We start from the raw sequence: 64,017 nt of genomic DNA, 5'->3' as shown, positions 1-64,017 counted from the left end.
CAACAACCCGATAACCAGACCCCACCTGCACTGATACCATTTTTTTTTTTTTAAAGATTGGCACCTGAGCTAACAACTGTTGCCAATCTTTTTTTTTTCTGCTTTTTCGCCCCAAATACCCCCAGTACCTAGTTGTATGTTTTAATTGTGGGTCCCTCTCGTCGTGGCATGTGGGATGCTGCCTCAACATGGCCTGACGAGTGTGCCATGTCTACGCCCAGGATCCGAACCAGCGAAACCCTGGGCCGCAGAGCCAAGCGCGCAAACTTAACCGCTCGGCCACAGGGCCGGCCCCGGCCTATACCATTTTAACAACTTTTTTACATATTTCCTTTGTCTTGTAAAGAAATAACTCACATACCTAGGCCTTATAAATTTAACCCTACCCTCAACTCATTGCAGCTCTTCACTGTCCATGGGTCCTGTCCCCATGCTAGTCTCCGAATAAAGGAGCACTACCACGACCTTGAGCATCCAAGAAATCTTTCTTTCACCTCCTCAGCTCGTGAGCCGCATCATTAGGCATTAAGATTCCTGGATGATAAATCTTCTATTGTATCTTTGTGTTTCTTCTGCCTTTTCAGTGAGATTTTGAGATGCGAAGAGATAGATGTATGTTCCATTTGTCATTTTGAAATTTAAAAGTTTGTTTTTTTAACTTTATTTCATTGAAGGTTTTAAAAATTACAAAATAATATGTTTGTGCTACTAAAAAATTCAGACAATAAAAATTATAGGCTGTAAAAAGAGGAAGTAACTTCTATTCCAACTTCCAAAGAGAATGACGCTTAATAGTATTGTGGATTTTTTTTAGATTTTTTTAATGCTTCTTAAGTTATAGTTAATGCATATACACACAAAATTTTTTTTTAAAGATTTTATTTTTCCTTTTTCTCCCCAAAGCCCCCGGGTACATAGTTGTGTATTTTCAGTTGTGGGTCCTTCTGGTTGTGGCATGTGGGACGCCACCTCAGCATGGCTTGATGAGCAGTGCCATGTTCACCCCCAGGATCCGAACTGGCAAAACCCTGGGCCGCCAAAGTGGAGCATGCGAACTTAACCACTTGGCCACGGGGCTGGCCTCCACACAAATTTTTTTTAAAAAGATCACACTATACAAATGACACTGAACCCCTTTATCTCAAGTTCATGTGCCCGATGCACCGGAAGCCTAACGCTGCGACATCAGTGCTTGGAGACGAAGATTTCTAAGAATTGGCCAAACAGAGTAGGTGGGAGCCTGGGTTCCCTCAAATCTGCTCCCCCAGAACAGAAAGCAGGGGGTGTTTTATGGAGCTAAGGGGCTTGGCAGGAGGGGCTTCAGGGAAACAAAGAGGTCACTCCCGACAAGCCCCTGGGCAGCGGGACTGCCAGGCTTCAGTAGCTGCTGAGGGCCGCCAACCGGTGACGGGTGATGGCAATCTCCCGAAGGCCTTCTCTTCCTTCTGCAAAACAAGCTCGAGAATCCTCCGGAAAACAAGCTCACAAATCCTCCAGACCCCTGAGTCAACCCACAAGTGAAACAGGAAAAACAGCAAATTGGTTTAATATTTATGGTACCCTTCAGGTACCTGGCTCCACAAACAGTTGCGTAACTTGCAGTTTTCATTTAATGTATCATGTACACATTTCCAGGTCAGCACACACAGATGCACCTTATCCCTTTGAATAGGTAAATACTCTTTCATTAAATTGGTGAACTTGAATTTAGCCAACCAGAGCTCTCCTAATAAACATTCATATTATTCCCAATTTTTCATTATTAGAAATACTGCTTTCAGTGCTGTTGGACATATATCTTTGTTTATCTGAGAGAATTTCTATAGAATTCCTAAAATTGGAATTTCTAGGTCAAAGAGTATACAACTAAACATATATTAAAATTCTGATGAATACTGCCAAATCGCCAGTCTTCCAAAAGCTGGACTAATATTCACTTCCATCAACAGTGGATACAAATGCCTTTTTTCCCATATCCTTTCTAACATTGGTTGTAACTGTATTTTAAATGTTTGCCAATTTAATCAGTAAAAAATACGTCATTAAAAATCTCAATATCATTAATTTTTAGTGATTTGGGAATCTTTCCACATATTTGTTTACCATTTTGTTTATCTTTCTGTTCTAGAATTTGCGGTTCCATCTCTTCTGCAATTTTTGTATTTTTTTCTTATCGATTCATGCAAACTTTTTGTATATTGTGGATACTAACTAATGCTTTGTCATTGATAATGTATATGTTTCAAGCATCACTTAACTTAGTTGATTGTATTTTTGGCGTCTTACGTTTTTACAACTTGTGAGGTGGGTCTTTCTATGCCCAACAGGAAAGTGAGATGCTATAGAGGAAAAAGGTTAACAGATTTTTAACTGCACTAAAACTAAAAACACATTAAGGAGTCTGGATGTTATCTTGATGGCAATGGAAAGCCCCTGAAGACTTTTAATTCAACTCAGATTAGCCTCATTTTCTTGTCTTTTTCTCCTGGGACTACCTAGCTCCCAGCTAATTCTTCACATTGGCTGGGGCTTCTCCTACTGTTTGCTCTTGTGATGTTGGTCTCCTCCCACCATCAGTACCCCGGGCTTCTGGCATTTTGGTTGCTGGCGATGCTCTTTGGAATGGCATGCACATGGCACAGGGGCAGAAGGACATGGTAGAACAGGTTAAACACCTTCCTCGGTGCCGTCCACCGGGAATTTAAACTCTCTTCCATCCCTGAGAGACAAAGATCATTATTCCTATTTCTCCGTGAAGAAACTGTAATTAAGAGGCTGGGATCCGCCTATGCCCAAACAGCTCGAACGTATCAGAGCAGGATGTGAACTGTGTTTCTCCTCTTTCATGCTGCCCCTGCTGCACTCACGGCTGACAGGCGTCTGGGACAATGCTCTTTTAGTATGCATTAATTCAAGAAGTCTTTGAGGAACTACTATGTGCCACGCCAGTGCCTTTTTTTTTTCTTTTAAAATAATCTTCCCAACAATGCTTCAATGCAGGTGCTGTTATCCCCGATTTATAAGGAATACAAGGAAACTGAGGCTCAGAGAAGTGACCTGCCCGAAGTCACAGAGCCAGTGATTTCGCAGCTAGGTTTCCATCCACGTCCGGCTTCAGCTTTAAGTTTCTTACCAGGCCCCGCTGCCGCTTCCTACCAGGAATTGATGACATAGTTTGAGGAACTAGTCCTGCCCCACGCTGGGGGAACACTTCACAAATGAGGTGACCCTGGAGTAGGCTATTTATTGACTACTAGATGCTGAGCGCAACATGTCACGTTGCCCTCACAACAACTCTACGACGGAGGTGCAAACAACAGTCGCAATTTTACAGCGCCGGAATCCGAGCAGCAGAGCGCACAGAGAGGGGACTGCACCCCCGGGGCCCCCATCATCACACCGCTCTGCCTCCCACCGTCAGGCTCGATCCCGCGCCCCGTGCCCTCTCTCAACCTCATTTCTGGGCCCGGACGTTCGCGAGGCTCGGGGGTGGACGGCCTGGCTCTTCCTAGGATCTCAGCCCGGGGAACAGCAGTTCCCCAGGCGCGGGGCGTAGACACTGGCCGGGAAGGCCCGACCCCGGAAGCGGTCGCGCGCCGGCGCCGCGTCTTTGGTTGCCATGGCGCCGCCCCGGAAGTCGAACGCGGCGCGCGGCAGGCCGGGCCGCGGCCTGCGGGCGTTGTCCCTCTGAGGGCGCCGCAGAGGGGTGGAGGCGGGGCCGGGGCGCGGCGCGGGGCCGCCCTGCTCGGCGCTCCTGGGCGCTCTGCGCCCTCAGGTGAGGCCCCGCCGCCGAGGCCGTCGCCTTCCTGCGTGGAGGGTGCTGCCGTGCGTGGGGGGCGAGTGCGCATGCGCGAGCGGTTGTGGGCGCCCATGTCTACGCGGCCGCGACCGTTTGGTTTAGATGCTGCTCGCCGGATCCGCGTCCTCCGGGAAGGCTGGTGCTGACCACTGTGCCTCTCTTCTTCCTCCGAGTTCCTATGATTTACCGCGTGCCTCCCGATAGTTGTAATTGCATTCTTCTTCTTGTTGTTGGATATCCCAGAATTTCATTGTTCCTAGGCTTTTTCATTCATTTGCAGTCTGCTTTTTTGTGTTGGCGTCTTGCAGGGCGCAGTGTACCTGTGGCTAGAGCTCTGGGCGGGAGACTGGAGATATGTTTTTCCCGCCTTACTCGCCTCTCTCTGGGGCGCCGGACCCAGGCATTCCCCCCCTTTTCCCCATCAGGTAGAGGGGACGGGGCGGAGACGGTCCTCCACTCTATAGTGTACTGGGGCGTTAGAGGGGATAGTTCTAAAAGTGAGAGTATCCTACCGTTGTAAGCCGTTTGGGGTTTTCAAAGCGTTCTTTGCTCAGGAAACATTTAATGAGCACATTTCAGCCCTGGGCTTTGGCAGTACAAAAAGATTGGCCCAGCTCTGCACTCAGGGACTTAGAAGCACCGGTAAACGGTCGCGGGGGGCATGGCGCTGTCACCTGGTGGGAATGGGAGGTGGACAGTGGCAAGACAGCTGCCAACGAATGCATCTGCCCAAGTGAAGTCATCGTTTATATTATTTTATTTAAAGGTGGCTCTTTTTTCCTTTTCAAAGAATGTTAACTGGAAAGCAGTTCAGATGCCCTAGAATCTTGGCCTAGCTGGGACTTTGTTGAGACTGTAGTGATGGAAGTGTCTGGGGTAGTGGGGATGGAGTAGAAAGGGCTCCTGTTTTCTGATGGCTGGACCCAGAGGTGTGAAATGACTAGTCTGCTTGCTGTTTCTCCCGAAAGGTTGTCCTGGCTTTCGTCTGAGAGTGGTTGTGACTCCACGAAGTGCAAGGCCTCTGGGCCGTGCCTGATTCACTGCTGGGCACAAACAGCACTTGTTTGATTGTGTTTGGAAGGAATTCACTTCTTTATTTTTTAAATTTATTTATTTTAATTTTTATTGAGTTAATGTTAGGTTACAATCTTGTGAAATTTCACTTGTACATTATTGTCTGTCAGTCGTGTTGTAGGTGCACCCCTTCACGCTTTCTGTCCACCCCCCACCCCACCTTTCCCCTGGTAGCCACTAATCTGTTCTCTTTGTCTACAAGTTTAAATTCCTCATATGAATGGAGTCATACAGATATTGTCCTTCTCAATCTGGCTTATTTCACTTAACATAATACCCTCAAGGTCCAACCATGTTGTTGCAAATTGGACAATTTTGTTCTTTTTTACGGCTGAGTAGTATTCCATTGTGTATATATACCACATCTTTATCCAATCATCTGTTGATGGGCGCTTAGGTTGCTTCCATGTCTTGGCTATTGTAAAAAATGCTGCAATGAACATTGGGGTGTACAGGACTTTTGGAATTGCTGACTTCAAGCTCTTTGGATAGGTGCCCAGTAGCGGGATAGCTGGGTCATATGGTAGTTCTATTTTTAATCTTTTGAGGAATCTCCATACTGTTTTCTATAGTGGCTGCACTAGTTTGCAAGGAATTCACTTCTTTATTTTTGTTAATTCATCAAATATTGATTGAGCGCCTGCCATCACTGGACACTGACCTGGGTGCTGAGGATTCAGCGGGAGATAAAGTGGAACAGTGTTTCTGCTCTCATGATGGGACGTGATTTGCTTTGTGTGTGTAAAGAGTTCAGCCTTCTGGGTGGAGAATGGGTTGCAGGGGGGTAAGGATGGCACTAAGGAAACCAGTCTGGTCCTCCTGCGGTTGTCCAGGATTGCAGGCGTGGATCTGGAGTCTTCTGGTGTAGAGCTGACACAATTTGGTGCTGCACTGAATTGATAGTCACTTGCTCCTCAGGGCCACAGTTGAACTTTGTAGGGTTGTGAAAGCACTTTGCCGCTGGCCTTACAGCTTGTTGAGTGTATCTCTTGCCTCGCCTGGATCAGGACTGTCCCGGAGCACCTCGTCCCGGGCAGCTCTGTGTCTCCTGTCGTGGGCCTGGCACAGAGTGGCTGTCAATGCTGAGTAGACAGATAGAAGCTAGACCACAGATGGCCCAGACGCCCAGGGCTGCCCCTGTGGGAGCTTGTGCTCGAGCTTGTGAAGATCCTGCCCACTTGCCCCAGGAATGGGACCCACATTGTGTTCTGCAACTGTCTGGTTTCAGGATGGCTTTCTGCGGCTGACATACCTCGGGTGGTGACAGCCCACTGCGATTTCGAGCTGTGAGCAGCATAAAGATCAGCACGTCAGTCTGTTTTCCCGATGCTTAGCTTTGAGAGTAGCTGACCGAGTGGCTTAAAATTCAGATGCATCAGTTCATGCGAACCAGTAGGGATGTGACATTTCAAGTTCATTACATACTACTGTTAACCTTCCTTTTTTTTTTTTTTTTTTTTTCTGTTTTAGGAGGAGGTGACGGGAAAACAATCTGGCATCAGGTATCTGTTTATTTACTTCTCTAAGGAAGAGGACTTAGTATTTCTCAGGGCTGGGAAGGAGTCAGCTCGGGCTTCTGTACTGTGGGGATGGCCCAGCTGGTTCATGTGTCTGTTCTGCAGACGATTTCTGAGCCCCCTTCCTGCGCTGGCCCCAGCTAGGTGCTGGGGGACAGACGAGTCAGCCCACCCCCTGCCCTGCGGGAGGTTGGCGTCTGAGGCGGGAGACACGTATACACTGACGGTTGACACGTTGTGTGGGAGGGAGGCGGTGTAGGTTGTCAACAGGTCATAGCCTCTTAGTGTCCAAGCCCCACTTTCCCCATCGACAGATGGGGCGACTGCCTGCCCCACGGCATCACGTGAGCCACAGAAACATACATCTTAGAGGAGGATGTACGCGAACTGCCTGACCCCGTGCCTGACACGTCCCAGTGCTTACTAAGTGGTGGCTGTTGTTTTGATGAAAATATAAATGTGTGATAACTTCCTCTGTGAGGGCAGGTTGCTCTCCAGCCCCGGCCAGCAGCCTGGCGGGCTGCCTGTAAGAGGGGCTGGAGTGGAGGAGGGTGCGCTGCTGAGTCGGGAAAAGCTTCAGCTCTTTCTGCCCGATGTACTTGTTTCATGTCCGTCACCTGTTTGGGGGACCTGCTGTGCGTCCCCCAGACAACCTCGCCGCAGTCCCAGCGAGCCTGCAGAGGAGTGCTGCCCTCACCCCCATTTGTGTGACAGGAGGTGGGGGCCCCGAGAGAACTCGCCAGTATTCGAGGCTCAGGCATGTCGGCACTGGAAATGAAGCGGGTCCTCCGAGGGCCAGCTGTGGAGCAAGCCGCTGGCCCTCCGCTGGCTCTTCCCGGGGCTGCCTCATCATTGGTGCTTGGGGGTGGTTTTGGCACATTTCTGAAAAGAGGTCCCATGTCTCTTGAAAGGAGAGGTGGCCTTAGTTCATGTCTTCCTTTCTTTTTTTTTTTAAACCACAGATGACTATCTTGTCCTCTTGCTCATCACTTTACTGTGCTCTGTCTCCCACATATATATTTAAAACTCTTTGTAGGCATACATTTCTCAGTCTTCTTTTTCCGTGGAGTTTAGGATGGTTACATCTCGTGGTTTCCTAGGGCTGCAGTAACAAGTGCCACAGCTGGTGGCGCAGTGAGGCCAGAGTCTGAAGTCGAGGTGCTCGTGGGCCGCGCTCCCTCTGGAGAATCCAGGGGAGGAGCGCTTGCCTCCCGGCCCCAGGCATTTCTTGGTTTGTGGCAGCATCACTTCTGTCTCTGCCTCCATCTTCACATGGCCACCTTCCCTCTGTGACTGTGTGTCCCTGTGTCTTCACATGGTGTTTTCTGCATGTGTGTGTCTCTCTCTCTGTTTCCTTCTTATCAGGACACCTGTCATTGGATTAGGGTCCACCTGAATGACCTCATCTTAACCATGAAGAGCCCACTTCCGAATAAGGTCACATTTACAGGGACCAGGGTTGGGACTTCAATGTATCTTTTTGGGGGACACAGTTCAACCCATAACATTTCCAAGCAAGGGACAGTTGCAAGTGAAGAGTCAGGTTCAGAGGACTGCCCTCGAGGATTTCTGCTCTTGCCCACGCATGCACTCGCGCAATACGTGGTCATGGCTTGCCTCTCGTGTACCCGTGGGCTCGGTGCTGGAGCTCGTAGGGTGGGTACATGGACTAGGGGGTTTGCTGCAAATGCTCGCACTTAAATCTAGAATCAGTGGGAGGAGAGGGAAACGGGCGACTGGGAGAGCCCCACCCTCCTGCGTCTGTAGGAGGGATGCACCCAAAGGACTAACATGCCAGGTGGGGAGTTCTGAGCGCCCTATGACTGGGGGAGGCAGCCAGAGGGTTCCTGGGGGGAAACGTGAATTCCAGCCAGTGGATGAGAATGGCTCCCTGGGGAAGTGGCCTGTGAACTGTGCCTTGCTCATGTGGTTGGTGGAGTTGGATAAGAAGCGTCGAGAAAGGCCTTTCATGGGAGGGAACGGCATGGGTACAGGCTGGCAGGTGGGAGAGGGTTGTGTGTGTCCAGAACAGCAAGGAAGTCATCGAGTCCCACCAAAGCAGCGGGTGACTGAGGCCAAGGGGTGGCATGGCAGCTCGAAAAGGTTGGCAGGAGTTAATAAGTAAAAGAATTCAGAAGTGTTTCTTGCAGCCAGAGGAGAACCCACGGGCATCTTCTGGGTAAACTGAGGGCCCCTCCCCCCGAATCCTCTGGCTGGTCCTGATTTGCCGTGTTCCTGAAGCTGAGTGTCTCTTGGTCTTGTGCTGCGCACATTTCATCTTGTATTAATTTTCTTTTAGGGAAGGACCCACGGCAGGAGTGAGGGAAACTGAAGAGAAGTTGGACGTCGCGCGGGCTCCATAAGTGCCTATGGTAGGTCCAGCTGGGGGCCTCCTCCGTGACCATCTGGACACACGCTGAGAGGGCGTGGGGGGCCAGGGAGAGGAGCTCACCCCTCGGAGGCCCCGTTTCCTGCTCCTAAAGGGGGCTGAGATATTGGCCCCGTCTGCCCCATTGGGTTGGGGCGCAGCCCTGGAAGTGTTTGTGATCGTTACAGCGCGGTACAGGCGGAGGCCCCGCCCTTGCTGGTTTACGTTGTTGCCCTTGGCTCTGCCGTCGTCCCCAGGCTGGTCAGCGGCTGCGTGAGGCCGCCCGGTGAGATGTGTTTGAAGCGCAGCGTGTGGGTGGTGCGGGCGAGGCCAGGCTGGGGCGCGGTTCTCACCCGAACGCCGAGTCTGCGGTGGCCTCTAAGGGCAGAACACGAGCAGGGTTCAGCAGGTACGCGGGCCCTGCAGGCTGAAGTCGGAGAGGAAGGGGACCCCTCGGTGGTCAGCCGTGACGTGTGCACACCAGTGAGGCCCGTGGATTCGCTGCCCTGCGGGGGCACGTGGTCCCCACACGTTGGAGTCCAGCTCCTGCGGGGCTTCTGCCCTCATTCCCATGGGGGTGCTGGCTCCACGCCGATCCTGACCGATCAGTTCACCTTATCTGGTTGTCACATGGCACCTCATAGTTCGCAGAGAGCAGTCCCTTTGTCCCTCACCTCGCCCCTGTGGGTGTTGTCCTCGTCCTGATGAAGGCCGGGCTCACGGAGGGAAGCCGTGGGCTGTGTGGGGAGAGGTGGACTCTAGGGTGGGGTCACCCTAGGCTTGAATCAAGGCACCATGACTCCCTTCGGTCTGGTTCTTACACAGGCCCCTGGCCTTTGAGCCTCAGCTTCCTCATCCGTAAAATGGGGAAGATGATGATGATATCAGGTGTTGCTTGAGTGCTTTCTGTGCCAGGCGCAGCTCCCAGTGCTGTCTGTGTGTTCACTCACTTAATCCTCACCATAACCCCACGAGGTGGGTAGATACTGTTGTTATCCCCATTTTGCAAATGAGGAAACGAAAGTTCAGAGAGGTTAAGTACCTTGCCCAGAGTCACACAGCTGTGAGTGGTGGAGCTGGGCCTCAAACCCCAGCCGTGGACCTGTACTACCACAGTCCCACCTCTTTGACACTGCCAGCCTTGCTGGGGGTTTTGGGGTGAGGAAGGGGCGGGCTGACATTGTGTGGAAGCACCCTGGGCTCCACCTGGTGGATGTTGTCCCTGGAGTGCCTCTCTTTCCCTCTCCTGAGGAGGGTGTGCATGGGTCATCCCCACATCCCACGCCTTTTCTGACCTATCAAGCTGCCCCAAAAGGGAAGCTATGCCCATCCACAGAGGAGGCGCCTCCATCTGCAAATGGCCCTCAGGTCCCCTGGCTTCCAAGCTGGTTGGCGCGGGAGCCTTCAGATGAAATTGCATACTGATGCTACCATATGTAAGCTGCTCTGGCTGGAGCTGGGCTGGGGGCCTGGGATCCCACGCTACCCGCCCGAGCCGTTTGGAAACCAGACTTTTCATAGCAGGAAACTAAGGTCCAGAGAGGTCAGGTAACTTGCTCGACATCACACGTGGTTCTGACAGGCCTGGGACTGCAGCCAGTCTGCCTGCATTGAGCATGTTGCAGGCCAGACACCGTGCTAGGCGAGGGGCACGAGGCAGTGAGGAAGGAAGCCAGCTCCACCCTGAAGCAGGGGCAGGGCTGCAGGGGTGCCGAGGAGCTGCACGCCCGGTCTGGGGAGTCGGGGTTTTGTGGAGGAAGGGACATTCCTTCGCTGGCAGATAGATGAATGGGCAGTAACTTAGCCAGGCAGCGAGGGAGGGGGAGAGCGGCAGGCCGAGACCCAGCATATGCCAAGGCCCTGAGGTGGAAGAGAGCAGAAAAGGCCAGTGTGGCAAGAACAGAGCAGGTGAAGGAGAAGGCGGCATTAAGATGTACCTGGAGAAGCAGGTGAGGGCCAGGGGTCTGCGTATTTCAGGTGCACTGGGGAGCCACGGAGGTCATTAAACAGGGGAGTGAGGTGGTCAGATAAACGCTTAAAAATCACCCACGCTGACAGAGAGTGCAGCGACGCGGGGAGAAGGCAGGGAGGTAGGCGTTCCTGGGGGAGGGGCCCACGTGGGGACAGGTATGCCTGCCCACCCAGCGGAAGTCAGCTCCAGAGTCCCCCCTCAGAGCCAGCTGCCCCCGGCCCTTGGAGCTCCAGGTGCCTCCCTGCTGTGGCTCCTGTCACAGTTGCGATTAAACAGAACCTGGGGCTTATTTCATTGCTGCCTTTCTGTCCCACTCCACCAGGATTTCTCAGTCTTGGCACAACTGACATTTTGCACTGGATGTTTGGTCCCGGGGGACCCTCCTGTACGTTGTAGGGTGTTGAGCAGCGTCCCTGGCCTCTGCACACTGGGTGCCAGAAGCATCCCCCATCCCGGGTGGTGACAAACGAAATGCGTCCGGATGTTGCCAGTGTCCCCTGGGGGCGGTCTGCCCCGGCTGAGACCACTGCGGGGAGTGTGTGGAGCTGGGGTGAGGGTGGAAGCTCGCACGTCTGGAGGATTCCTTTGGGATGGGGGGAGTTGGTTGTGGAAGTTTCAGAGCTCTGCTAAGCTGATCTCTTCCAGGATTATGGCAGGAAAAGTGAAATGGGTCACTGACATCGAGAAGTCGGTGCTGATAAATAACTTTGAGAAGAGAGGATGGGTCCAAGTGACAGAAAACGAGGACTGGAATTTTTACTGGTGAGTACAAAGAGCCACATTCAATTGTTTCCCTGAAGCCTGTTCGTGGGTGGTGTTATTTCTAGCACCAGAGTGCAGACTGCACCTGTGCAGGCCTGCGTGCCCCGAGGTAGGTCGGGGTCTCCAGGCCGTCGTGTGCCTCCCGTGACACATTTTTCATCCCAGGGCACTTTGTGAGCACAAGCCGAGCCAGCCCTCGGTTCGCATCCTTGTGGAGTGTTCCGGCGCTGCTGTTTGTCAGCCTTGGGGAGAAGTCCGGGCATGTTTCCGCACAGCCGAGGGGGCATAGCACTGTGGGAATTTGGGGGGAACCAGAGCCCACCCCTCCCCCCAGTCACGTTCGTCACAGTCAGTTCCGTGCTGGGAAGCGCACTGTGCAGAGGGCTCTGTGCCTCCTTTCGCTTCCCTCTGGTATGCCGAGGGTGCTCGTTAGACTAAATAGAAAACAACTGGAAAGTGAGTTAGACGAGGAAAAGAGAAGCGGTGTTCTGGCATTGGCTCCACCCGGCCAAGAACCTGGGAGTCTTAGACTCCTCTCCCCGCCCCGCCTCCCCCACTTCATCCGGATGAGGTCCTGGGTCCAGGCCTGGTCTGCTCCCTCCCTCGGGGTGACAGTCATAGCATCTGAAGGGGTCCCTGCCTCAGGGCAGCCTCCGCCTTCCGGCAGGGTTACCTGTCAAGACGTAAATCTGCTCGCTGCCTCTGCCATCCCAGACCCTCTGCAGCTCCTGGGCCCAGAGCGTTGCAGTGAATCTTTGGGGTGGGGCGTCTGGTGTGGGAGCACATCAGGGTCTCTGGGGGCTTTTTCACCCTGCACATCTCCCCCGCTGCCTAAGACTCACTCTCCCTGCTGCTGCCCTGAGAGATGTCCCGGCCTCTGTCCAGCCCACTCCCCCCAAGCAGCAGGCTGCACACTCTCCCCCGTTGACCTGCTGAGACCTTATTGCTTCTGCACCTCCGTACGTGCTGTGCTTTCTGCCCCCTCCCAGCCCATCCTGGGGAGACGCAGGGCATCCAGGGGCTGGGTGTCCAGGCCCTGGAGCAAGAGTCATGCTGGGTGGCACCCCCGAGCTCCTCCACCGCCGTCTGGGTGGCCGTTAGCAGAGGACTTGAGCTCTGTTTGCAAATACGCTTGTCAGAGGTCTGAGTGAGTCAGTGTAGCATGGGGCTTGGAGCAGTGCCCGGCATGGGGTGGGCACTCAGTGATGAGCGTGTGCCGTTGCCGCCCGTTGTGCACCAGCACGCGTGCTGCCTGACCCGGAAGCCGCCTGTGGCTCTCGCAGGCTCCCGGACTGCTTTATTGGGGTGCCACGCAGCACGTGCTGGGTGCCACGATTAGTGACTTCCCCGCCTGTCCCTCCTTACGTGCTCCTGTGAGCCCTTGTGAGTGAGGACCGTGCCTGGCTTGTCTCAGCAGCCCCAGTGCCCAACGCAGCCCAGCATAGCGTGGACAGCACCTAGCTTCCGTCTCCAGCAGGAGAGGAGGGAGCCCCTTGCTTTGCTCCCAGCGGCAGTTAGAGTTCCCTACGCTTGAACCACAACTGATTTCTCGCCAGGAGCAGGAATGCCGCTGGGGAGAGCGTTTATGGAGAAATCCAGCACCGGTATATGGTTTGGCGTTGAGTTTATGTTCTTACACCTCAGAGGTCAAATGAAATAATTTATCCAGATCCCTGTTTCATAAGAGCTCTGCAAGAAAAGGCTGGATAAGCAGTGTTTTGGGAGCTGGCGCGGTGGCGCAGCAGTTAAGTGTGCACGTTCCACTTTGGCGGCCTGGGGTTCGTGGGTTCGGATCCCGGGTGCGGACATGGCACCGCTTGGCAGGCCATGCTGTGGCAGGCATCCCACATATAAAATGGAGGAAGATGGGCATAGATGTTAGCTCAGGGCCAGTCCTCCTCAGCAAAAAAGAGGAGGATTGGCGGCAGATGTTAGCTCAGGGCTAATCTTCCTCAAAAGAAAAAAGACAATGTTTTGTACTTATCACTTTGCATCCCCAGCTCTGTGCCACGGGCTCAGCAGATGCTCAGTTCTGTTGGCTTCTCTGAGTAGGTGATCAGTGGTCAGCGAAGGAGTGGAGTGCTCTCTTCTTCATGCCAAATAAGAAGCATTTTGGAGCTGTTCTTTCTGCCGCTCTCTTTTTTTTTTTGGTGAGGAAGATTGGCCCTAAGCTAACATCTGTAGCAGTCTGTCTCTATTTTGTATGTGGGGTGCCTGCCACAGCATGGCTTGATGAGTGGTATGTAGGTCCTCACCCAGGATCCGAACTGGCGAACCCCGGGCCACCGAGTGGAGCATGAACTTAACCACTACACCACTGGGCTGGCCCCTGGAGCTATTCTTAACAAAAGAGAGACAATGAGAGAGGGAAGAAAAGAGCTAAGCAGTATAATAACTTTGGATAGTTGATATCTTAAGAGCTCCTGTTTTTTTTTTTTTAAAGATTTTATTTTTTTTTCCTTTTTCTCCCCAAAGCCCCCCGGTACATAGTTGTATATTCTTCGTTGTGGGTCCTTTCTAGTTGTGGCATGTGGGACCTTGCCTCAGCGTGGTTTGATGAGCAGTGCCATGTCCGTGCCCAGGATTCGAACCAACGAAACACTGGGCCGCCTGCAGCCGAGCGCGCGAACTTGGCCACGGGGCCAGCCCCAAGAGCTCCTGTTTTAAGCACTAAACGTTACTGTCAGTTCTTAAGAAATAGGTTAGGGTAAGATATTAGAAACAACTAAATGTTCACCATTTTGGGAGAGTAAATACGTAACTGATGGAGCCATTAAAATAATTGCAATGAATATACAGCAGTTCAGAAAATTGTATGACAGTAAATATGAGAAAAAGCATGTTATGAAATTGAATTTGCGTTCTGTGCAAAAATTCTGTGCGAAAACAGCCTGCATCTGGGCAGGAAGGAGAAGCAACGAGAAACGCGAGAACAATGGCTGTGCTAGAGCGGGTGGCTTCGTTGTCTGTTGCCAAATTGATGGTGAGTTTTGAACACTACAAAACTTAGGGGCGTCAAACGGCGTTTTTTATGAGTGGTTTCGTGGGTTTGGCTGGGTGGTTCTTTTGGCCTAACAAGACTTAGCTGACACTACCTGGGCTCGTGCAGGCATCTGCTGTCAGCTGGCGGGTCAGCTGGGCCCCGCTGGTCTAGGAGGCCCTCGGCTAGGACGGCAGGGGCTTCTGCCCACAGATCCCTCCCGTCCCTCCCGCCGAGGAGCCTGGGCTTGTTCTCTGGGGGTGGCAGGGTCCAAGGGGGAGGGTGGCAGCTCCCAAGGCCTTTCGGGGCCAGTCTCAGAAGTGGCCCACATCACGTCTGCCGCATTCTTTTTGGCCCAAGCAAGGCATCAGGTGCGCCCCAATTCAAGGAGAAATAGATTTCACCTCCTGGTGGGAGTGGCTACAAAATGACGTGGGATGGAAACAAGAAGGGTGGGGAATTGGGACCATCTTAGAGTCAGTCTGCCCAGTAGGTGGATGTTTATTCATTGGAAGGGTCCCTTGTTTCTTGGAGAAATGACGGTGCCAGGCCTCAGGAAGAAATACACGCACAAGGTGAGCTTGGAACACCTTGTCACACTTGAGAGCAGGGACGTTGTCGAGGACTGCTGGAGTCACCTTAATACGACTCAGGAGACGACTTGGAGGGCTCCTTCTGCCCCAGACGGGGACAGTTTGAGCTTCCGTGGGAATACTTGTAACAGATTGAAACTCATCAAATATGTCTGAATCTGTGAGTTCATAAAAATGCAACAAAACAAAACAAAACCCACTCACAATTTGTGGCACGTTAAAATGGCCACAAAGTTTTAAACACTACTCCCCTGTAGAAATGGAGTCTTTGTCCCCTCCCCTTGAATTTGGGTGCCTCTGTGACTGCTTTGACCTGTGGAATATGGTGAAACTGATACGTGTGTGGCCCAGGCCTTAAGAAACTAGCAGCTTCCATCTCCTCTGTGGGAACCGTCTCCAGGAGCCCTGAGCCGCTGTGTGAGCAGCCGGACTCTCCCGGGACTGTTTGCTGTGTGTAGGCCTGTGCAGGGAGGGGCAGCTGCCCCCAGCCTTCCGGCCATGCCCACCAGGGTGCCAGAGGGGAATGAAGCCTTTTTGGACCCTCCAGACCAGCCCATCTGCCAGCTGAATGCCACCCAGTGACCTCAGTCACGCCACTTGGAGCAGAAGAACGCTCAGCCGAGCCCTTCCCAAATTCTTGACCCACAAAACCATGAGATAGAATAAAATGGTTGTCTTAAGTGGGGTAATTATTTTGTGGTAATAGGTCCCAGAACACAACGTGTCACACATCTGAGAATGGTAGGGATCAGCTCCTTATTTCAATGATAAACTGGTAAGTAAATGAAAGAATCTAGCATTTTATTCAGTCTTTCCTGTATAAACTATTTTTCGGGTTATCTAAATTGTTGATGAAGGGAAATTTCTCCTTGTAGAAATATTCCCGCTCATAAATGAAGGAGGAATGAAAAAGAATATCACCATTTTGCAACCCCTAACGAAATAAGGGTCTAGGTCTGTCAGGTGTGGGAGCCGCTGGCCACGGGCTCCTGCGTGCTTCGCTGTGCCGCTCCTGCGGGGCTGTGCCGTCCAGTGAAATGCACGCCACGTTTTGAGGACTTAGCATGAAGAAGCAAGTGTAAAGTTACACATTACTAACTTCCATATTGATTATATGTTGAAATGATAATATTTTGGACATATTGGATTAAATAAGCGCTATTAAAATTATTTTCACCTATTTTAACTTTTTTTGTTTTGATTTAATGTGGCTGCTGGGAAATTCAGAGTTACCTATGTGGCTCTCGGTTGTGGGTCGCATCATATTTCTCATCTATGACTGACCAGCTGCAGGTGCCTGCTGGTGTCAGTACACGCCGCCCAGGACGCAGCCCTGCCCAGAAATTGACCTGCAGCTCCTGCCGCCTCTGGGCCTGCCTCACAGGTTACAGGAAGTCGGGGGAGCCCAGAGCCCGGGAGAACCTACAGGACAGATGACCCAAGGTCTTCAGCAAAAAAAAGCTTAAAAAAAAAAAAGAAGAGCGGGAGAATGTGTAGATTAGAAGAGATGTGAGGGAGAACAATTAATCGGGAGTTCCGGCCTTTATTTGCACCAGCTGTAAAAAATATTTATTAGGGAAATCTGAACTCTGACTAGCATTTGATGATTTCAGGAGTTACTGCTACTTTTTTTCAGTTGTGGTAACAGTATGAAAGAGGATATCGTACAATATAAAAAGGAAGCCCAGGGGCCGGCCCCGCGGCCGAGTGGTTGAGTTCTCACGCTCTGCTGCGGTGGCCTGGGGTTTCACTGGTTCGGATCCTGAGTGTGGACATGGCACCACTCGTCAGGCCGCGCTGAGGCGGCGTCCCACATGCCACAACTAGAAGGACCTACAACTAGAATATACAACTATGTACTGGGGGGATTTGGGGAGAAAAAGCAGGGAAAAATAATAATAACAATTAAAAAAAGGAAGCCTTAACTGTTAGAGATCCTTACAGGGATTTTTTGGAAGAGATGACGCGCTGTCTGGGAATTGCTTGAGGACAAGCCAGTGCTGTGGGGAGCAGGTGGGGTACAGACACGACAGCCTGGCTGCGTGGTGACAGCTGTTGGAGTGGGGTAATGGGGTTCTGGTACACTTTTCTCTCTACTTTTGCATGTGGTTGAGCTTTTCCAAAATAGTAAAAAAAAATTAATAATAATCCCTGTCTTCTCATGACCATGGAGTGAAAAGAAGCCCTGTGGTCGGTGGGGTGGGATGGGGGTGGGGCGGGGTGGGGACTGGGGAGTGAGAGGCCACATGACGACCCGCCTTGTTTTGTGACTCTGGCTCCTTTGCTGATGCCAGCCTTCCGTCCTTCCTGCTCCTTCCCCGCCTCTGGAACTGGCGAGGAGGGATAGGTGTGGCAGGGAGACTGGCCTCCTTAGAGGATTGGAGCATTTCTCTTACAACTCCCCCTTTCCATGGGGTGCAGCCAGTTCAGCTGGCCTGTCACAGGTCTCTCTAGGAATGTGAGCTGTGGACTCAGGGCCCGGGAATGACCTTGTGATTTTGGTTTTAAGGGGTCTTTGTCCTTCCTGACTTTGGGTGCAAATACTGTGTAAATGAGTTTCCTGACTTCAGAGTCTGAAGGAGGCTGTCTTTCATTAGTTTGTTATCAACAATCAGTGGTGTCACTGATGAATAAACATTGAGCATTTACTGTGCCAGAGAGTGAAACTGTTCAGGGTACAGAATCAAAACCGCCTGTGTCTCAGAGGGTTCAGGTCACAGCCGGTCACGGGACACCATCCTGCACCAGGAGCTGGGGGAACAGGTCAGCTCTGAGGGAGCGCGCTTCCGGGTCGAGAGTCCCCTGGGCTTTGACGAGCGCTGCCACCACGTGGACATACTCTGAGCTGTCCTCTTGCTCATCCTTTTCTTTCAGGATGAGTGTGCAAACCATCCGAAATGTTTTTAGTGTCGAAACGGGCTATCGGCTCTCCGACGATCAAATAGTCAACCATTTTCCGAACCACTACGAACTGACACGGAAGGATCTGATGGTGAAGAATATTAAAAGATACAGGAAGGAGCTGGAGAAAGAAGGCAGTCCCCTGGCAGAAAAAGATGAAAATGGGAAATACCTCTATCTGGGTTTGTGCCTCTTTCACTGGCCTCAAGTTTTAAGTAAATAGTTGAGTTTTTTACGTCAGTGGCACGAGGCACCAAGATGGCGACTGTTGGCTCTGGTGGGTGGGAGTCTGTGCAAGTTGTGGCGGGCACCTCGTTCATTCCGAGTGTCTCCAGAATGGGGGGGCCTCAAGCTTGGAATCTGTTTCCATGAGTGCCTTGGGAATGTGCTGCCTGCATGTGAGGGACAGACTGTCCTCGGGGCTCAGCATGGGGGGAACACAGCCTGAGCTACGAACTGCCACAAAGGATCATTACTGTGTCTGGTGATATGCAGGGAGAAGGCTGTGTCCCTGTTCCATCGTGTCCATGTCACCAGTTCCACGGGACCGGTGACAGTCCCATCTGGACTGTCAGATAGTTTCAGAATCCCTTTACATACCTGAGAAAAATCATATAACCCACCTCTCTAGGCCTCAGTTTCCTTGTCTGATAAATGGGAATGATGATAGTGCCTAGCCGGCAGGTCGGTGTGGGGATTAGGTGGTGCCGACCTGTCAAGTGCTGAGCACAAGGGTAGGAAAGCTCCCTTGTTGTGCAGGAATTGAACGACAGAGGTCCTTTTCTGGTAGATGCTGGGTTGGGGGTCGGGGGCAGTGAAGCCGGCCCCTGAAAAGGTGGTGGCCGTGTTTTTCTGTTCATGGCCGCTGGTGGGCTGGCTCACCGTTGTCCCCTCTGCTGTCCCTTTCAGACTTTGTTCCGGTCACCTATATGCTGCCTGCCGACTACAACCTGTTCGTGGAGGAGTTCAGGAAGAGCCCCTCCAGCACCTGGATCATGAAACCTTGCGGCAAAGCCCAGGGAAAGGGCATCTTTCTGATCAACAAGCTCTCGCAGATCAAAAAGTGGTCCCGGGACAGCAAGACATCTTCGTAAGTGTGGGGAGCCACCCACCCCGTGTGCCTCCTAGCTGATAGCTTCACGCCGTCCGTCAGTCTTTGGGCCGAGGACTGGGTGGCCCTCGCTTGCTCTTAGGTGTACGTCGCTGTCGCGTGGCAGCAGGGCAAGGCCGTGTGGCTACAGTAGTGGCCCAGCTGTAGACTCTCCCCGAGGGGAGCGGCAGAGGGAAGTGGTGGTCGAGCAGCGTAAGGTCCAGGAGCCGGGAGCCTCGGGCGCCCTTTGTTCCGAAAGCTGGTGTGAGGCCCAGCCAGTCCTGGTGTTTCTGAGGCCCAGAAGCACCTGCTTAAGACCTGGGCCCAGGGTGCCTGCGTTTGAATCCCTGTCTGACACTTACTGTCTGAGTAGGTTTTGTTGTGTAGACTCTTAGATGCCTCATCTGGGTAGACTTGGGACACTAATAGCACCACCCGCATGGCGCGGGGCGCAGGTGAGGTGGGCACGGACCGAGTTAATCTGCGCGGATCACCAGTCAGCATGCACGGCCAGCAGTCGGAGCAGCGCTGGGCGCCGGTCAGGCCAAGTCTCCCCCGGGGTTTGGAGGCTGTGATCCTTGCCCTGTGAGGAGTGGCAGGTGGAGTGTGTTTACGTCAGATGGCAGGTGCTAGGCCCCGGGGGTTCAGGCCCGGGGAGCACTTCCTTGCTGGGTTCCCAGGAGCTGCTGGCTCTGTCACCAGGGTGGGGGCTCCTCCCCCCGGATGCTCCTCACCCTCGTTTTCTCCCTGATGAGCCCGCCGCTCACTTAACCCGAGGCGAGGAGCTCATCCCCAGCCGACTCAGCACCTTTGGTCTTGCATCTGATCTTGACCGTGTCTGCCGCGTCAGGTTCGTGTCCCAGTCCACCAAGGAAGCCTACGTGATCTCTCTCTACATTAACAACCCCCTACTCATCGGCGGGAGGAAGTTCGACCTGCGCCTGTACGTGCTGGTGTCCACGTACCGCCCGCTGCGCTGCTATATGTAAGAGCCCCGGAGTGCTGTTTCCTTTCCTCAGACTGTGCTGTGCCATGACCCTCGGTGCTCCCCAGCACCACGAGGGTCAGCGAAGCACTCCGCACATGGGGTGCCTGGCGCATGGTGGTGTTGAGCGGTTAACCTTGGTGCTAGCGTCACTCTTGTAAATAAAAGCAGCTCTTCTAACCTTGCCAACGTGTTCGGTGGAAGAAGCCAGACAGAGAAGGCCACACACGGTATCATTCTGTTTATGTGAAATGCCCGGAATAGGCAAATCTCTGGAGACAGGAAGTAGATTGGTGTTTGCCCGGCACTGGGGTTGGGGAGCGACTGCTGGTTGTCACCGGGTTTCTTTTGGGGGTGACCCAAATGTTGTAGAATTGATTGTGGTAATGGTGGCCCGACTCTGTGAATATACCAAAAACCGCTGAGTCGTATACTTTAGGGGGGTGAGTTATGTGGCATCTGAATGTTATCTTAATAAAGCTATTATTAAAAAATGCATTAAAAAAGTTAAAAAGCAGCTCTTTTAAAAGTTTAAAACAAAAAAAGCAGCTCTTTTTCGAGAACCAGGTGCTGGACGTTTGTGCTTCTCCCCCGGGTGTGACGGCGTCTGAATCCCCACCCAGGTACAAGCTCGGCTTCTGCCGCTTCTGCACCGTCAAGTACACGCCAAGCACCAGCGAGCTGGACAACATGTTCGTCCACCTCACCAACGTCGCCATCCAGAAACACGGGGTGAGCGTCTCCTCTCGCTGGAGCCCGAGGTCGGGGGCTGATCTTCCGGCTTTCTTTCTTCTGTGTTTGCAGAGGGCAGGGTGGGCACGGGAGTGACGGTAAAGATACTCTGGCCCTGATGAGGAGTGGGGGCTCTAGTACCGGGTGTGGTGTCCTGGGGTGGAGGTAGGGGTGTGGGTGGGGCATGTGGACAAAGAGAGCCCCACGTTCAAGTCCTGCCTTTCTAGTTCTGTGGCCTTGGGCAAGTTAATTTGACTCTCAGAGCCTCAGTTTCTCCATTTGTAGAAGGAGATAATATTGTGACCATATAGGGTTGTTGGGAGGACTACACGAGAGGACTCATGCTTCGTCATTCATTCGCTCAGCAGACCCTCACTGAGTCCCTGCTTTGGTTGCTCCCGTGCTAAGTGCTGGGGCTGCGTGATGGGCAAAGACTACCTTGGTCCCTGCGCTCGTGGGGCCTGGAGACTATGGGGGGAAGATGCTCATCAAATAATCACACTGATGATTTGTATGAGTGTGTGTAATTGCAAACTGAGATGCGTGCTGTGCAGGTAGGAATGCACATCTGGAAGAGCGTGGGATGATGGAGGGGGTCCCCTGGTCCAGGTGGTGGCAGAAGGCTTCTGTGCAGAAGTGGTACTTGAGCAGAGACCTGAAGTATGAACGGGGTTACCCAGGTGGAGGTGGGAAGGAGCGTTCTAGCGGAGAGTATGGCGGGTGCCACGGCCCTGTGGCAGGAAGGAGCATTGCAGGAGGTGGAAGAAGGTCAGGGTGGCTGGAGCCCCTAGAGCGAGGGTGGTGGAGTGAGAGGTGCCTGGAGACGCTAGCGAGGGCCAGTCCACGGGACATTTGTCGGTTCTGTGCAGGCTTTGGGGCTTTGATCTAATCCTAACTAGACAAGTTCCAAAGGTCTCATTTCTTTATGAAAGACTCTTCTATTTGGGTCTTGGTTGAATGGAGGCCTTGAGTACCATGGTCTTTGTAATAATTTGAGTAGAGAGTAAATATTGATAGAAAACAAGCTTTTCTGAGTAACCTACTGAAGGGTTTGGTCAGACCAGCCTGGACTCAGCCTCTCATCCATCACGTACCCTCTCTGTGACTTCAGCAAGTCACCCGGCCTCCCTGGCCCTCCTCGTCTGCAAACGGGAGCACTGGTGTTTACCTTGCTGGTCATGAGATGACAGTGGCTGCCATTTACTGAGGGCCACAGCTGTCTTCTGTGTGAGGCCAACCCCGGTTCACCTGCCCGTCAGGTTTTCCTGAGAGGAAACTGAGAGAGCATCATTGTCACATTTAAGGTTAGAGGAGAAAGGATGACCCAGCCCAGACTTTATTCATAAGAATCGGGAAAGTGATCCTTTAGGTTACGCAGCACGAAACTTGCCAGCTGTTTAGAGAAAGCTGAGTGGTGACGTCAGACCCTTTGTAGCCAAGTGGCATGTTGAGTGAAGTCTCGGCATGGGTGGGAAGTGGCAGTGACAGACCTTGAGTCCACCTGGTGTCCCTGAGGACAGTGCAGAGTACGTTAGCCTGCCAAGACCCTTTGACCTGGGCCGCCAGACTGACCTTGGGAGGGTTCCGTCTGATGGGGCTTCTCAGGCCACCAGTCAGCTGGGTCTGTTTCCGTCAGTAAGGAACAGAAGCCGTTTTCTAGAAATCCACCGAAGGAGCGAGCAAAAGGCGGCAGTTAAGCTTGCTGTCTCCATGTTGCGGTAGAAGAGGCAGGACTGTCCTCATTGGTCCTACTTGTAACTGCTTCTCCGTTTGCTGTGAGAAGGGGCTTACTCCGAGAAACCGAAGTTTGAACCGTGAGTGAAAGAAAGCTTCACGTGCCTCTAATTGAGAACTGCGGAAAGAGCAGGAGTCGTGTTGAAGCCTGAAATGCTGTGGAGCAGCCGACGGCTGTGGGTGCAGTCTGGGCCTGGTGGAGCGCCGCCCCACGCCCGGGGGCAGAGCCCAGGGGATGCAGCGCTGCCCTGCCCTCGGGAAGCTCAGAGGCAGCAGGGGAGGCAACAGCAGAGGACTCGGTCCTGCAGTGGGGGTGCAGCAGGGGTCGGGCGCGGCCCAGGAGGCAGGGCGGGTCCTGACTGCCGAGGGTTTCCCGGCAGCAGAGGACACGGCTTCAGCGGGCAGAGAAAGGGGTGGAAGGAGCAGGCTGCATCCCAGAATGGGCGATGTTTGCAGACTGATTTGCTAGAACGTTTTGAAATAAATCTGATAAAATAATGTTCCACAGGCCGCACAGCAGGAGATGTTTACTTGCTTTTTATACCTAAGACGGTGCGTAAGATGGTGTTTGGCCTTGGTGTATACTTTTTGTAAGTAAACATGAGCTTCTCTTGATAGTAAAGCGCACCTGTGACTGGAAAAAGGAAGGTTTCTGGGGGCAGTTAACCTGGTTTTTCCTGTAACTTCTGATGGTCCTTTGATCAGGGTTATAACCACTGAGTTATTTGAGAGTACATTTGAGGTGAACAAGCTCGAGCACCTCATCTTTTAAGGTATTTAAGTAAAAATTGATATGTAAAAGGAATTTGTCTCTGACCTTGAAAAGGTATTTTTGAAAAATATGGTTCATTTCTCTGTTTTTGTATGAAATCAGTCAGCTTTGAGTCAGTGGCGTGTGTTTGCTATTAGGCTGGTTCGTTTTAGTTCACAGTTCTCAACTTTCTACTTAGAAAATGGAATCCCAGTCCCGTAACATTCTCATACACCTCAGCATCTTCCGGCTTCTTGCCTCCGGAAGAGGCAGTGAGTGGAGGATTAATGTTCAAGGACAGAGAGGTAGAAAGAGCAGTGCACTGGTGTCACAAAACCTGGGCTCGGGTCCCAGCTCCAGCACAGCTGGGATGGAAGATGGGCAAGTGACGTGACGCCCCCCCCCCCCCCACCGCCACCGAGCCTACATCTTCTTACCTGAGGCTGGGACGTGGACCCGAGGCTGGGACGGTATGAGGGGGGTCACGTGCCTGGCACAGGGTCTCAGCTCGGCTTCTCTAGGAAGCAGACTCGGAGGCAGAGATGAGTGTGCAGGTTTATGGGGGCTCCATGCTAGGAGCACACGGGGAGGGGGACACAGCTATGGCAGAGGCCCCAGGCGACACCAGGGCCCTCTGGAGCTGGGTGGCCCTGCAGAGCCATCAGATGGAGGCAGGGGCTGATAGCCTGACATCAACCTGTCACAGGCTGTGGGCTGCCTGGGGAGGGTGCAGCCTTGGAACAGGTGGCTCCCTTTAGTCAAGGGCAGCTCCCTGAGGAGTCTTAGTTGGAAGAATGAGTGCCTGGGTCTTGAAGGAGCTCTGGGTGGCGCTCCGCAGCAGGCGCTGCAGAGTATGAATTATTAATTGTGAGAATCCGACAGAGCTGAGTATTTGAAAAACATGTACGTGTAGGAGGCCCAACCTCCCTGGGGCAGGGGCCTGTCTGCGTTGTTGCTGGGGGCCAGCCCCACAGGAGAGGCACGCGGGAAATGTTCAAGCATGAAGGGCAAGGGCTGGATTCCTCAGGGTGCATTGCCTGGGCCCCCGCCCCCTTTCCATTCCCAGGAGGACTACAACCACATCCATGGGGGCAAGTGGACAGTGAACAACCTGCGGCTCTACCTGGAGAGCACCCGTGGCAAGGAGGTGACCAGCAAGCTGTTTGACGAGATCCACTGGATCATCGTGCAGTCGCTGAAGGCCGTGGCGGTGAGTTCCAGCAGCACGAGGGGAGAGGGCCAGGAGCCCGGAGCTGAGAGCGAAGCAGAAAGCACAAAGCCGATGAGTGTTTGGGAGTTGGGGGTGCTTGTTGCTCTTTTGCTAAAAATACCTGTTTTCACGGTCTCACCTCCTCCTTGTCTGCCAGAGGCCGAGGCAGTTTCAGGAGAGAGGGCCCGGCTTCTAGCCAGGTGCTGCCCAGGGTCGCCGGGAGCTGGGCCCGCTGCGGAGAGGCAGAGCCCTCTTGACGTCCTCGTCTGCTCTTCTGTGCCCTTGACTCGATGATGCACGTTTTGGCGTGAGCTGCCGTTTTGCAGATGGACGCTCAGCTGCCCCCTTGTCTGTGGACAGTAGGGGCTGCACAGGTCCTCCCCTCCTTTTAGCCCTAGTCTCAGCTCTGTCGCCGGGCTGTAGTTTTGTCTGGTGTGTCTTACTGTTCCGAGGCAGGTGTGCATCTGTTCTCGAGGTAAAGGAAAGGCATCAGCCCTTGGGCACCAGAGTGCAGGCGCCTTCTCAGTGCTTCCTTGAGTGTTCGCCACCCAATGACTCAAGCGAAACGGAGGCTCAGGCCCTGGGGAGAGGACGTGGAGGGGCAGGCGTCGGGCCCAGGCCTGCTGAGGGGGCTCCTAACAGACAGCCCCCGGGCAGGACCTGAGGACACATGGCCTGGGCCCAGACAGTCAGTGACACGTCCCCGTGGAGTGTGTGTGTGTGTGTGTGTGGGGGGGGGGTGCTTCCCATTCTTTTAACAAAGGTGCTTTCTCAAACTTCAAAAACTTAAAGAATCACCACCAAGGCGAAACAAAAAACCAAGGCCGGACTGCCATGGGTGTCCCCCACACTCGGAGCTGAGGGCCGTGACAAAAGCTTCACTCCACAGAGTCAGAAATGTGTGATATTGTTGCTCAGGAGTAAGTGTGATGTGGGTTTGGCGGCGTGGAGATGCAAGTGAAAATATTTACATGAAACCCTCTCAGTGGCAGCTAAAGGCCCTCCTCCCAGTTCCACCTTTGGAAACGCCCACTTAAACTGATTCCCCCGTATGTGTGTGGAAAGCTTTGTGGAATCAGCTGTGTAAAGAAAATTACAGACAGAGGGAGGTGCCACTTCTGGCGGCGTCTTGACTTTCCTGTGTCTCGAGTTGAGGCTCTTCCCCTTTCACAGAGTGCCCCGTCAGCTCTGCATGCTTTCGTTCCCAGGGAGGATTTGAAGGGAAAAACCCCAGGATCTAGTTAATCCAGTTAACTGGACATACGGCTTAGGGGCTGCATTTCATGTGTCTGACCCCACAGAGGCCACCTGTGCCTCGATGGCTTGTGGGGGTCTCGGTGGGGAGTGAGCAAGGCGTTCTGGGCTCAGGTGAGATTTCAAGCTGGGCCTCGCCATGTGCCGACTGGCGACTTTGCACCAGAGCCTCTACTCTCGGCTTCTCAGCGGCCTCCTCTGTGGCTTGGGGATCTTGATGCCCGTGTCACAGGGTGGTTGTGTGAACACGCTGTGCAGAGGTTAGCTGAAGGTGGGAGAGGTAAATGCCGGCGTCTGTCGACACGTGATCCTGGGCATCTTCGTGCCTGGTCGACCCAGCTCTTCCCCCCTTCCTGGCCCGCTTTAGTTTGCCCTGTGTTGGCAGAGCTTTGAGAAATCTTCGGCTATTTAATCAAGAAAAGCTGTGTTCTGGCCCCAGCTCTCGCCTGTCGCACGGCTGGGTCCTCTGGCAGGTGCCTCTGAACATCTGTCTCCTCCTGGACCTCAGCCTCCGGGGCTGAGAAGCTGCTGGATTTCTAGGGCTCCGAGGGTATTGGGAGCAGAAATTTATTTATTTAGTTTTTATTCACTTAGCAAATATTCAGGCACCCTGTTTCTACCAGGCCTTCCGAGAATCTAGGGGAGAGGCGGGCAGGGGAGCAGGTGCCTGCAGCCACGCGTGGGGTGGGCTGGAGCGGGACGGGAGGGTGCTCCACGTGGGAGGGCCCGGGCCCAGAACACGGGGCAGGATGGGGGAGCAGGGAGCCAGAGGGCTGGGGCCGGTGGAGTTTGGGGTGACAGAATGGTTAGCGACCTCCTGAGCAGCAGAGGCTTCCTGGGAGAGTGTCATGTGTGCGCTGGCTGGGGTTGGGACACCAGGCTTTTAGTGAGAGTGCGATTCCATAAACCACGTGATGAAACAGCGCCCCAACCCCGGTCTGGTTTCCCCCCTCAGGGAGTGAGAGGGCTGGACTGGGCCAGCTCCCCTTAGGAGTTTCCAGCTCTACATCCAGTGTTTTAAGTAGAGTCCGCATGCCGCTGGCACATAAGAACGCCTCACTGTCGTGTCTGTGTCGTCCCTCACTGTGGGGTGCACAAGAATCCTGGGAGCATTGGAACTGCTGCTTGCTGGGCCTCTCCCGCAGGTTTTAATCAGGCAGCCTGGGTAGGCCCGGGAATCTGCATTGTAAGCAAGTGGCTGGTGGGTTTATGCACTTAGAGAACAGTTTATGAAATGGAATTGAAAATTTAAAAGAAAATACAAACATTTTATGTAAAGGGATTGACTCTGTCACAGAGAACAGAGGTTCATAATCTGGCAGCCCACGTGCCAAGGGCCTGAGAAGGGACCAGCAGCCTGGCGGACGGGTGTGCATTTATGATGAGGCTGCACAGCCCCTCACCTCCAGGTCCCAGGCTGGGGGCTGGACTCTGTCCACCCGAGGACAGTCCCGTGCTGATGAAGACATTCACGGCTGGTCATCCAGCCCCTGATGCATGAGGGCTGGAGACCCAGTGGCGCTTCGTCAGTGCCCTTTCCAGGACCGAGGAGCTTCCCCTGAGCCCTGGAAGAGGCACAGAGGAAGGAAGGGAGGAAGTGTTGGGCTGGAGGTTGGCAGCCACTGGTCCTAAAAGCGAGATGCAGCCTGTCCCAACCGTGAGGGGGTCCCGCTGCTATAACATCCTGTGTGTCAGAGACATTGGTCTCGGCTGGGCTGCATGACCGCGGGTCCCTCTCTCCGCAGCCGGTGATGAACAACGACAAGCACTGCTTCGAGTGCTACGGCTACGACATCATCATAGACGACAAGCTGAAGCCCTGGCTGATTGAGGTAACGTCCCCACCGCCCTCCTGCTGCCCCGCCCTGCTGCCGCTCCGCAGGCCCCCTGTCCTCTGGCCGGGCGGCAGGGCTGGGGCAGAGGAGTTTCTGAAATGTGACCCAGACAGACGTTCAGGTTTAACAGTTGGCTGATGGTTCAAAAATGAGCACCCTCCCCGGCTCTCACCTCTGGTGAGCCCAGCCCCCAGAGCAGGAGCCGTCTCCCTCTCCCACAGAGGATGCCCCGGGGCTCCAGGGTGCTTCCGGCGAGTCTGTGCCCCAGAGCCCCTGCCCTGCTCTCCTGGGGGATATTGTTCCCACTCAGGAAAGGGGCTCACAGACCCAGAACCCCTTGGGAAGCGGTGGCACACTGTCCAGAGATAAGGGACGTTATCTTCTTTGGATGAAGGTAGAGTTTGGAAGTGGATTCATCTACCTGTTTCAAGGCATAGATGGAATGTAGTGGTGGCTGTTCTAGAAACAGCCAGGTGTCCTTTCCTGGCGACAAGCCACATGACACTGCCTCAGTGACAGTGGGCGCCGCCACACCCGTCTGAGGCCCGGCCGCGGAGCCCCCCGTAGGGGTCACACTGCCTTGCTCTGCAGCCAGGAGGAGAACTCAGGCTCTGTGGGGCCACAGGGTCGGGCTGGCTGTGGGGATGAAGGCCGGTTTGGCCGGTTCGCCTCCCTGCGTGTGCCTCTGAGCACCGTCTTCTGACCACGCTCACGCAGAGGTGCACGGCTCGGGCTCTTTAGCTTGGTCCCAGTTCAAGAAGGGAAAGCTGGGTCTCAAGAGCAGCTCGTAGTGAGAGGTCCCTTGTACAGAAGGTCACTGGGAACCCCTTCAGGAAACTCTGGGGAGCCAGCTTGTCAGAGAGCGAGCTGTGCTCTGTCACAGTGTTTTCCAGGTTACTGACGTGTCGTCCTGCCGGAGGTGTGGGTGCAGGGCGTAGGCAGGTACACATATAGAGGGCGACCCACAGATGGCTATAGAAGATTCTTGTTTTCTTTTCTTCCATCTTAAAGAGAGTGATTTGAATGGAAGCCAAGCTTTCCTTGGTGAGCTAGGGCCTTAATTGTGAGCAATGGTTCTCACGTCGTAACAGATCTTATTTTAGCAGATTCGTGATAGGAATTTCGGTGTCATGATATACTGCACTGGTAATTTCAAGGGCACCTGAGGTCCACACAGCCCTGTCACTGTTCACATTAGAGACCCTGCTGGCAGCATACAGCCTGGCTGTTTGGGAGAAAGCTGGGCGGCGTGCACACTGGCTGCCTGCTCTCCCACGGCCTAGAGAACGGCTCAGCACAGTCCGTCACCGGTGCCCGAAACAGAGAAAACAGGAGCTGCCCTGGGGCCTGCGGGGCTCTCCACGGGGTACATGTCTACGTTTTAACATGTGGATTTGGGTGACATCACTCAGCTCCTCTGGGGCCTTAGGAGACTAACTTCCCACTTATTGGATGGGTTCCTCATTTGGGTCAGAATATTGCTTTCTTGGTGAGGTATTACTGTCTTGGCCAAAAAGGGGCCCATTACCTTTTCCTTCAGCCCCACGGTGCTGCCAGGTCAGGGGCATTTGGTTCCCTGATTCCAGCAAAGCTCTGGGCAGCTTGTGGTCCTTAGGACAGAGCTGCTCACCCAGGTGGACACTGAAATTATGTTTGTGATGTACGTTGACCTGGGATTATTGTTTGTGTGATGACTGATTGGAGATCCTAATCCTAATCCTGTCTTTAAATATTGTTTATATTTCCTCTAAGAGCTCGTAAATGTAGATCACACAATGCTTGCTGAAGGTATTAAATATTAACGAACAGTTTGAATTGACAGCTCCACCCAGAGTACGTGGGAGGCAGCATTTTCTCCCGCAGTGCATGTTTTCCCTCCAACGGAATACGTGTCCCAAGTGAAGGATGTGGTGTCTTTCCTCTCATAGGTTAATGCGTCCCCATCCCTCACCTCCAGCACCGCCAACGATCGGATCCTCAAGTACAACCTGATTAACGACACCCTCAATATTGCGGTCCCCAATGGCGAAATTCCAGACTGTAAATGGAACAAGTCACCCCCAAAGGAAGTTCTTGGCAATTATGAAATTCTGTAAGTGTGTGTGTGGCTGTGCTGTTGTCCTTGTGTGTTTCAGATTGGGGGTACCAAGGCCCAACGTGGATTTTTCTGGCTATATGCGGACTCTCCTTATTTGAGCAGAGTATTTCATTTATTCATGATGTTATGGGACAGATTGTGTTGCAGCAGGAAAGCGTTTGGGCGCTAAACCAGGCCTTTGTCTCGTCTTCTGCTATGTTAATGTAAATGTTAGGAAGCACTCTCTCCGTGCCAGGCCCAGGCGAAGGCGCAGCAGGAGAGGTACATGACTTCTCTTCACCCACACTGCCTGCTTCTGTAAAAGTAAAGATGTGCGTTTCACTTAACAGTTTAAAAAAACAAAGGGCAGAGTAGTGAACTTCGCACACACAGATCCCAGGCTCACAGCTGTAGGTGCTGCTGGCCTGGGGACTGGAGCTTCAGAGCCCACACTTGGCCTCCTCACCCGCCTCTGCTGTGTGCGGTGTTGATGCACGGGGAGGGTGGGAGGTGAATTCCCAAGGGAAGCGTGCACCGCCTCCATGCAGCACTTGGGGCCTCCAAGGGCCTTGGCTGTGAACTTCAAGTGCCACCAGCCAGCATGGTTGATTGTTTTCTCCAGCCACGTCCAGCTGCGCGGGCTGGGCACAGAGTAGGCAGAGGGGTGGAAGTGACCGGGGCTGGGGGCTGCCAGGCAGGGAGGAAGGCAAGAGAGAAGGGCGGGGAGGGAGAGAGAGGGCAGAGGCGACTGCAGGTCCCAGCCGGCGAGGGTTGTTGGGGTCGGGTACTAGGGAACGAGCGGGGAAGAGAAGGGCAGAGGCCAGAGTGAGGTTTGCGCTCGAGGCGACACAGGGGTGCGGTCCCTGAACATGACACAGCCAGGTGCTGTGGGAATGGGGCTGAGCTGGGGTGGAGGCCAAGGTCATTGGGGCATATAGGGCAATAGGTCAGGGAATTGGGGGTCTCGTCTGTTTGGTCATCGCTGTTACTGGCAACAGTGAGCCAGGAGCCTGAGTCTTAAGGAATTAGGGGCAGTGACCTGAGGATTAGAGGTGGCCTACAAGGCAGGGTAAGCGTGGTGGATTCTGCTGACCTGGGCTGGGCAAAAGCTGAGAGGTTTTGGAGAGAGGCCCCTCCAGGCCTAGGGGCATGATGGGTGGAGAGAAAACAGCCCACTCGAGGGGCTGCAGGGGAAGCAGCGTCTTCAGGGAGAGACGGGTTTCAGAGCAGGAGGGTGACGATGTGGGGGACGTGGGCAGTGCTGACAGTGGACGGAGAGTTCCGAGTGTGCAGAGGAAGTCTGGGGGCAGGGTCAGATGGGGGCATGTCCAGAGCCTCTCGGGGTTGGCAGTATGGGAGGTGCAGGGTGACATGAGGGTGACGGATGTCACCTGTGATGAAGGACCTCATGGGCTCAGTCCTGATGGCCCATCATATGGATGGGCTGTGTGTGTGGAGGAGGGCTGGGGGGCTCTGCGGAGAGGGAGTCCTGCCAGGAGCATGAGTGTCCCGGGGGGCTCTTCATCCAGCCAGGGTGGCAGGGAGGCTGGACTGCTAGGCCTGCGTGGGGCCCTTTGCCCGTCAGCCAGGGCCTCCTTGAGGGAACGGGGCAGACACTCCATTTCCAGTTCAAGATGCAGAGGTCAGAAGCCTCACAACGTTCAGTTGAAGAACACAAAGGTGACCCCCATGCCCCAAATCCACTCGGCCACCCTCTCCCCACTCCTGTAAGTGAGGAGGGCTCCAGTGCCGAGCTGAGAGTTGCTGAGTGCTTCCTTTTAAAACTTGCTCCTGGGGGGCCGGCTCGTGGCCGAGGGGTTAGGTTCGCGCGCTACGCTTTGGCGGCCCAGGGTTTTGCCGGTTCGGATCCTGGGCGCAGACATGGCACTGCTCGTCAGCCGTGCTGAGGTGGCATCCCGCATAGCAGAGCCAGAAGGATCTACAACCAGAATATACAACTGTGTACTGGGGGGCTTTGGGGAGAAGAAGTAAAAAAAACATTGGCAACAGATGTTAGCTCAGGTGCCAATCTTAAAAAAAAACCCCTCGCTCCCCCAGTGCTTCCAGTTACCTCACAGTCAGGAGGCCCGTTTTGACTTCCAGCTGTGGCCTCTGGCAGCAGTGGGTCGTGGCGCGCTGCCCTGTCCCCCTGCGTGCTGGACACTCCGTGTGCTGCTGAGCGCCCACCGCAGCCCCTCGGTGCACGGCAGGAAGCCAGGGTGCGAGTTAACTTGCCCAAGATCACGCTGCTGGCACTGGCCCCCAGATATAGGTGCTCTTGCTGCTGCCCGAGCTGGCCTCGGACCCACAGGCCTAGCTCTCTGTGCCTGCCCCCCAGGGCCCAGCTCTGAAGGTGCTGGCTGTACGTGTACAGCCTTCCAAAGAGTCCTGTTCCGAACCCTGACGGCCGTGGATTCTGCCTGTCAGATCCCGGGAGAAAAGCCTGCTGGACTCCGAAGGGCCCTGAGAAGAGCTGTCCTGTCTCTGGTTCACCTCCACGTTAGCTCCATCAGTGGCCAGACCGTCCCTGGGAACAGCCCATCCCAATGCCACCCGCTTGCCAAATGCTCATTTCTGTCTGTTGTGTTTTTAAGCTGCACAGACCAGCACGAATGCTCAGTCAACCTGTATGTGGTTCTTCCCTCCACTCATTCAGCAGATTCTTAGCCACAGCCACCCCCCAAGCGAGGTGCTGGCAGCAGCTGTGCACCTGAGGGGGGAGTTGCCCCAGCCCTTCTGTCAGCGATGCAGACACGCGACAGGCAGTGGAGTGATGACATGTGCATGGGGAGTCCGGGGGCTCTGGCAGTCCCTGGAGGAGGGGAGGGGATGGGGGGCTTCCTGGGAGGACCCCCCACAGGCAGAACCTGCAGTGTCCCTGAGGAGTCCTCCGTCCGGCGTCGCATCTCCTTAGGGAGATGTGTTGTCGCCTCAACATGCCCTCCTCCTCCTTCCCCCCATCCCCGCCCCCCTCCTCTCGTGGAGGGAAGCCCTGTAGTGTCTGCCACATGGTGACAGCCAGCCGGCCGGCGCCTCCCTCCCCTTGCCTTCCAGTCCCCTGTCTGCCACCAGAAGCACAAGGCAGAGAATATGTTCTTCAGCCTCCGAAGTTTCTAACCCACGCCACACTCAACCCGCAGATTCCGATTCTGGGAATGAGCCTGTAACAGAAACAGACACCCTTTCCCAGAAGTCGGCAAAGTTCAGCTGATGCAACGTGACTGAGCATCTTAGTGCCCATTGCGTCTGATATAAATGTCAGTGTGAGGAGGGTCCTCAGTTGGCGCGTGGCCAGCAAGTGACACCTCTGAACGCGCTTCAGTAGGAACGGACACACTTTTCACACTCCTCCCATCTGCAGCGCGCAGAGTTCTGGATTAGGAATCCCAAATCCTGGGTTTTAATCCCTCCTCTGCCACCGCCAGCTGTGTGAGCTTAGGACACTGAGTAAACCTCTCTGAGATCCAGTTTGCTCAGATCAGAAGGGGTTGGTCGTGATGCCCGCTGCTCTGAGTCAGGAGGATGATGCGAAGTCACTGAGGGTTTGGAGCCTGCATGGTGCCAGGGCCTGCAACAGAGTGTGTGGCATTTCACCACCCTCTTGGGACCTGTAGGAGGGGCCCCACTGCCTTGAGAAAGGCCAGGATGTTCCCAGATGCCATAACCAACCCGTCAGGGCGCCGAGGTTCCAGCCCAGTTCTTGCCGATGCAGAAGCCCAGGCTCTTTCCACACAGGCCTGATGCATAGGTCAGTGGGAGGGGCAGGTGGTCACGGCTGCTGGAGGCTGGCACAGGCCTGCCTTGTGAGTGAGCTGCTTCGCCTCCCCGGGCCTGGCCCCCTCCTGGGCAGGTCACTCAGGCCCCACTCCCTGTCTGAAATAGGCTTAGTCATACCTGCCCGCAGATGCTGTGTTAGTATTTCCAGACATCAGTCCTCTCCCTCAACAGCCTGGTGTCTCATTCGTGTTTCCTTTGGGGTCTTAGCCATATTCCATCTGGTGGCTTGCATAAAATGTCAACTCCAGGGCCTGGGGACTGTCCACATAACAATGTAACAAGGTTGTACTCATATGCTCTGTGGCCTGGGGTGGTGTTTGGTGGGCTGCCAAGGCCACGTGGTGGACAGGCAGGCTGGAGGCGTGTAGAGTGGGGGCCAGGCTGCTTCTCTGGGTGACGTGGGGTTTGTCACGCCGCAGCCCAGTGGCCGTGCTTGGCACTGCTGCTGCAGAATCCTGGGGACGTTGCTCTGTTTCTAGGTACGACGAAGAGCTGGCGCAGGGTGACGGGGCTGACCGAGAGCTGAGAAGTCGTCCGGGCCAGTCGCTAGGACCCAAAGGGGGCCGATCGAGAGACTCGGGAAGAACCGTCCTCACAACCTGGAAGTGACCTCCAGCGAGAGCAGAAGACTCCACCTGGGCCCCTGCCGAAACCTCTCACGCACCCGGGCCCTTGCTGCAGACCTGTTTTGAAATTTCCCTTTTCTAGAGCTTTTTCCTTTAAGCCCTGTAAATAATAAAGGACTTCTTTGGAAGGTGAAGGAGTCTATTCCTGGGAACAAACTGCCTATTTCTCCTTTACTCACAGACTCAGGATACTCCTGAGACCAGACTGGGGATGTTTCCAAGCAATTCTGGGATCCCCAGCTGGTGCTGGTGTCCTACGAGTCTGACTCTCTTCCTGGAGAGGGCATCAGAGCCCCAGGTTAAGGGCTCAGTCCCGCGAGACTGCCCCCACTCCCACCGCTTCAGACGCCAATCACAAGTCCAGCTTGTCCCCTGTGCTTCTGACCTACCTGCTGTGACCCAGGGGTTCCCACGTCCCCTCCTGGACTCCCTCCTTCCTCGGGTTCGATTAATTTGCCGGAGTGGCTCACAGAACTCAGAGAGATGTTTTACTTCCAGATGACCAGTTTATTATAAAAGGATGTAACCCGGGAACAGCCAGACGGAAGAGATGCACAGGGCAGGATGTGGGGTAAGGGCCACAGGGCTTCCCATGCCTGCTCTGGCTGCACCAGCCTCCCAGCACCTCCACAGGTCAGCAACCTGAATTCCTCTCTGAATTCCCTGGATGGGGGATCTCTGTGGAGGCACCGTCACACAGGTGTGATCGATGAAATCATTGGCCATTGGTGACTGAGTCGGCCTCCAGCCCGTCTCCCCTCCCTGGAGGTTGGAGGTGGGGCTGAGGGTCCCAGCCCTCTCATCACATGGTTGGTTCCCCTGGGAACCAGCCCCCATCCCAGCTATCCTGGAGCTCCAGCCACACCTGTCATTCTTTAGCACAAACTGGCGGGTTGAAAGGGGGTTGTTATGAGTAACAAAAGACATCCATTTCACCTTAATGCTCTGGAGATATTTCAGGACCTGAGAACAAAACTAAGTATTATAGCAAAAAGATGTTCCTGTAGCTCCTAGCAAGGAAATTACAAGGGTTTTAGGAACCAGAAACAGGGCTGAAGACTGCATATATCCTATTATAAATCACAATATCACCATCTATTTCATTAGAGCTGAAAGAACTGATTCCACTGATGTATAAACTAGCTCTCGGGACCAGCCTGGTGGTGCAGTGGTTAGGTTTGCATGCTCTGCTTCAGTAGCCCGGGGTTCAGGGGTTCAGATCCTGGACATGGACCTACACACCACTCATCAAGCCGTGCTGTGGTGGCGTCCCACATACAAAGAAAAAAAAATAGAGGAAGATTGGCACAGATGTTTGCTCAGGGACATTCTTCCTCAAGCAAAAAGAGGAAGATTGGCAACAGATGTTAGCTCAGGACCAATCTTCCTCACCAAAAAAGAAAATTATAAAGCTAGCCCTCTTGACAGAAAGTGATAGCTTCAGTGTGTGATTTAGTTTAAGGTAAGGTATTCACATTTTTTAAATTTTGCACCAAATCAAAACCAAAACCAAAACCCGAATATCTTACAGAATCATGCTGTTGTGAGAAAGCAAGACATTTGATCTGACCGCGATTTTGGTTTCATTCCTTTTGACTATGATTTTGAGGAAAGCGGGCATCTTGCAGGGTCCTCGGTATTTATCTTTGCAGAGGCCTTTGTCTAGGTGCTGTAGAGAGAGACGGTCTCTGTCTCCTCGGTTTTGTAGGTGAGTCTGTCTGCCAGATGAGCCCAGACAGTTCCCACCGCGTGGCTTACGTGACGTCAGCACCTGGGTGGCCGCAGACGCAGAGGTAAGCTGCTGGCAGCCGTCAGCGGGGACGAGCTCTTGATGTGGTGTGTTTACTTGAAGCCACCCTGGTTACTGGTGACTTACGAAAAACATGGGGAAACCAGGTTGGTTCGTCAGATGACTGATGTACCTGAATAACCCCTGAGACGGGGTGTTGCTCGTAGTAAGAGCCTTTTACTGATGTTCACCTTTGACACCTGTTTACTGATGCTTCCTACGCTGTCTTGAATTTATCTGTCAAACTGCACGCCTCTTTTTCGTTCTGATATAAGTAACAGGATTTTGTTTGCACAGTATTGCGCTGAGGACCTAGAAAGTAGGCAGAGGTCTTTGGTGTAGCTGTGCGTGAACGAGGGTCAAGTTTACATGCCATATCGTGCGTTCCCTTTAAGCCTGAAATTGCTGCACCTTAGCGATCTGATTTGAGTGTGCATTTGCGCCTTCCTTGATGGGTGGGTTTAATGCTGTTGATGGCGGCTGTGGCTTTGCGTCTCTGAGTCAGACGTGGGCTGGAGGCCTGGCTCTGCCATTTATTAGTCTGCCCAGGGCTGTCGGTGGGCAATTTGGACCTTTGTTTCCTAGTGTGTGAAAAGGAAATTGGTTATATTTGCCTCAGAAATAACAAGTGTCACTGTCTACGGCCCCTGCCTGCCCCGCCTCCGTCTTGGTACAGCTCTGATTGTGGCGTCTTACCCAGGAGGGCGTAACCCACGTGGCGGTGGCCTCCACCTGCGGCTTCTGCGCACAGCTGTTCCGCTAACAGTTCTTACAACCCGGCTTCGCAGTTACGCGATTTTGTTGTTGTTCAGAACGTCTGGTGGGAGGGTGGAGTCCCCGGCTGGGAGCGGTGACCCCGTCAGAGCGTGGAGGGTGACTCAGTTGTCCTGGAGGTGCGGAGTTAGTGTGCTATGACGGGCTTGCTAGGTGGAGCGAGTGTCTGCTAAATAGATTATGTCAAATCTGGACTATTACGTTAGTGACGTCATGTTCGGGGGCCAGATGTTTCCTCCGAACCCTTCCAGAACACACGTGGGTAGGAAGTGTGCGGTGTCCGAAGCGGCCCTTGGACAATCGTGGGCTTGTAAACAGACTCTTCACTCCTGGGCCCAGGGCTCCGGCACCAGTCCCTGTTTGGAATCATCCAGGATGACAATTTCTGCTTTCTTATCAGCTCCAATTATTTTTTTTTTCCTTTTGATGGGGACATTCCCAAAATCTGAGGGTTGGACTATCTGGTCATTTTCACAATGATTCTTTTTTGTTCAAGTTGTTTGATTTTTCCCAGAGAAAGCTCGTCATTTGCATGCTCCCCCAGTATTCCTTGGTGGGTGCTCAAGCTGGGAATGAAGCTGTTTTCCTATATGTCTCCCCTCCCCACCCCAGGAGTCCCTGACCCGGTGACTGCCTCCTGGGTCAGTCTCTGTTCCTCCCCTCGGCCTCCCACCTGCCCCCCTGCTGGAGCCCCCACCGTCTGGGCCTGCAGCCGCCTCCCATCCAGTCTGGCTCCACCCTCCGGCCAGCAGGGCTATTCTGACTTGTGGCCATTTCCCCCACAACACACGGTGGTTCTTCAGTGCACTACACAGATCCAGGAGGCCCTGCATCCATGCTGTGTCCACCAGCCCGAACTTACCTGACTTCTCTGTGCCTGGGTCATCCATCCTCCCCTCGAGACTGGCAAATCCCACCCTCTTTCCAGGTCCCATTTCCACCTCTGCTGTCCCTTGCAACTAGCCAGGGGTGGTGATTCCCGCAGCCACCTATGGCCCTTGGTCTCCCCCCAGCGAGCATCGGCCTCCTGTGGTCCAGGAGGCAGGCAAGGGTCTGCTGGGGGGGGCCCTGGCCAGCTCACCTCTGGGCCCGGGGCCCGGGGCCTGGGGCTGCTCAGCACTCAGGCACCCACAGGGTGTCCACTGTGTCATTGAACATGAGCTGTGCCCCAGTGGAGCGTGCTTGGGGCATTTCAGGACCCTTTGTGAGGCAACAGGAACACCATCCAGTTTTGTTTCCTGTCTCTCCTTGAGGCAGACAAGGTATTTTTATATCTTTTCTGATTTGTCCCAGCCTGAACCATATTGTATCTCATATGCTCTTAAATCAACAACAGCATTCTCATACCTTCGTGCCCGGGAGTGTTCAGAGTTCAAATCTCGTGCTCACTCCTCCCGTGGCTGCCGCAGCTCCCTTAGCAGAAACAGAGCCTAGGGGACTGCAGCGTCCCCTGGAGGGAGCCACAGGCTTCCCCTGCCTGCCACTTGTCCAATTTTTTTTCTTTTTCAAGTTTAACTCCCTCATGTTTTTCTGACATATAAGTGCGGCATGGTGGCCCCAGAGCGAGGAAGCTGCAGCTTGACAGCTCGTTGAGGGTGGCCGTGCATCCCCTGCCCGGGGTGTCGCAGCCTCCATGCCCACCGCCAGCAGCAGTTTCTTGGGCAGCGGGACCAGGCATGCCCACAGAGCTGGGAGCAGGGCCAGTGGGGCCTTGCTGGCCTTGTTCCTGGTGGCCCTTTGCCCTGGGACATTGGAAACTTGGCCAGGGTGGTGGCCCTGTGGATGGCAGCTGCTGCAACTTCCAGGGAGCACTTGACACCCACTAAGTAGCCTCCAGTGCCGGTCGGGGCCTTGAACCTGGCCCTGGCTCTACTTCTGCAGGGGCATCACCTTCAGAACCTCCACCTGGAGGGACATCTGTGACCTCGGACTTCTTGGTGGGTGTAGTGGGCTGAGTAGTTTCCCTCCAAAATCCATGTCTACCCAGAACCCCAGAATGCGACCTTATTTGGAAACGGGTCTTTGCAGATGTAATTAGTTAAGGATCTCGAGATGAAATCATCTTGGATTTAGGGCGGGCCCTAAATCTATGACTGGTGTCCTCATCAGAAGAGGAGAGGACACAGAAACACAGCAAAGAAGGCCACGTGACGATGGAGACGGAGGCTGGAGTGATGCAGCCGGGAGGTAAGGAGCGCACAGTATCGCCAGCAACACCGGAAGCTGGAAGAGGGGATGCACAGATTCGCCCTCAAAATTCTCCCTCAGAAGAAACCTACCCTGAGGACATCTTGATTTTAGACTCTGGCCTCCCAAACTGAGAGAGAATAAATTTCTGTTGCTTTAAGCCCCCAGACGTGTGGTAATTTGTCACAGCAGCCCCAGGAAACAAATAAAGTGGGTAAGGAGAAGAGAGCTCCAAGGAATCGGCCTTTGACCAGGTGGCCCTCTGGGGACAGGTGACACCCCTTGTTCTCAGGTTCGCCTCCACAGCCCCAGCCCTTAGCCCCGCCCAGCCTGCCGGAAGCTCAAGCTCGGCAGGGCAGCGCTGGCGGCTTCTTGGAGAAGAAGCCCCACACTTGACCTTCTCCTGCCCCAGGTCCCAGGCTCCCACTCCTTCCCCACCTGGGCTGCCCGCCGGGCTGTGAGGGTCCCGGGGGCTCTAGTTACCTTCCCACCTAAGCATCCTGCTGAGTTAGATGCTTCAGAGAAAGCCAGAGTCGTCTGGGGTTTTTAGTAATGTCATCATTATGCACAAATATAATCGCTGATGTAAGTTGTGAGTGGCTCCCTGGCCTAAATGACAGTCATGGTCGTGACGTGATGTCTGTAGCTGGGGCGAGTCCACATGCCCCTGGTGCCTTTGTGCCTCTCGTGTCTCATTCAGGGCCGTGCTCGGTGCCTCCCTCTCCCTCATCTTTTAATTCCAGTCGGGAACTGAGTCTTGATTTTTGCCTCCTGAATTCTGTCTTCTCTGTTGCCCCTGCCCCCATCTGTTCCACCATGCCCCATCCCCCGTGCCTCCAGCCCTCCCCCTCCCCTGCGCCTGGAGCAGCCTTTCTGAAGAGCACACCTGTCAGGTCAGGTTCTGCTACTGGGATGCCTCCTGGGGAGAGGGGACTCTGAGAATCTCTCCTGCTGTGGTGGAGGACTCTGGGCAGGCTGGCTCTCAGCTTGAGCCTTGGGGCCTGATTCCTGTTCTGGCTGGAACAGTGCCCTGGGCAGGCATGGTGTTCCAGGTGGGCCCCCCACCCACACAGCAAGGGGCTGTGTCTGCCAAATTCACCTTCTGTCCCCAGGCCTTACGCTCTGCCAGCCTGGGGTGGTCCACAGACAGCTGTCAGGTGGTGAGGGGTGAGGAAAAGATATCGTAAGGGGGGTCTGCATAGGCACCGGGGGCTGTTCCAGCTGGAGAGACCACGAGCGGTGGACTTCTGTCCTCTGACATTATTCTCAAGAGCCCTGACACCAGGCGCGGGCCTGGCCCTCACAGCTCAGGGATCTCCTGTGGACGGGAAACAACTGCACAGAACATCCATGTCTGACATGGTCTGATCATCAAGACCAAAATGAGAACCCCTGGTAGTCACTGCCACAAAAACGACCAAATTGTGTGACCACCAATCACAGCTGTACCTGCTCCATGTCCCCTTCCTGGTGACAAGGTTTATCAAGACCCCATCATAGAACCACCCCGCTTCCGGAGAGCATCCACTCCAGGGCAAAGCCACGCCTCCTCGGACCCCGCACATCACCCAGGACACGCCCAGCACCCCGTAATAAGTCCTCTCCAAACCCTCTTCCTGAGCCCCATGCGGCTCCTGTGGCGCTCTCCCCTCTGCAACCGAGCCACCCTGTTCACCGCAGGGGGGCCTCTGGTGGTCTTCAGGGGAAGAAGATGAGACGATGAGAATTTTTAACAATTTGGCACGGGAACTTTCACCAGTTGGGCATGGCTGAGTTTTATTGACTTCTTCCCCAGGGTCAGCCGAGGCCTTGCTTAATCTTGGATAACAGGTCCACATATTTTCCCTCCAGTCGGCTCTGCAGGGGCTGTGAGTGGCGAGCAAACAACCAGAACGGAAGCTGGCCTCGGGCATCGCTGCACAGGAGCGCCACTGCCGCCTGCCTTACTGCCAGGTGGTCAGGGAGCACCAGGCGGGCCCAGGCCCTACTGGGGCAACAGTACAGTTATTCAACTTCTACAAATTACATTTTCCACACAGCCTTAAAGGCCTACGAAATTTTTAAAAAACATCCCAGCACCTAATTCGAGAGCCCTGGATGCTGCCCCATCCTTCTTTGGCTGGGGGGCTCCCCACGGGCCCACAGCTATCGGAGGGCAGAGGCTGCGCTGGGACCTGGAGCGTGTGACTTCCCAGCTGGCTCTTTCCAGCGCAGGGCGCTGCTTCCTGCCGGAGACGCGGAGATGGAGGCTGAGGCATTAATGGCAGGAAACACCAGGCGACGACACGGTAGGACGTCATCCAGGGATTGAAATTGGAGATTATAGAATTGACAAATATTGGCTGCCGCTTGCTGTAGATAAGGTCCGGGAAATGGGAAGCGCACAGGCAAGACTGCAGGGGGTAATGGAACAAGGGCAAAATCAGGCGTCAGAACACCCGGGCCCTCTCCCTACCCTGCTGCTTGCTTGCTGTATGACTGCAAGCAAGTTACTTAGCCTCTCTGAGCTTTGCGTCCTCGTCTACCAGGTGGAGATTATTATTATTATCTTTAAAAGACTGGCACCTAAGCTAACATCTGTTGCCAATCTTGCTTTTTTCTTCTTCTCCCTGAAACCCTCCAGTACACAGTTGTATATTCTAATTGTAGGTCCTTCTGGCTCTGCTATGTGGGACGCCGCCTCAGCGTGGCCTGATGAGCAGTGCCATGTCCGCGACCTCGGATCTGAACTGGTGAAACCCTGGGCCACTGAAGCAGAGCGCACGAACTTAAGGACTCGGCCACGGGGCCGGCCCCCTGCCCAGTGGAGATTGTAATCTGTGCCCTGCCTACCTCACACGGCCATTATGGAAAGGAAGATAATGGTTGCAAAAGTGCCAAACCGGTATCATCACTTTTGTTTTCAGACCTGGTGCCTGCCCTCCAAGAGTTTGTAAACTGTTTCGTGTAAAGACAAGACATCCAGCAACGAAAAAGACGGCACAGGCTCAGGGCCAGAGAGAAGTGGCACCGACAATCCACGGTCCAACAATCGCAGACTGCCTGGCTGGGTGATCCGGGATGGCTTCCTCGAGTTATGTCTCAAAGAAGGAGAAGAAACTTCTTGGGAGGCAGGGGAGCAGTAGGGAGTAATTTCAGAAAGATGACTCAGTGCCAGTTTGTGATGCCAGACTAACGAATTTTGACAACTTCCATAGGCACTAGGGAGCCATTGAATGTTTTTGAGGAGCAGAGATTCTAAGAACAAGATTAGTGTTCTTAGAGATGTGACTCTGGGGGGTGGTTCAGAGCATGGGTGAAGTGGGGAGAGGCTGGAAGGAAGCATAGCAGTGAAGAGCGGGGGATGTGACCTAAGGCGGGGCCCTGAGGATTTGCAGGGTGGGGGTGGGGAGGGTGGCTTCCACACGCCTGGGAGGGGAGATCTTCGGAGCCAGGAGCAGTTCCCAGTTGCCCAGCGGGGGGGGGGGGGGGGGGTCCTGAGACTTGAAAGTAGAACGCAGTGAACTTTGCGAAGCTGCGTTAACTACAGCCCTTTCCAGGAGCTGTTCCGTGCGGCCCTGTTACTGACAGTTATGGAGTTAGTTATACTGCTTCCATGTAATGACTGAGTAGTGAGATGGTCACTGGTTTGCATCAGCTCCTGAATCTTGTACTAGTTAAAATGAAATTAGAACTTTCAGAATAAGAATTTAAATAAGTCTGTAGGGAAGCTGACTTGCCCCCTCCCCAGCACACGGGATTCTCTGCTTTTCCGTAAATCGCCCAGTATTGAAGGAGCACCAGCTCTTGCACCAGCACTGGGTGCTGGGGGCACCGTGTGAACAAGATAGGCTACTCCACGCTTCCCAGAGGTCAGGCTAAAGGGGAGAGATGGGGGCCGACCTGACGGCGCAGCGGTTAAGAGCGCATGTTCCGCTTCGGCAGCCTGGGGTTCGCCGGTTCAGATCCCGGGTGCCGACATGGCACCGCTTGGCACGCCATGCTGTGGTAGGCGCCCCACATTTAAAGTAGAGGCGGATGGGCACAGACGTTAGCTCAGGGCCAGTCTTCCTGAGCAAAAAGAGGAGGATTGGCAGCAGATGTTAGCTCAGGGCTGATCTTCCTCAAAAAAAAAAATAAAGTGGGGGGGAGAGGAGTGAAAGAGCAGTCCCAGAGGACAGCGAGGTGTTCTGTGACCCCTGGGGGGCCGTGGAGTGCCTGGAAGGAGCTGAGCGCAGCTGGGCTGAGGTGAGCAGAGACAGCAGGCGAGAGAGGCCGGCCCTCGGGTTATGCCTGGACTGAGGCTCAGAGGCTTAGGGAAGTAACAAGATCTGCTCGGGGGTACAATTCAGTGATTTTTAGCAAGTCTCCGGAGTTGTGCAACCACCACCACAATCTAATTTTAGAACATTTCTGTCACTGGCAAGATCCTCAGTGCCCACTTGGTAATCACTCCCCGTTCTGCTCCCTGCCCCTGGCAAGCTCTGATCTCCTTTCTGTCTCTATAGGTTTGTCTTTTTTGGGCATTTCATAAAAATGGAATCCTAAAGCATATGTTTTTTTTTGCATCAAGCTTCTTTCACTTAGCATAACGCTTTTGGGGTCCATGAATGTTGTCGCGTGTATCAGCACTTCATTCCTTTTTATTGCTGAGGAGTATTCTATCACACTGACAGATACACCGCATGTTATTTACCCATTACCAAGATGATGACATTTGAGTTGTTTTCACTTTTTAGCCATTGTGAGTAATGCTGCTAATAAGCATTTGTGTACAAGTCTTTACGTGGACAAATGTTTTCATTTCTCTAGGGTGGATGGGATTGCTGGGTCACAGGTAAATATATGTTTAACTTTTTAAGAAACTGCCCAACTTTTTCCTAAAACAACTGCACCATTTACATTCTCGCTGGCTGTGTGTGAGGGGTCTGGTTTCTCCACATCCTTGCTAACACTAATTTCCTGTTTTTTTAGTTGTAAACATCCTCGTGGATGTGAAGCGGCATCTCATTGTGGCTTTGATTTGCATTTCCCTAATGACTAATGATGTTGAGCATCTTTTCATTCAGACCAATAAAAAGGGGTGAATTTTCCACTGCTCATGGGAGATTGTGACTTTTCCCTAATTCTGTGGTAGAAAGTTTCATTGACTCTTCCATGAAGCCTTTCCTGATGGCTCTTGTCTACACTGGTCTCTCCTTTCTCTTAAATTTTAAAGCATAAATCAGATCATATCTGAGGCGCAACACCTTCCAAAGGAACCTCCCTGGAACTGAGAATAAACTTGAGCTCCTTACCACTCTGGCCTCATCTCCCACCACACTCTTCCTTCTGCCCTTGCTCATGTGGCTGGAACCACAGCAGCCTTTGAGTGTGCCATGTTCATCCCTGCCTCAGGCCCTTTGCACTGGCGGTTACCTCCACCTGGACTTTTCTTCCCCTTGATCTTTGTGGGGCCAGGTCTCTTATAATCTTCTTCTGTTTTCTTCAAAGTATTGATCACTATCTGAAATTATCTTAGTCAGGTGTTTACTTGCTTTTTTTTACTTTCTCCTCCATAAAGCCATCAGCTCCACGAGGACCACCACAGCATCTGCCTGGCTCCCATCCAGCATGAACCAGGCACTGGATGAATGATGGTTGAATGACTGACTGAAGGAACCTAAGGTGTCTGCTCATTTGTGACCGTCCTCGCCCTCCACCTGTGTGGCTCCTGCTGCTTGGGTCTTTCCCTTCCGTCCCGAGGCTGAGAAAAGGAGGAACTCAAGGTCAGGGTGGCATTGTGTCCTGCATGCCCGGAGGCCCTTGATGGTCACCTGGTGAAGCATTTCTGGACAGCGTTAGAGCAGCAGACACTGGGGGGCGTTGACAAGCCAGAGCAGGACCAGACGGTGTGCGAGGAATGGTTTACAATGTGAAGAAATTTAGTCTCGAGAAGAGAGGATTTAGAGGTGACACAAAGTATTTGACAGGCTATTAGGTGAAGGGGAGCACGTAATGTGGGGGTTTCAGAGGGCAGGACAAGGAGCAGTGGGCAGGGGACGCTTGCTTCCTTTGTGGAAAGTGCTCCCTGGTTATAATGCTCTGCTTGGCTCGAGTAAAACTCATCTTAGCTCTCATCTGAAAAGAAGAAGGAGCAGCAGGCAGAAGAAATGGGCAGGGAGGCGTTGTCTGGCTTGGGGAGGACCTTTCTGTCGCGTTGCCTGGGTGTGGGATGGTTCACCTTGTGAGGTAGGGAGCTTCCCACCACAGGGAGAAAACCACTCCCTGTGGTGGTGGAGATGCTGCGGGTGGAGGAGAAGGCTGGAACAGGTGGCCAGCGGGGATCCCCTTACCTGAAGGCTGAGGTGCACTGCCCCAACGTGCAGGGGTGACCTAGAATTTTGACCCAGCGCTTCTGGAAAAGAAGAGCCATTGCAGGGCATGGAGAGGAAAGAGAGCAGCGTGCCGGGCCTGAGCACCGGCTGCAGGGAGAGGCTGCGCCCAGCTCACCTCACGAGGGTGCGCTTTCTGTTCAGGTGCAGATTCGTTGAGTCTCCCCCTCCCCACAGGAGGGCAGCCCCCTGAGGGCGGGGACTTGTCCCACTCATGGTGCATCCCCAGTGCCCAGAACAGTGTCCAGCTCCAGTAAGTGCTCAGCAAACTTCTGCCTTCAAAGCCTGACTCTGGAATCCGAGTCCCTGGGGGAGTCCTTGTCCCCTACTGGCTGTGTGATCTTGGGTCAGCTCCTTCACCTCTCTGACTCTGTTTCCTTGTCTCTTCAGTGTGCATGGTGACATGAGGTTGACAGGCCTCCCTATCTGCCAAGAGGGCAGAAGCAGTGGCTCACCTTGTGCACCTGAGCCGGGGCCCACCCTGGTTGCTCTCCTGTTATTCTTAGCAGCCATGACCAGACATCTCTGGCACTGGGTCCTGCCTCCTCCATCCCACTGCCCCTCAGGCAGGCAGTTTCCAGGTCCCGCCTGCCGGCTTATGGAGAAGAGCAGCCCAGCTGGTGGAGCCTAATGTGGGTGAGTGCCAAGGGAGGGTGAGCTCCGGGCTGGCTGGGCGCTGGGCCAGGTGGAGGCTGAGTCACAGCCATAAAAACTGGGGGTGCATCCTGATGATGTGATCCTTACTTCCGGCCGGCTGGGAGGGTGCTGTGTCTCATGCCTCAAGGCAACTGAGCCCAAACAGAAAGGCTTTGAGAAGGAACGGAAGCAGGAGGACAAATGGAAAATTTCAACTAACAGCTGCCCGGGAGCCCCTTCAGCTTGGGAACGTCTTTGGAGCACCAGCTCCCCACTTGCCCCTGGCCTGGCTGTCGCTTGGCCTGGAGCAGCTTTCCCATTTGCAAATGCAGCTGAACCTCCAGGCATCCCCCTTCCCAACCACCTGTGCCTCATCCCCCTACACTGTCCTGCCTCAAGACCACCGCTCACGCTCTTCCCTCAACATGGCATGCTCTCCCTGCCACCTCCACCTGACGGAATCCTGCCCATTCCCGAGGCCCAGTTAAAACGCCATCTTCTCTAGGCTTTAAACTGCCTTCTGAGACACAGCACATGTCACCCTCCTCTGCCTGTCCTTGACATTTGAGGCCTCGGTGACAGCATCTGGCACGCCAGCCAGTGTTCCAGTCTTACCTTACTCTCACCTCTCTCTCCTCCACTAAATCATCCATCGTTCTTTCCCCGGTTTGAATGTGGTTCTGGTGGCCTCAGACATTTTGTAAACTCCACGTGTATTTACCCAAATGTCTCATGGGTGCTTTTTCTGATCTCACAGTTCTGTGACACACGAGTCTGTAAATACAAAATGATTGCTCATTAAAAAAATATTACCACTCCTTGGTATCCACCCAAAGGAGTTGAGAACTTATGTCCACACAAAAATCTGCACACGAATGTTTATGGCAGCTTTATTCATAATTGTCAAAACCTGGAAGCCGCCAACATGTCCTTCAATGGCTAAATGGATAAATAAATTGTGGCACATGTAGACAATGGAATATTATCAGAGATTAAAAAAAAAAAAAAGAGCTATCAAGCCACAAAAAGCTATGGAGGAACCTCAAATACCTATTGCTGAGTGAAACAAGCCCATCTGAAAATGCTACATAAGGTATGATTGCAACTCTGTGACATTTGGAAGAGGCAAAACTGTGGAGACAGGAAGATGAGTGGTTGTCAGGGGCTGGGGGCAGGGAGAGGGCTGAGTAGGTGAGGCTCAGAGGATTTTTAGGGCAGCAAAACTATTCTGTATGGTGCAGTAAGATGGACACTTGTCATCATGCGTTGGTCAAAATGCATGGATGTGCAACACGAAGAATGAAGCCTATTGGCAGCTCTGGACTTGAGTTAATAATAAGGAATCAACACTGGTTCATCAGTTGTAATTAATGCACCACGCCAATCTGGATGTAAATAATAGGGGAAACTATGGCGGGGGGCATGCTGGTATGTGGGAACGCTCTGTGCTTTTGGATCAATTCTTCTGTAAACCTGTGACTGCTCTAAAAAAATCGCTTCTTTCTCTGAAGCACTGAAGACATTCCTCCTTTAGATGGCTCTTTTATTTTTTTAATTTTTAAATTATTTATTTATTTTGAGGAAGATTAGCCCTGAGCTAACTGCTGCCAATCCTTCTCTTTTTGCTGGGGAAGACTGGCCCTGAGCTAACATCCATGCCCATCTTCCTCTACTTTATATGTGGGACACCTACCACAGCATGGCTTGTCAAGCAGTGCCATGTCCGCACTGGGGATTGGAACCAGTGAACCCTGGGCCGCCCAAGCGGAATGTGTGCACTTAATTACTGAGCCACTGGGCCGACCCCCTAGATGGCTCTTTTAGATGGCCCCTCACTGTGATCCCTCTCTTTCCTCCCCAGAGGCCTAAACCACAGGAAGAGCTCGAGAGGTGTTTGCTAAACTTCCTATCATTCCGGGTGCTGTGGCTGAGGGGGCGCTTGGTGGCTTGGGTCAAGCCTAACGTGGGGTGAGGGCTCTCGAGCTCACAAAAGCGAGGGCAGAGATGGTTGGTTCAGAGCCTGGCATCACCCCTCACCCCCTTGAGCAAGGTTCATCGCTTCTCAGAACCCCACTTGTCTCATCTGTAAGTCAGGAGGAGAATCCCTACTTCACAGTTGGGAGGACTGAATCCATTCCCGGACCCCTCCCCTATTGTTAGGCATGGGTATGGCCCCCATCTTTGGGTCCCTCGTCATCTGGTTGGAAAGGAGGGGCCCAGGTACTTTTTAACAAATGCAGTTTGACAAAGAAAGAGAGCAGGAGAGTTGCAGGAGATGACTTTTGCTTTCTCAGAAAGCAATCCTGTGTTTCCAAAGACGGACAGGGTAGTCTGAGAGGTCTTCCTGGAGGAGTCACCGAGGAGGGTCTCAGAGGAGGAGGAGCAGCGTTTGTCTGGACGGGCAAGTTAGCAGGTGAAGGGAGCATGGCAGGAGCCAATGCAAGGAGGTGGGAGAGGGCACGGGGACCAGAGTAAAGCCTGGAGACTGCCTCTGACATCTGGCTGGGCTCCAGGGCCAGTGCTCAGGGATGCTGAAGGCCCGGGGACACTGGCCAGTGACATGGTCTCTGCCCTCCCTGTGTCTTCTCTCCCAGAAGAGACTCACCGTGGTGTGGGGTAGTGTGAAGGGCATGGCTTTGGAGCCAGACAAGAGCTTTATGACCTTGGACAAGTCACTTTACCTCTCTGAGTCTCAGTCTCCCCAAGTGCAAAGTGGGGTTGTTGTGAGGAAGCAGGAGTTGCTCTTTGTAAAGAACCATCAGAGGGCCTATCACCATGGAAGGGAGTCATTTGGGTGGCAGCCATGCTTATTATTGGGGGCTGGGAGAAGCCAGGGCCACTTCAGCCTCTCAGCCCCTCCCCAGGCGCCCAGCATGTGATCTGCCCCAGATCTGACCACCCAACCAGCTGCATGAGTGAGTGAGTGAGTGCTGGCTGTCTCCCAGGCCTGGTCCTGGGGAGGGCCTGGCTCTGGGTGCCCAATTTCTGGGCACACAGCAGGGATGCCATGACCTGTAATTAACCCAGGCTGGGTTTGGCGGGCGGGCAGGCGGACGGGCTCTCCCTGGTGCCCACATGATACTCTCATCAGCCTCGATGAGTGCACGTGCCACAATGAGAAACCCGAGCCACAGGCTGGAACCAGTTGCACAGAGAATAGAGTTGTCACAACAGAAAGGGCGTGTTCAGAGCCTATGGGAAGGACAGCGGGAGGGGGCTGGGCCCTGCTCTCCCACACCCCAGGCCACCCGGGAGCTGCCAGGACCCAGAGGCCTAGAGGATGGCTACTGGGAGTGTGTGCTTGGCTGGGTGCTCGGTTCAGAACTGGCTAGCCACCCTGACCTTGTCTTGAGCTGTCAGGAGGGTTGTTTGCCCACAGCCTTTAGGAACCTCAGGCCCCCTCAGGCACAGCCCTTCGCTCCCAGCTGCCTCATCACCCGCCCCTCAAACCTGTCCTTCCAAGTCCTGCCCTGCATGTCTTTGAGGATCTGTTCCAACTCTGATTTTCTCGGGAGCCCTCCAGGACCCCCAACCACACTGCTTGGGCCCCTCTTGAGCCCTGCTCACAGCCTGTCCCCTCGGGTCCCCCCAGCATGAGTTGATTGAAAGTGGGGAATGTGTATTTTCCATTCATGCTTAGCTTGGTACCCAGCATCACGTGTCTGCTGTGTAAGAGGGAGAGACAGGGTTGGTGTATGGAAAGAATGCTGGAGAAGGAGCCAGGAGGCCCAAATTTGAGAGTGATCTCTGGCCCTTACGGCTGGAAAACCTTGGGCAACTCACCTGACTTCCCTGGGCCTCTGCTTTCTCACCTTAGAAGGAGAGCAGGACTCACCTGGTCATCGTTTGGGGTCTTCTGGCTTTGACGTTCTGTGGTCCCAAATGTTCCACACAGCTTCCTCCTGCCAACCTCTCGTACCTGCCCCACTCCGTACCCAGTCGTGCATTTCAGTGTGAAATCATTGCCCCATGCCTGTTAACTGCTGGCCACCCATTCTGACCTACTGTCCATCATTCATGCACCTTGAAGAAGAAAAAGAATATTCCTTCATCACAGGCACTTCAGAGCATCTGCCATATGGCATTCATAGCCCTAGTACAGAGGATTCAAAACCATCTGTAACTCACTCCGGCATCCTCTGGCTTGGATCTATCATCTGCTGCTCAGATGCAGAGAGAAGAGAAGGTGGGTGACCAGGGGCAGAGGAGTTGCTTGAACTTGACGTGGAGTTGGCCTCCCCCACCCTCCATGCCCAGTGAGACTGTTTGGATTAGAGGGTGGGTTCTGATGGGTCTCAGATTTGGTAGGAGGCTCCCGCAGAGGGAGAAGCAGGGACAGGGAGACGAGACTGGAGCAGGGCTGGAGCCTGGGAGGAGCAGAGGGCTGTGGGAGCAGGAACTCAGGCAGTAGGGTGGGGCGACCTGTGAGATGGTGCCCACATTCCAAGGTGGGTGATAACGCCAGTGAGCCAAGTGCAAACCAGAGCTGGAAGTCTGCCTCCCCTGAAACACATCCACTTGAGAGCAACACCCCTTGGCTCTGCTCCGCTTGGGGCAGAGAGTGCAGGAGAGGGAGAGGGAGCTAGCAGGTCTGTTAAGGCCTGTCAGGCATCTCTCCTGCTCACTCTCCCCTTTACAGACCAGGAGGTGGATCTCGGGAGCAGGTGTGCGATGGCATGGGCCAGTACCAGCATTGGTTGGGAAAGAAGCACCTACTGCATGTTGGGCACTGTTGGAAGTGCTTTTCATCCATTACCACATTTAATTCCTCCATGGCCCCCCAACAAGCAGGGGTGAGCCATCATTGCCCTGTCCAGACGAGGACATCGAAGCTGAGAAGTGAGGCAACTTGCTCAAACCTGTAAACCTCAAGCTGCTCTAAAAATTAAAGTCTAGTAAAAGAAAAATAAAAACAAAGCAAAAGAACAAAAGAACAAAGAATCTTTTTCTGAGTTCTAGTCTTTCCTAACTGTTGGGGGGAAAAATCCTTTTTAGCAAAAGGTAAAGCTGGGCCTGTGTCGCTCAGGCCTTTCTTCTGACACCAGGAAGTGACCAGGACCCAATTAAATATTTAACCAGGGAGTCAGGGTGTCCGTGGGAGCCCGGCCTGCACCGCAGCTTCTTGTACTACTGCTGTGACAGTGGCATTGAGCTACATATAATCCCAGGCCCTGGAAGTGCCCCTCCAGGTGAAGCGTGGACGCCCCCATGGGAAAACCGAGGTTGGAAGGAGGCTTGGCAGAGCCCCTGTCCAGTGTTTCACGATGGCAATTCAACAAGTCAGGCACAGATACACGGACGAAGGTTGTGCTAGTTCACCAGGATCTTTGGTAACAGCTGGTCCGGCAGCCGAGAGCAGCCTTTGATGGCTTCCTGCTGTCTTCAGCTTTGAGTTTTAACTGTGGTGCTCTTCCCATGAAATCTAACATGTGATCAATAGCACCATTTCGTTGGCGTACATTCATTTTCTAAGGAAGTAAACCAATAAGAGCAATGTCACTTGAATGCACACTTTGAGAATGCTGCGGGTTTTAAAAAAAAATTAACTTCAGTATCTTAATTTTATTCTGTATCAAGGAAATCTGGATTCACAGTAGTTGCATATGATAACATTGTAAAACAAAATCTTGTTTTACAATCACAGGATGACCTTTGATTTATTCGATCCAGGAGCCCCCAAAGGATAAGGTGATACTTTGGATTCAGAATAGAATGGCTGTTGGGGTCCTGGACCTCCTCGTCCTCCTGAATTGCAGGGACAAGGAAGGCGTGCCTGAGGGAGTTTATATCTTCATCACATGGTAGAAAAGACTTTACATTGTATCACAGAAAGTCTGGGGATTGTTAGCTCTTCATTCAAAGTTTCAAAATACTCATTTTTATGTATCAGTTTCATTGTTGACACGTGTTCCTCTTTGGTACCAATAGCAACACTGTAACCCTGAACTCCCCAAATAAGCTTTCCACTTTGTAAAGCTTAGACAGAGGTATCCAGTAGGTATAGCGCTTTCAACATGTGAGGCCTACGGGCCAATTGAGAAACTTGTGGAAAATAAGGCGATCCCAATGCAGGGCATCCTGGAGATGCCCACTTTGAGAAACCCTGTCGAGATGATGTGACCATATCCTGCTGATTTTGGCCGGGAGCAGACCCCAGAGCCATGCATCTTACTCAGCAGAGTTGAGTTGCATGTGGCACCTGTGAGTGGAGCCATGTACTTGCTGGTACGATTTTACATGAGCCGACATGCATGGGCCAGAATGCAATAAAACAAAACAGAGCAAGAAAGGCTGCGGTAATCACCCCCTAATCAATGACACATTTATAAGGAATTCAGATCTTTACACAACTTGGCAGGGGAAAGCTTCATTCCAAAGTCAATCCAGAAACGTGTTCCTCCAGCCTCAACAGTTAACACTTCGGTGTCTCCAAAATATTAACAGTTGATGTAGAGTTCTTGGGGGTTTTTTTAATCACAGATTTTTAAAAAGAGCACTTTCATAAAATGTGTAGGGGTCCTTGGACACATTCAACAACCATTGAAGCTAAGACTTGGAAGCAACCTGGGTACCCATCAAGGGACGAATGGATAAAGAAGATGTATCAGATTTGGTAGGAGGAGGTATATATACACAAAGGAATACTACTCAGCCATAAAAAGATGAAATCTTGCCATTTGCAACAACACGAATGGACTTTGAGGGTATTATGCTAAGTGAAATAAGTCAAAGTGAGAAAGTAAAATACCGTATGATCTCACTCATAAAAATGAAAATAACAACAACAAACAAACACATAGAGACAGAGAGTGGATTGGTGGCTACCAGAGGGGAAGGGCAGAGGGAGGAGGGTGAAAGGGGTGATTAGGCACATATGCGTGGTGATGGGTGGTAATTATAGTCTTTGGGTGGTGAACATGATGTAATCTATGCAGAAATAGAAATACAATGATGTCCACCTGAAATTTATACAATGTTATAAACCAAAGTTATCTCAGTAATAAAACAACAACCACAGCAAACAACCATTAACTGTGCCGGCTATGCCCTAAGAGCATTGCGGGTGTGATCTCAAGAATCCTTGAACTTTCCCTAAGCACCAGATTCTATCATCCCCATTTTACAGTTGAGAAAACTGAGACCTGGAGTGGTGAAGCAACTTGCCAGCGCTGCATAGCTACTCCCTGCTCAGCTGCCTTCCCCACTTTCTTTCTCCTCATGTCTGCAATGCTCACCAAGTGGAACTCTCCTTTCTCCCCAGTGAGCTGGATTTCTTGTACTCTGGGCCTTTACAGTTGTCATTTCCATCTGCCTTGGCTCAGTTAAATATCACTGCCTTCATTATTGTCACCCTCCTCCTGGAGGGTTTCTTGTCCTCTGAGGATCCCATTCTGACCTACTGTCCAGGTAGGTGTGTGTGTGTGTGTGTGTCTTCTTGTTTTCCACCATCTGCTCTAGACCCTATGTCCTTGCTGGGTCTTCCCAGGAGCACGAGCAGGACCCAGGTCCATCCCTCCGTGAACCCCCCCACCCTGCCCTGCACATTCTAAACATTAGAATTAATTATACAGTGAATACCTATAACAGATTTTGACCTTTTTTTCCTGAAAGAAGCATGTATATCACTGTACAAGAAAGAATATTTTACCAGCAATACAACTATATTTGGATGTTTTACTTTTTTGGAGAACATTTTGTTCTTTGTGAAAGTATGTTTTAACCTGGGCTGCCTGTTTATCCTGGCTGCTTAGTGGGAAAGGGCTAATAAAGGACTAATCCAGGGTCCGGCCCAGTGGCATAGTGGTTAGGTCCCATGCTCTGCTTCAGTGTCCTGGGGTTTGTGGGTTCAGATCCCGGGTACAGAACTACACACTGCTCATCAAGCCATGATATGGTGGCATCCCACGTACAAAATAGAGGAAGACTGGCACGGATGTTAGCTCAGGGCCAATGTTCCTCACACACACAAAAAATAAATTAAAAAAATAAATAAAGGACTAACCCAGCCTCAGTCCCAGGTAATGGGCACATTTTACAGGAAGGACAGAGCGAAATGGCAGCTGACAAAGCACGACAACACATCAACTACTCAGACATGGAGGGCTCACGTGAGCATGCTCAGACCATCCCTCCTCGCTTTTACCAGTTTTGCCCCATTTTGTTCCCCCCACAGCCCTTCAAGGTGGGCTCTGTCTTCATGCCCATGCTGCAGATTGGGCCACAGAGGTGCAGAGAGCTGCAGTGACTTTCCCAAGTCCCCTCAGTGGGGAAGAGGAGGAGGCAGGATGGGCTCCAGGCCTGTCTGAATATGATCGGAGGAGGCTGGATGCCGTATTGTGAAGTGTTTGTGGAGATCAAGGTGGTGATGTTCACAGCTGGCACAGGGGAGCTCTCTTTGGAAAAATACTGGAAAAATACCCTGATGAGCTGCTGGGACAGCAGGTGTGACCCAAAGAGTCCAGCAACTGTGTCAAATCGCTGGGCGTAAGAAAATGAGAGGAATTTCAGCTTTGTCCTGAGAAGGAAGGAAGAAGAAAGAAGGGAGCCAACGTGCAGAGGTCAGAGTGCTGCCTGCATCACATGGGCAGGTGGTACCCTCGGGGCCAGGAGGTGTCTTGTGTTGCCCTGCAGTGCCAGGCTCCATGCGGCGTCCAGTCTGCAGGAGCCCCTGCTGGCCTCACGAGTGCTTGGTGTGAAGAAGGATTTGTTTGAGAATGTGTGTAAATGGAGATGGGGATAATGGTGAGGACCAGCAAGTGTGTGGCGGAAGAGCAGGTGGCTGGAGGCAGAGGTGACAGACACTTGTTCAGAAACCTTGGGAAGGACGCTGGATGTTCACAGGGCATGGAATAGCAGTGCTCACAGATCCTGGGGGGCTGGGACACCCCAGCTGATGACTGGGTTCTCACACACAGTCCAGAGGTGTTTGGGGAGTCAGCACGGCAGCTGTGGGCTGAGTCCTGGAGAAGAGCAGAGACTTCTGGGGAGTGGCTTACCCCGGCACAGCATGGTGGTCCCTTTCTTTTCTAGTTATTATCATAAGCACAATGCAACAGGACAGTTTAGAAAGTGAAAAATCACTGTATTTCTTTGTGGACTCTCTTGCAGTCCCTACCCCTATGTTGTAGAGTTATAGAGTTCCCACCATTTCGTCTCCAGCTTTTCCTTTTAGTATTTTAGTTTAAGCATTTTCCCATATTGCTACACCGTCCTCATGATCATTCTCAAGGTAGTGATGTGGAGCCAGCACAGGCCCAGAGTAGGGCTGACCCGGTTTCTAATCTTCTTCGGGTCACCCCCCAGCAAGTTACCTGCTGTCAGCTTCTAAACCCTCCCTTGGCATACTCTACCCTCCTCTCTGCCAGGATTACAGGAAGCAGTGCTTGGAACGTGCTTAGGGTAGCGCTCAGTAAACGTTAGCAGTTTTTCACTCGTTATCGTTTCCCCGCTGTAGGAGGGGGCTGATACTCCATCAAGCAAGATTGTTGTAAGAATTAGAAATAACGTGTGGCCAATGCGTGGCGCCCTGCCATCCATACGCAGTCCCCGGCGCCCCCGGACACACGCACACACACCCCGCTCTGCCCTGCTTAAACTAAGCCGGCTCAGGTGGAATTGCTCCTGTGGCTGAATCTGAGGAAGCCCGGATGACATTGGCTTCTCTGAGCGCCCTAGGAGAGGAAACTTTCAGAAAGACTACCTGCTCTGAACTCCCACAGGCGCGGTGCAGCCCTATCGCATCCCCTACCCCTGAGAGCCCCCGAAGCCGCAGAACTCCGCCCCAGAGAGCGAAGCCCAAGAACCCCCGCCTCGAAGCGACCCCCGGAGAGCGACCCCAGCCGCCCTCTCAGCCGGTTAAGTAGGCGCTCCCCCTTTGATTGACAGAGGAAGCCGCCAATGGCGCGCGGGGGAGGTCTCTTTTGCGCGCTAGGGGGCGAGACACCTCCTCGCCCTCTAGGCCAATCAGGGGCGTCCAAGGGGCCGTGGGGCGGGGCCCGGCGCCCAGCAGCCAATGGGACGAGCGCAGTAGGCGAGGCGGGGGCGGTGCGCTCGGGGCTGGCGGCAGCAGCGGCCGCGGCGCGGCGGGGCGGGGCAGGGCAGCGCGGCCGGAGCGAGGGCGGGAGCCGGGCCGGAGCAGGAGCCGGAGCCGGAGCCGGAGCCGGGGCTGGACACGCCGTTGCGGCCGGAGCGGGTGCGCGGCGCGTCGGGAGGCGAGCGGCGGCCGAGGTGAGGGGCGGGGCGCGGCGGTTGGGCGCGCGGGCGGCCGCGGGGGCGCTGGAGGGCGGCGGGCCCGCGCCCTGTCAGGCGGCCGCGCTGCGCGCCGAGGGCAGCCCGGGCAGCGCGAACTTCCTGTCCCGGTCTCGGGCGGGCTGTGCTCTGGGGCGGCGGCGGGCGCCGGGGAGGGCGTCGGGGGTCCGAGGGCAGCGGGGCGGGCGGGCGGGCGGGGCCGGGGGCGCGGGCCGGGCGGGGGCTCTGGCGGCGCGGCCGCGCGCTGGGGCGGGGGCCGGCTGGAGGGAGGAGCGCGGCGCGGCCCGCGGGGTCACGGGGCTGCGGCCGGCGGGGCGGTGGGCGAGTTCGGGAGAGACTCGGGCGGCGCGGGGCTCGGCTGGAGAGGAAGCCGAGGGCGCAGAGGCGCCCGGGGCCGGGCCGCTGCGCCGGGCAGAGGTGTGGCTGCCGAGCGCCGGCTGGAGGGCAGGGCTGGGTCCGGGGTGGCGTGGAGGGGAGGGGCGGCGGGGGCCGGCAGGACACACGCGGACGCGCTCATCTGGGGCGCTTTGATGACCGGCCTCGGTTTCCTTCCTTCCCACGCTCTGTCCCTCTCCTGGCTCTGTGTGGGGGCGCGGGGGGTGGCAAAGCCCTTCCTTGTGAGCAGGTCCTAGGGCTGGGGGGACAGGCAGGAGAGGCTGCGGGTGTTTGCCCCTCGGAGTTTTCCCAGACTGTCATCGATTCTAGGGAACGTGAGCGCCCTGCCTCCTCCTCTGGGGTTTCTGAACCTGCTGGGGCATCTGGAGAGGCCCGGGTTTGGAGAGGCAGAGATTTCTACTCAGTTTCAGTGGTTCATTGGGTTTCGGCTCCACCAGAGAAGGTCGATTTTCTTTTCGGATGGACCTGGTCAGGGTAGCAAGTCGTGCTGTCTGCTTCGGTCCCACAGAGTGCTGCTCGCTGGTTGGGTGAAGGTGGCCTTCAGGTGGGGTGTGTACGCTATTCTTGGGTCTTGTCTTCTCTCCTCCTCACTGTCCTGTGTTTTTGTGGTTAACGAGGGTAGACTGCTCAGAGTCTCTACAGCTACTCATTACCCTGTTTACCAAACACTCCCTGGCTGTCCTGATGAAAATTAAGAGAGCAGCTCAAAGAATTTAAACCTGAGCTGCGGACATGAGCTCATAGCTTCCTGTCCCTCCTCTGCAGTTAGCCCACCATGCTGAAGCTCTGTTTGAACCCTCCTAGGATTGCCGGGTTGTAGCCCAGGGCAAGGGAACCAACCAGGTGGACGCTGTTGAATGCCACCCTCTGGTTCTGGCCTGAAAGTTCTTATTCTGCTTGGTTCACTAGCCTGCCTGCAGCCTGCTCATAGAGGCATTTAGTGGGAGCCAGTGCAGCTTGGGTTTCTCTTGATTCACGCGGGAAACTCTCATCTGCGTGCATTTGAAGTTAATTCTAGAGTTTGGCGATCTCCTTGGTGAGGTTATGCTAGTTAAGATACAAGGCCATTACATCAAAACCTTTTCCGTGGTGTGTTTTTCTTTTGACAATTGTCTCGAAGCTTTAACTGGCCATTAGGCTGATGATATTTATTACTTGGGAAAGTAACATAACACAGAGGAGTAGATGAGTGATTAGGTCTGCACTCTTCACTTTTTTGGAGAAGAATAAAAACTCATTTGAATGGAAATGGCATTCTTAGCTCGTGCTAAGAACTTTAAGTCTTAAGTGGAACTTTAAGTCTCAAATGCATAAGAAGTCATAATATTTAAATAAAAGTATGCATATGTAAAAAAACAACATCTGGGTTTTGAACATCGCCTGCTGCCGAGAACTGAAGTTGGCTTTTCCCAGTCCTGGACACCCAGTCCGTCTTTCTGATGGCCACACCACTTCTGGGGTGGGAGTGAGGGGCATTTGTCTTTAATTAACCTTTTCATTTCTTCTCTATTCACTTGGAAGGCCGTGCAGACCGAGTTAAGGGCGTGATGCTCAGGCTTCCTGCTTCTGACAGGGTCATCAGTTGATTCCAGGATGTTATGGAATATCAAAAAGATTGCACAGATTCCTTAATGATAGTCGTGGTGCCTTGTCTTTAGAGATGGGGTAGCATTTACCGAGTGTTCTCTGGCCACCCTCACTGGAACCTTCCAGCTGAGTCGGGCCTGCCTTATCTGCCATCAGATTGTAATGGTGGCTTTGTAGCAGTAGATTAGGGGGTAATGACTATGTTCACATGAGCCATCGTGCTGGCTCAGTTTTTTTCCGATTAGATTGTTTGGAGCTGTAGCTGCATACCTGAAGGCAGTGCAGCAATGCCTTAGCACAAAGTCAGTTCACATTCCACAGGTAGAGGCCTTTCTTTATGGCCCTGGCAGTGTCCTTCACATACCTCAAGGCATAGTCAGTGCCTGAAACCTGACTCCTGAGGGGTTGCAGTGGTTCCTGGGATAGTTGTGTAGGAACTCCTTCAGATTTCCAGTGTTCAGATGATTGTGCTCTGCTGACTGGAGATAGTCTTAAAAGAAGATTTCTCAAAGTATTCTGTGTAATGCAACATTCTTGGCATATGTGTAGTTCCAGAGGTAACTATTTGAAAGACAACGTCCATCTAAGAGCACAAGTTTTGGTATTTTGATTAAAAACACACAAAACAACAAAAACTTCTTTCTTAAGTTATATATTGACTTGCGTTTATTCCCATGACTGCATGTTCACCTGTTTGCTTAATGAAACAGAGCACTGTGTAGTCTTATTTTCTTGTCTTCCAGAATAAAATCTTTTTTATTTTCGATGTTAAAAAATCATTTTAATGTTTCCTGGCACCAAGCACTGAACTAGACAAGAGATGAAAGTATAGAAATAAATAAAATTCTGTCTCGATCAGCAAAGACCTCAGCAAGAAGACCTAAGAAGGAAAAATAAGGATAGAAACTTTGCTATAACTTTAGCAACCACGTGGTGGCTTGTGTAACATACTCTATGGCTATATGAGATTTATGTGACTTTTCCTCCCTAGAATGTGGGATGGTAGAGTGGGAGGAGCGTGGATGGGGGCTAGGAGCGCTTAGTTGTGTCCACCCTTTTCCTGACTGACCCTGAGGCCTAGGACAATCACATATCTTCGGATCTCTGTTTTCATATTTATAAAATGAGTGGCTTAAAGGTTCTTAACCTTTTGATAAAGACTATGGACTCCTTCCCAGAAAGCACACTTGTGGACAGTTTCACAGGCCTGGACCCAGATTAGGAACTCCTGGCTCAGCCCATCCCTAAGCTCCCTCTCACTTCTGATATTCTGTAATCCTATTTTCCTGGTCATCTTTGAGCTAATAATAATGATGACTTGTTTTAATAGAGGCCACATTCTAAAGCATTTTCACTTCTCATTTTTTGTCTTCCCAACATTTCTGAGTGGTGTGGGTGGCAATGGATATTCTTCTTTATGATGAAGAAAGGAGTACCAGGCCTCGCCACCCCTTTGGTAGGAGCACCCAGCCAGAGGCCTGTCCTGGGAGCAGAACCAGGGCTCCTGGTTGCCAGCTTGGGATTTTCCCCTTAGGTTTTGCTTCCTTCGTGGTTGTCACTGCAAGTTATGTTCGGCAGTGTAAACTGTGTAGAATGTGTCACTTGCAGAGGAAACTATTTGTTCATCTGCTGAAAGGACTCCCCCCCCCCCCCGAATTCAGATCACAGAACACCTTTCTGCCTGACTGTCAAAAGATTACTTATTTTGTTTTTGTTATTTTTTCCTTGCCATATTTTTCACAGGGACACATTCGTAGGACTTGGGTGTTTTGAGCAGACTTGTTTAATGTTTATCAACTAAAGAGTACTTTGAAATGATTGCTTCTCAATTGCTTAGCACTTGAGAAACTTGTGAAATAAATGGTAAATGAAAATTCCAAATGTTTGACTTCTTCCATCCAAATATGTCCTCACAGATGAGATGTTCTCTGCAGCCTGGGGGGCCCCTCCCTGGGCCCAGAGCCACTGAGTGAGTTTGAGAGTTGGGTGTGGTTTGTGCCAAGGACCATGACTGTCCAACAGTGGCTTCTTGTGGCCTTCTGACCAGATTCCGAATATTTTAGGGATTGGTTTTTTTTTTTCAGTACAGAGTCTTAGCTACATAAAGAGCTCATGTATGCAAAAGAAGACTAAACTTTAAAGCCTCACGGAAGTTAGGTGGGTTATTACTGATGAAAAGAATCGTCGGGCCGGCCCCATGGCCCAGGGGTTGGGTTCATGCGCTCCTCTTTGGCGGCCCAGGGTTTTGCCAGTTCGAGTCCTGGGCGCGGACATGGCACTGCTCATCAGGCCATGCTGAGGCCATGTCCCACATGCCACAGCTAGAAGGACCCACAACTAAAAATACACAGCTATGTACTGGGGGGCTTTGGGGAAAAAAAGGAAAAAATAAAATCTTAAAAAAAAAAAAAGAATCATCATCATAAAGATGTTTTGAATAATAAGACATGGAGGTATAGGAAGGTATACAGGAGGTATCACTCAAATGTTGTGTGTGTGTGTTCTCCTGTGATGTTACACCTGATGCCTGTAAGGAGACAGGCCACCATCATTCCCTCTCCAGGCACGGGAAGGGAGTTTGTTCATTTCACAATGCATTTCTTTAGGATATCTGTGAGGATGAGGATGTACACCCTCACTGATGCTGAACATAAAGCCTGATGTCATGTGTCGGCTTCCCTGAGTGAATTGCTCACCAGAGAAGGGAATTGGTGGAAGCTAAAGGCAGTCACTGAATTCTGAACGTTAAGCAGTAGAAAGTCGCCAAAAGTAGAAGCCTGGCCAGGAAGCGAGGCTGTCAGGGCAAGGCCATGATGAAGTGTAAACTCCAGGCTGTTGCCACCATCAGGGACTGGGTCCAGTTAACCACGTCACCTGCCGTAATGCCTCCTTCCTTAGCTCTGCCGGATATTTCTGAGCACTTACTCTGACCAGGGAACTTTTGTCTGTAGGTTGGCTGTTCTCTTCCAGTGGCTTCCCATCTGTGACTTAAATATTGATAGAGTGGCAGGGTTGTCAATAGTGAGCTGGAGAACTCCATTAGGCTGCTGTGTGGAAGTACCTGCTTTCTATTTTAACTTCGGTCTCCTCAGGGCTGAGAGTGTTTGGAGAGAGTGTGCGTGGGTGGGTCTCAGGGGGCCATGCTGGCCACTGCGTGTGCAGCTCTGGGATCCCGAGATTAAGGTCACTCATACTCTTAGAGGCAGCTCAGTCAGGAGGCAGGCCTAGAAGCAATCTCGTTTCATTGTGACAGTAGCAGATAGGAGCGTGTACAAAGGAGAGGGAGACAGAAGAGGGTGGATCTGACTGCCCTCAGGACACTGCAGAGAGCTGACCTTCGGGGAGGTGACTTTGGAGTGGTTTTTCCAGATCTACAGGTGCTTTCCAGGTGGCGATGACTGGAAGGAGAGTCCCAGGCAGAGGTGTGGATCTGTAAAGAACGTGGGGGTGCAAGTGGCTTGGTGTGAGAAGGTGCCGCTGAGGGTGAAGGGAGGGAAGGCTGGGTGGGCAGGCTTCAGGTTGAGTGACCTGCCTTGCATGCCAAGCTCGGGTTTGGACCTCCTCCTGGAGATTGGATTCAGCGGGAAGCTGTTTCAGGGTAGTAGACATGGGAGGTTGAAGCTCTGTGCAGGAGCCAGACGTCAGTTGAGAAGTCAGGGATGCAGACCTGGGGAGGGATGATCCAGGTGGCTCATTTTAACAAAGGTCACCTGTGTTCCCGGAGGCTCAAGCGTTACCATCGACATTCCTAGGAAGCAGTGACTTTACTCTCTCATGAGGGGGGCTTCCAGAGTGAGACGGGTGTCAGTCTTGACTCAGTTTCTTTGCCTGTATTTGCATTTTTGGTTGATATGCAGTGGCTGCCTGGGTTCTGCTTCCCTTTCCATATGGTTTATGATCACACATCCATGCAGTTGGTGTGTAACTTACTGCCAGCTCCTGCAGAAAAAAGATAAAGTTGCAGTAAGGCGTAGGAGGTAACGTGGCTTCAGAGTCACACTGCTCTATATTTGAGTTCCAGCTCCACCACTAGGTAACTGTTTGGCCTTCCCTGGCCAAATACTTCAACATTTCACAAACCGGGATACTGACAGCCCACTCCTCATACCCCTGAGGAAAGGCTCTGTGAGGTAATGGGCCCCAGAAGCCCAGCAGCTGTTCCTGGCCCATGGTGCTGGCTCAGTAACTTTGGTATTGCTCAAAGTGCAATGTCTACTTAAGTGAATTTGTTAATTAAACAAAATATGCCTTTAAAGTGCCCAAATTCATGTTATGTTATTCAATTTGATTGAAAACCCTCTAAAAGGATTATTATTAAATAAAGATTTTATTTTTCTTCTTCTCCCCAAAGCCCCCCGGTACATAGTTGTGTATTTTTAGTTGTGGGTCCTTCTGGTTGTGGCATGTGGGATGCCGCCTCAGCATGGCCTGATGAGTGGTGCCATGTGCACGCCCAGGATCCGAACCGGCGAAACCCTGGGCCGCCGAAGCAGAGCGCACGAACTTAACCACTCGGCCACGGGGCCGTCCTCCTATTATTAAATAAAATGTTATCCTTTTCTCCAGCCAAAGTGGACCTTGGACCTTTGCTGGGTGACGTGGGGTCACAGGGATGCTGCTGGGGTTGTTGACGTGGGTGAGGCCTCTGGCCCTACGTGGAATCCTCCCGTCCTGGCACTCACAAGGCTTGTCTCTTCTCACCACCTCTAAGTTTCTCTGTTTCTGTCCCCTTTGTTGAGGTGAAGGCCTAAGGGTGGTCTTATCCTCTTTGGGTTTTGAGGGCAGCCCTGCCATGTAGAGGCCTTGCTCCCTTCTGGCCTGGTGAGTTTGTGATTGAGTTGAGTGTTACAGGTTATAGAAAGCCTGGCCCTGGGATGGGGGGTCTTGCTGTGACTAGACTTAGTGACTCTGAATTGGAAGGGAGAGTGTGGGATGGTGATGATAGCTCCAACTTAAGTGATGAAAAATATAAAGACTTGAAAAAGCAAATTGTAAAGCTATATGTACACTCATCACGTGTAAAATATTATTAAAATAATATATACAGCAACAATAGTTAAGGCGCTAGAATTATGGAAAGTTTCTCCTTGTTTTCCAAACTGTACCATTGCCCTTTTATTTTTAGAATTAATATTTGAGTAATAACTTTATAATTTAAATATGTATAAAAACAGCTTGCTTGTGTAGGCATTTGCAGTTTACCAAGAACTTTCCCATAGCCCTCATTTTGTTTTCAGGGCAGCCTTGTTGGTTTGCTCCCCTCTGCATTGTTTGAGGAGAAAATGGGACAACTGGAGGCTTGGGGGGCAACTGGAGGGTTGGGTCAGTGGTTTTGCCTGAGGCTGGCCAGCCAGGACCCCACACAGGCCTCAGTCCAAGGCCAGGCTCCCAGGGAGCCTGGTTAGGGGGGCCTCTGCTGGAGCCTGCAGGCCGTCTTTAACATATAGAATAAACTGTGGCTAGTGTTTTGAAGTTTCCTGTTGAATTAAGTGAAATTTTATTATTATAAAATGATTCCCAAACCATAGTTTGTGAACATGGTCATATTTTAAACTGTATTTGTATTCCATTGTACCCAATTATGTTGTCGCCAACCTAGTGTGCCAAGTCTGTGAGTTGTGGTCTTCAGAAAAACCACAGAGCAGGCTCTGCTCCCCGCATGGACCTCCATGCCTGCTATTTGTGGATTTTGTAGCTGACTGATTAGCTGGAGGATGGAACTGGCCTGCCTGGCCACTGTTTAGCTTGGACATAATGATGTTTTAATTAAGGGAGCAGTTGTGACCTCTGCACCAGTGAAGGGATCATCAGCTAAGGAGGCTGGGCAGATGCCAAGGAGGAGGCTGGCGAGGGTGGGGGCAGATCAGGGGCGGGGGGTCTCCGTCTGGGACAGGCCTCCAGGTTCTGGGGTTTCTGAGGGTCCATACAAGAAGCTTTACATTCCTCTTCATTTAATTCTTGCAGCAGGATAGCATGACTCCACTTTACACATGAGTAGACTGAAGCTCTG

At 52.9% G+C, this 64,017-nt stretch overlaps 2 protein-coding genes across 8 annotated transcripts in view; both read left to right on the top strand.

The window, feature by feature from the left end:
* The first annotated feature begins 3,606 nt into the window (after positions 1-3,606).
* On the top strand, positions 3,607-34,171 carry TTLL1 (TTL family tubulin polyglutamylase complex subunit L1). Of its 4 annotated transcripts, XM_023631853.2 has the most exons (13): positions 3,633-3,775; positions 6,344-6,375; positions 8,690-8,762; positions 11,376-11,492; positions 14,383-14,475; positions 17,940-18,148; positions 18,876-19,056; positions 19,907-20,041; positions 20,665-20,773; positions 24,325-24,468; positions 27,468-27,554; positions 29,486-29,649; positions 33,891-34,171. In XM_023631853.2, exons 6-13 carry the CDS (start codon positions 17,941-17,943, stop codon positions 34,018-34,020), a joined length of 1,158 nt encoding a protein of 385 aa, XP_023487621.1. In that variant the 5' UTR covers positions 3,633-3,775; positions 6,344-6,375; positions 8,690-8,762; positions 11,376-11,492; positions 14,383-14,475; position 17,940; the 3' UTR covers positions 34,021-34,171. The 4 variants fall into 4 exon arrangements, with proteins under 4 accessions (XP_023487619.1, XP_023487621.1, XP_023487620.1 ...); XM_023631851.2 differs by lacking the exon at positions 14,383-14,475 and having other exon boundaries at positions 3,607-3,775; XM_023631852.2 differs by lacking the exon at positions 14,383-14,475 and having other exon boundaries at positions 3,705-4,005.
* Positions 34,172-55,860: 21,689 nt separating this feature from the next.
* PACSIN2 (protein kinase C and casein kinase substrate in neurons 2) overlaps positions 55,861-64,017 on the top strand; it is a 136,385-nt gene continuing 128,228 nt past the window's right edge. For 2 of the 4 annotated variants that reach the window (XM_023631025.2, XM_023631023.2), the window contains exon 1: positions 55,861-56,003. The gene's annotated coding sequence lies outside the window, so the exon portion shown is untranslated. The remainder of the gene's footprint in view (positions 56,004-64,017) is intronic. The other 2 variants (XM_070253782.1, XM_070253780.1) reach the window with 1 other exon arrangement.

Source organism: Equus caballus, chromosome 28 (assembly GCF_041296265.1).
Source record: "Equus caballus isolate H_3958 breed thoroughbred chromosome 28, TB-T2T, whole genome shotgun sequence".
NCBI lineage: Eukaryota > Metazoa > Chordata > Mammalia > Perissodactyla > Equidae > Equus > Equus caballus.
The sequence above is the reverse complement of the archived record's forward strand: the minus strand, read 5'-3'. Positions and strand labels throughout refer to the sequence as shown.

What these genes read in the sequence shown, in the direction of transcription:
- TTLL1 (XM_023631851.2), top strand. Translation starts at nt 11,380, where the DNA reads ATGGCAGGAAAAGTGAAATGGGTCACTGACATCGAGAAGTCGGTGCTG. An exon ending in CGGGACAGCAAGACATCTTC is followed by an intron (nt 19,057 to 19,906) that starts GTAAGTGTGGGG and finishes CTGCCGCGTCAG; the next exon opens with GTTCGTGTCCCAGTCCACCA. An exon ending in TCGCCATCCAGAAACACGGG is followed by an intron (nt 20,774 to 24,324) that starts GTGAGCGTCTCC and finishes TTCCATTCCCAG; the next exon opens with GAGGACTACAACCACATCCA.